General features: G+C 45.2%; 3 protein-coding genes and 1 long non-coding RNA gene across 10 annotated transcripts; 3 read left to right on the forward strand and 1 right to left on the reverse strand.

The window, feature by feature from the left end:
* Positions 1-2,228: 2,228 nt before the first annotated feature.
* On the forward strand, positions 2,229-31,565 carry ZNF211 (zinc finger protein 211). Of its 3 annotated transcripts, none has more exons than XM_086688511.1 (4): positions 2,229-2,558; positions 3,102-3,140; positions 3,748-3,874; positions 12,014-12,179. In XM_086688511.1, the coding sequence occupies exons 1-4, from the start codon at positions 2,526-2,528 to the stop codon at positions 12,043-12,045; spliced, it is 231 nt and encodes a 76-aa protein (XP_086544637.1). In that variant the 5' UTR covers positions 2,229-2,525; the 3' UTR covers positions 12,046-12,179. The 3 variants fall into 3 exon arrangements, with proteins under 3 accessions (XP_086544637.1, XP_086544636.1, XP_025770680.2); XM_086688510.1 differs by lacking the exon at positions 12,014-12,179 and adding an exon at positions 31,432-31,565 and having other exon boundaries at positions 2,231-2,558; XM_025914895.2 differs by having other exon boundaries at positions 2,265-2,558; positions 11,622-15,246.
* ZSCAN4 (zinc finger and SCAN domain containing 4) lies at positions 31,539-33,576 on the forward strand. 2 transcript variants are annotated; one of them, XM_025914468.2, is made up of 3 exons: positions 31,539-31,931; positions 32,452-32,617; positions 32,709-33,576. In XM_025914468.2, the coding sequence occupies exons 1-3, from the start codon at positions 31,539-31,541 to the stop codon at positions 33,449-33,451; spliced, it is 1,302 nt and encodes a 433-aa protein (XP_025770253.2). In that variant the 3' UTR covers positions 33,452-33,576. The 2 variants fall into 2 exon arrangements, with proteins under 2 accessions (XP_025770253.2, XP_086544638.1); XM_086688512.1 differs by having other exon boundaries at positions 32,536-32,617.
* A 9,906-nt stretch (positions 33,577-43,482) lies between these two features.
* Positions 43,483-44,090, reverse strand: LOC147573901 (uncharacterized). Its single transcript, XR_015244511.1, has 2 exons — positions 43,974-44,090; positions 43,483-43,681 (listed from the first exon to the last, which is right to left on the reverse strand). It is a non-coding gene; the product is annotated as an uncharacterized LOC147573901 (long non-coding RNA).
* Positions 43,927-50,457, forward strand: LOC112851367 (uncharacterized). 4 transcript variants are annotated; one of them, XM_086688496.1, is made up of 3 exons: positions 43,927-44,027; positions 46,790-46,916; positions 48,240-50,457. In XM_086688496.1, the coding sequence occupies exons 2-3, from the start codon at positions 46,883-46,885 to the stop codon at positions 49,625-49,627; spliced, it is 1,422 nt and encodes a 473-aa protein (XP_086544622.1). In that variant the 5' UTR covers positions 43,927-44,027; positions 46,790-46,882; the 3' UTR covers positions 49,628-50,457. The 4 variants fall into 4 exon arrangements, with proteins under 4 accessions (XP_086544622.1, XP_086544621.1, XP_025770687.1 ...); XM_086688495.1 differs by lacking the exon at positions 43,927-44,027 and adding an exon at positions 44,049-44,187 and having other exon boundaries at positions 46,795-46,916; XM_025914902.2 differs by lacking the exon at positions 43,927-44,027 and adding an exon at positions 44,060-44,187.
* Positions 50,458-68,509: the final 18,052 nt, after the last annotated feature.

The following is a 68,509-nucleotide window of genomic DNA, read 5'->3' on the forward strand; positions in this document are numbered from 1 at the left end:
ATATACTTATTTATATTCTTATTCCTTCACAGTCATCAAAACTATTGTAGAATACTAAAAACCCTCTAACCCACCTGCCCTTTTTCCCTGTAGGTAACTTCAGACACGGTGGAAATAATCTTCATTTGATTTACGGCTCTAAGGAAATATATTGTATGAATGGTTCATTTATTCAAACAGCCTCCTTTACAGGGACATTTAAATTGATTCTACTATAAACCTTAACCACCACACCCATAAGCACATATTCTTAAAATCCATTTAAAGTAAGAAAATGTATTACTGAAAGAGGGGAAATGTGTGTGTTACATAGTAAAACAGTAGATACAGCTGAGCAGAAACATGTTTGTTGTTGTTGTTGTTACTGTTTTATCTTTATCCATTCATTTCTGTCTCAAAATCAGTATCTTCTGGATATGAAGGTGCTGGACATGCCAACTTGGAGATGGGAATTATCTTCCTCAGACTGGAGCTGGGATGCTGGGAAGTTCTGCCCTCCTTTGCCTTTATAACTTCACTTTGCTCACTGGATACAAGTTGAGACCACAGCTCAGATTGTCAACCAACTAGTCTTAGCCAACAAGACTAAGAGCCAAAGACTGACTCTTTTCTCCACAAGGATCTCACAGACAATGGCAGCTTTTGGATTGAAATATTTCCTGGATGATGCTGGATGTAAACCTGTGTTCTATTTACAGAGTGTCCAGAGGGGTTTCTCTCAGAATGACCCGCCTTCTGAGTGGCTTTTATTGTCTTTCTTCCATTTTGACTTTAATTGTGAATCCAAAGCAGTGGCTGGTGGACACCTCTGTGCCGACAGCTTTATGTTTCCCAGCATTCAGCCCCTTTGTGCTCATTAGCAGTGACACCCATGTCTCTCTGTTCTTCTTTGACTTCTGCACCAGAAAATTTTTTCCTAATCCAGTTGAACTCTTCTGTTCTGACTTCTGCAAGTGGATCGATTATATCTATCTATATCTATATCTATATCTATATCTATATCTATATCTATATCTATATATCTATATCTATATAATTAGGTGATTATCAGGTACAAAGTATTCTTCTAGAATCAATGATATAATGGTGAACAAGAACAACTTGTTAACTAAGCAAAGCAAGCCTCAGGTTTATGCACAAAGTATGACAACTTGTAGGAATACATAGGAATGCATAAGCACACAGAGGGGTGTATCCATGTGCAAACAAAATTCTAAAAGGATACCATCCTGCAAACATTGCGTTTCTCCAGGAGGTAGAATTATCATAGACTTTCCACTTTTATTTTATAAATGTACATACAGTAGTGCTCCTTAATAAACAATAGTTAATTTTTTATTTTATGCATTAATAATGTAAATGTGTATTGGGGGAAATGTGCATGTATAAAAGTTTTATGTTTTGTAGATAAAAGTGTTTCTAAAAAAAAAAAAAAAAAAAAAAAAAAAAAAAGGGCGCCTGGGTGGCGCAGTCGGTTAAGCGTCCGACTTCAGCCAGGTCACGATCTCGCGGTCCGTGAGTTCGAGCCCCGCGTCGGGCTCTGGGCTGATGGCTCAGAGCCAGGAGCCTGTTTCCGATTCTGTGTCTCCCTCTCTCTCTCTGCCCCTCGCCCATTTATGCTCTGTCTCTCTCTGTCCCAAAAATAAATAAACGTTGAAAAAAAAAATTAAAAAAAAAAAAAGTGTTTCTCATTGAGTTGGACACAAGCACTGACTAACAGGAAGAAGGGACCAAAGACCAGAGGCCCAGAGCCCACTAGGATAACCCGCTTCAGAGCTGCCCAGTACCCTCTATTTTCTCTGTCCTGGTCCTGTGTGTCTTTTTGTTTTTTGTCCCTGACCCAAGCCAGTGAAGCTCACAAAAATGACCTTCCCACCTCAGGCTGCAGGCATGTAAAGAGCAGTAAGATAATGTTTCCTCGCTTCCAGCTACCAGCGATGATCACTAGAGTTGCCTTATCATAGAGTCTGAAATAACGTGGAAACACTTCAGGGATCGGTAGCCCTGACCTTAAAGTGCAGTTCACACTCCCAGGAATTGGCCTGCCACTGTTAAGAAGAAATGAAGTCGCTCCTCGACCTTAGAAGTATAGGGGGGGTGTCACTTCCCAGAGGCCTCGCGACGCTGCTCGACCCCTTCTCTGAGACTTTCTGGGGTTCGGCAACCCCTGCCGTTGGGACTACATTACCCTGAAAACTCTGCTTTGAACGGCAGGGGCAATAACCCAATGAAAATCCAGAAAAGGGACACTTCCGGCAGGGCGTATCGCCTTAAGGCGGGGCTTCCGCCTTTTCCGTGGCGGTCGTTTTAGCGGTTCTGGGGTCTCCGGGCTCGGTCGGAAGGTGCGGAACACTGGCTTGGGACCCAGGCGACCGACACAGGAGGCACGAGAGGAGGCTCCGTCCCCGCTGTACGGAGGCTGGTCTGGGGTCGGGGACTTCGCTGCCTGCGAGCCCGGCCTGGACACTGCGGAGTCCGTGACCGTCCGGGTCGCTCAGCTGTCATCTCTTCGCCCACAGAGTCCGATGGCGGCGGCCGCGCGCAGGGACCCGGCTGAGGTAAACGCGCGGCCCCCTGACCCTCCCCGCCCCCCCCGCCCCCCAGACCCTCCAGGCCCGAGCGCGGGGCTCCTGCTCGCGTCCCTGCGGCCCGGGTCCCCGTGTCCGGGCGGGGGAGGCGCTCGCGGGCGGGGGCCCCGTGTCTGAGCGCCGGCGTGACGGGGTGCGGGAGCGGGCTGCCGGGGAAGGGCTGCAGGGGGTTTGAACGGAAACACCCGGAAACCTGGGGTCCATCCTGCTGCCGCAGGAGACGGTTTGGGTTGAGTGGCGGGCTGTGGGGTTGAAGCTCCTTTCCTAGAGCCCTGAGAGCAATGGAGAATCGCGAGGAAAAGAGAGACGTGGGTTCGAGATGTTCTCCAACGTCTGCTCAGTAGAACGGGTTGTAGGGGGCGAGGAGGGCACTGAGGCAGAGGGAGGTCTTTTTCCGAGGACACACAGCCGGCGAGAGCCGGCCCAGAAGCCGACCAGTCAGCCCGGGATAGAAAGCCCCCCCCTGGAAAATCGCCAGGGTTCCGTCCCTCAAAGACTCGCCTCTTCCCACAGGTTTCCGTGGTTGCAGAAGTGCTTTGGGAGCCTCCACAGGTAAGTGCAGGTGTATCAGTCCCTCACTGGCCCTGCCGCACATTTGGTCCAGATTTGTGGTGTCCTGTGACTCTTCACCTGCCATTCCCCCAGCCCTTGGGTTGGGGACCCTGAAGAATTCTAGCTCAGGGTGGCGCCTAGGCCGGGGTTTATATGGTGAGATTCCCATACGGGGCCATCCAAGGAAAGAGATGCGGAAGCTCATTACGAAACAGGTGTCATGATGTGGAACTGCTTGGAGGTGAGGCTCGGGGGAATTAGGCTCCTCCTTTCTTTCTGGTGAGAGCCAAGCGTGGCAGGCCGCCAGTCAAGCTTGGAATGACTGCCTGCGAAGTTAGACATCTATCTGGAGGAGATGGAAGGTCTGGCGTCTAATCTAGGTCCTAACACACTCCAGCTTAACACACTTGCAGAGTGGGGCGCAGAGTGAACACAGCGATTAGTGGGAGTATAAGGAAGAAGCAGACAGCAGTGATCCCAGAGTCTGGTATCTCGTCTCATTGTGGATCTTGGGAGGAGGGTGAACATGGGATAAATGTGTTGGGATGGAGATTACGGGTCTGCAGGAGTGAGGCCATTTGTGGTTCATCTGTCTCTATCTTGGCAGGGAAGTGTTACTTTTGAGGACGTGGCCCTATATTTCTCCTGGGAGGAGTGGGATCTCCTGGATGAGGATCAGAGATGCCTGTACCACGATGTGATGCTGGAGAACTTTGCGCTCACATCCTCACTAGGTAAGGCCCTCACACCCACCCCTGTGCCGTAGGCGGGGCCCTGCCTTTCTCCCTTCCAAGCACAGCTTGGTCTCGCATCTGAACGATGGGTACTGGGCCTTCCCGATTCCCTGGCTGGGTGCTGTGGTTACTAGAGCTGGACTGAGTGCATACCCATTTCTCTTCCTTTATTGCCCCAATACCTGCTGCTTTAAACCCTCACAGGGAAGGATTCAGGATCAGTAGTTTTGATGGTAGCCTCATGGATCTTCCCCACTGAATGGTCTAGAATGGTCTTGGCCTCCTTGTGGAAAATCGGTTGACCATATGTGCAAGAGTTTATTTCTGGAGTGTTTATTCCATTGGACTGTATTTGTCTTTATGCCAGTATCACACTGTTTTGACTACTGTAGCTTTGCAGTAAAATTTTAATTAAGAAGTATGACTCTGCCAGCTTTAGTCTTTTTTAAGATTGTTTTGGCTGTTTGGTGTCCTTGAGATTTTTTTTTTCTTTTTTGTTTATTTTGAAAAGTTTTTATTTATTTATTTGAGAGAGAGAGAGTTAGGGTGTGAGTGGGGGAGGGGCAGAGAGAGGGGGAGAGAGAATCCCAAGTAAGCTCCATGCTGTCAGCACAGAGTCCCGTGCCGGGCTCAAAGTCACAAACTGTGAGATCATGACCTGAGCTGAAATCAAGAGTCAGAAACTTAACTGAGCCACCCAGGCATCGCTCCATGTGAATTTTTCCATTACTACAAAAAAAATTGGAATTTTGATAGAGATTGCATTGACTCTGTAGATGGTTTTGAGTAGTATTTGACATCTTAACAGTATTAAATCTTTAATCCATAAATATGGATGTATTCCCATTTATTAATATTTTCTTCAATTTCTTTTACCAGTGTTTTGTACTTTATTGTGTTCAAATTTTTTACTTCCTTGGTTTAGTTAATTTCTAAGTATGTTATTCTTTTGATACTATTATAAGTGGAATTGTTTTTAGTATCCTTTTTAGATTGTTTATTGTTAGTGTATAGAAATGCAGCTGGATTTTTTTATGTTCTATTTGTCCTGTTGTTTTGTTGAATTCATTTATTCTGAACATTTTTTAAACCTTTAGGCCTAGTTTTCTGTGTATCATGTACTCATAAGCAAAGATAATTTTACTTCTTCCTTTCCTTTTGGATGACTTTCCTCTTTTTTTTCCCCTTCTGTCTAGAACTTCCAATACCATTTTGTATAATTTTCTTCTTCCTGATCTTGGAGGAAAAGCGTTCACCATATTAGCCATGGGTTTTAATCTTTTTCTTTTATTATGGTAAGGTAGTTTTCTTCTGTTCTTAGTTTGCTGACTGTTTGCATCATCAAAGGGTGTTAAAATTTTGATAGATGCTTTTTGTGCATCAGTTGAGATGATCATATAATTTTTTCCTCATTCTGTAATAGGATGTATTTTAATGATTAATTTTCATATGTTGAACCATCCTTGCATTCTAGAAATAAGTCCCAGTAGTTTGTGGTGTATAATCCTTTCCTGTGCTGCTGATTTCAGTTTGCTAGTATTTTGTTAATGATTTTTTTTGCATTGATGAATCAATTATATTGGTCTGTAGTTTCCTTGTAGTGACTTTGTCTGTTTTTGATAAAGATAGGTGTTATTTCTTCATTAAGTGTGGTTGGTAGAACTCACCAGTGAAGCCATCAAGTCCAGGACTTTTCTTTGTTAGGAGGTTTTTGCTTAGTGATTCAGTCTCCTTACTAGTACTCTTTTATAATCTATTTTATTCCTGTTGAACTGGTAATAATGTCCCCATGATAATTTTTTATTTTACCATTTTCAGTCTTCCTTTTTTTTTTTTCTTTCTTTTTTGCCATTCTAGGGTAAAGTTTGTCAACTTTTAAAGATTTTATTTATTTAGTTAGTTATTTTTTTTAAGTTTATTTATTTATTTTGAGAGAGAGAGTGGGGGAGGGGTGGAGAGCAAGGGAGAGAAAAAATCCCAAGCAGGTTTCTTGTTATCAGTACAGAGCCCAATGCGGGGCTTGATCTCATGAACTATGAGATCAGGACCTGAGCCAAAATCAAGAGTCAGATGCTTAACCAACTGACCCACCCAGGCACCCTTTAGATTTTATTTTTAAGTAATCTCTAAACCGAGCATGGAGCTCAAACTCACAACCCTGAGGTCAAGAGTCACTTGCTCCACCTGAGCCAGCCACGTGCCCCATTTGTCAATTTTGATAGCATTTTGAAAGAACCAGCTTTCAGTTTTGTCAATTTTTTTTTCTTTCATGTGTTTCTTATCTCTATTTATCTCAGCTCTAATCTTTATTATTTTTTTTCTGCTAGCATTGGGTTTCTTTGCTCTTTTTGTAGATCTTTAAGTTGTAAAGTTAGGCTGTTGATTTGAGATCTTTTTTTTTTAAGTGTATTTTTTTGAGAGAGAGAGCATGTGAGCTAGTGGGGGAGGGGCAGAGAGAGAAGGAGAGAGAGAGAGACAGAGTCAGAAGCAGGCTCCAGGCTCCGAGTTGTCAGCACAGAACCTGACACAGGGCTTGAACCCACAAGCTGTGAGATCACGACCTGAGCCAAAGTGGGATGCTTAACCAACTGAGCCACCCAGGTGCCCCTTTCTGCTTTTTTAATATAAGTGTTTGTAGCTATAAATTTCCCTCTTAGTGCTGCTTTTGCTGCTTCACATAATTTTTGCTAATACTGTGTTTCCATTTTCATTTGTCTCTGCATATTTTCTGATTTCCCTTGTGATTCTTCTTTGACCCATTGGTTGTTTAAAAATGATTTAATTTCCATAGGTTAGTGAATTTTCCAGTTTTACTTCAGTTTTTGATTTCTAACTTTATCCCATTATGGTTGAAAAGATGCTTTGTGTGATTTCTGTCTTTTTAAATCCAATGACACTTAATTTGCAGCTGAGCATATGGTTTATCCTGGAAAATGCCCCCTGTGCAGTTGAGAAGAATGTATATTCTTTCGCTCTTGGGTAGTGCATTCTGTTTATTCTGCTAGATCTAGTTGGTTTATGGTGTTGTTCACGTCCTCTATCTCCTTACTTCTGTGTGTTTATTCTATATTATCGAGAGTGGGCATTAATGTCTCCAACTATTATTTTAGAACTGTCTATTTCTCTTGTAAAGTGTCAGTTTTTGCTTCATAGGTTTTGATGGTCTGTAATTTAGCAGAGATCTTTATTTGGTCATAGGTACATAAATGTTTATAATTGTTACATATTTGTGTTTTATTTTCTTTAAAAAATTTTTTTTAATGTTTACTTACTTTTGAGAGAGAGAAAGAGACAGGTGTGAGCGGGGGAGGGGCAGAGAGAGGGAGACAGAATCTGGAGCAGGCTTCGTGCTCTGTGCTGCATCTCAGCAGGCAGCAGCTCTGTGCTGACACGTGGCTCGAACTCACAGACTGTGAGATCATGACCTGAGCCGAAGTCAGACGCTTAACCAACTGAACCACCCAGGAGCCCCTATTATATTTTCTTACATATTGAATCTTTTATTAATACAGTGTCTTTCTTTGTCTTATAACCATTTTCGATGTAAAGTCTCTATTTCTGGTATTGGTATAGCCACCCCTACTGTCTTTGGATTACTGTTCACATGGAATGTGTTTTTCCAAGGTTTCACTTTCAACTTTTATTCATGTCTTTGGGTGTAAAGTGGGTGTCTTACAAGCAGCATATAGTTGGATCATGTTCTTATCCATTCTACCAGTTTTGTCTTTTGTTTGCAGAGTGTAATCTATTTAGATTTATAGTAATTACTGATGAGGAGGGACCTCTGTCATTCTGCTGTTTGTTTTCTGTATGCCTTATAGCTTTTTTGTCCCTCATTTCCTGCATTACTCTCTTTTCTGTTCAGATGATATTTTTGTAGTGAAATATTTTAATTTGGGTGTTTTGTGTGTGTGTGTACTTTCTGGACCTCTCTCTCTCTCTCTCTGTCTCTCTGTCTCTCTCTCTCTCTAAGTTAACCATGGGGTTATATCTAATGTGCTAAAATTATAACACAGAGTATGAATTTATGTCAGCTTAGCTTCAATCATATTTTTTAAAATTCTTCTTCTATACAGATTTGTCCCTGGTAGTTGTTGATGTCACAGAATTACATCTTTATATGTTGTATGTCCAAAAATTTAGACCAGTAATTATTATGTATGGATTAATCTCTTAAATGTTAAGTTACAACACAATTAGCTCTTGTAATTGTCTGTATTTAATTTAACAGAGATCTTGATTTGGTCAGGTGGCTTTGAGTTACCATCTAGTGTCCTTTCATTTCAACCTGAAGGACCACCTCTAGCATTTCTTGCAGGACACATCTAGTAGTAAAGAACTCCCTTGGCTTTTATGTATCTGCAAGGTCTCAATTACTGTGTCATTTTTGGAGGATGTTTTGCTGGTTATAGAATTCTGGTTGACCACTTTTTATTTCAACACTTGAATATAGCAACCCACTGCCTCTGGCCTCAGTGGATTCTGATTAGAAATTTGATCATCTTATTGGCGATCCCTTGTATGTGATAATCACTTCTGTATTGCTGCTTTTAAGATTCTCTCTTTGCCTTTGGCTTTTGACACTTTGTTTATAATGAGCCAAGTGTGAGCCTTAGAGTTTATCCTGGTCGGAGTTCACTGAGCCTCTCAGATGTTAATATTTGTCTCTTCCATCAGATTTGGGAAGTTTTCAGGGATTATTTCTTCAAATAAGCTCTGTGTCCTTTCGTTTCTCTCTTTTTCTTCTAGACTAATACATTGCATATATTGGTCTAGTGATGGCATCCCACAGGTTCTTTTGTTCTGTTCGCTCCTGGTCGATGCTTTTTCTTTCTTTTCCTCAGATTCACTATCTTCAGGTTCACTGATTGTTTCTTCTGCCTACTCAGAGCTGCTTTTGTATCCCTCTAGTGACTTCTTTCATTCAGTTATTCTACTTTTAAGTCCCAGAATATCTTTTTGATTGTTTTTTATGTTCCCTATCTCTATTAATATTTCTGTTTTGGTCATGCAACATTTTCTTGACGTTGTCCACATTTTTTTTTTTTTTTAAGCTCTTTGAGCATCTTTTAGACAGTTGTTTTGAAGTCTTTGTCTAATTGCGGCACCTGGGTGGCTCAGTCGGTTAAGCATCCGACTTTGGCTCAGGTCATGATCTTGTGGTTGGTGGGCTCAAGCTCTGTGTCAGGTGCTGTGCTGACAGTTCAGAACCTGGAGCCTGCTTTGGATTCTGTGTCTCCATCTTTCTCTGCCTTTCCCCTGCTTGTGTGTGCTCGCTCTCTCTCTCTCTCTCTCTCTGTCAAAAGTAAATAATAAAAACATCAAAAAAAAATTAAAGTCTTTGTCTAATAAGTACACAATGTGGTCTTTCACAAGGACAATTTCTCTTGAATTTTTTTCCCTTAGAATGTGCTAAACTTTCCTGTTGCTTTGTATGTCATGTGATTTGTTATTGTTGTTAAAAACTGGACATTTGGAGGTTGCTTTTTTTTTTTTTTTTTTTTAATTTTTTTTTCCAATGTTTTTTTTTATTTATTTGTGGGACAGAGAGAGACAGAGCATGAACGGGGGAGGGGCAGAGAGAGAGGGAGACACAGAATCGGAAACAGGCTCCAGGTTCTGAGCCATCAGCCCAGAGCCTGACGCGGGGCTCGAACCCACGGACCGCGAGATCGTGACCTGGATGAAGTCGGACGCTTAACCGACTGCGCCACCCAGGCGCCCCTGGAGGTTGCTTTTTGTTTGTTTAATGGTCGTGGGGTGCTGTGCTGGAGATCAATCTGAGGTATAAACTTAAGGTCTTCTCTGTTTTTTTCTGAGACTGTGCCTTTCCCTGGGCATGTATGATGATTTTCTATATTCCCCCATATATGTGATTGATTTTGAACATCCTAGTCCATGAATTTTTGCTTCCCAAAAGGGGAATAAGAGAAACATGATGAAGGGAGGGGAGTAGAGGGGATAGATGTCTGTCCTTTAAATCCCCTGTAAAATCATTTTAGCCAGTGAGGGAGAGGCTTTGCAACAATGGCTGCCCATCTGTCGTCGCACCTCCAGTCATTAGAAGCAGTTTGGGCACAGATCTGTGGTGCCTGGAGGAAGGGGTCCCTATTGCCCACCCTGGCTCTAGCAAGCTGCTGCAGAATATGTGTATGGCTGCCTGCTCTGGGGCTCAGAGCTGGAGGAGTTGGGAGGTGGATAACCTATACAATGCCAAGAGCTGAGATTGAGCAATTAAAGCAACTTAGCATAGTGTAAGCCTTCACTAGACTCTAGAGTTGCAATATAGTTATATCAGATTGATTCTGTCAGTGCCTTTGTGGTCCAGTGAAGAGACAGGTTCCTGGTGCTTGTCGTCCCACCATCTTCCCTCTAGCTGGGCCTGCAGGTACTTTTTGTAGTATCTTTCCTGTGACCGGTTGTCTGCCGAGTTGTTCCAGGCCACTATTGGCCACTGACCCGTCCTGTCTTTCCCTTAGGATTTGGATCTTCCAGGTCTCTTGCTGGGCTCTTCCAGGTCTCTTACTCAGCTGGGGCTAGGGGAGGAGTCCTCTGTGCTTCCCAGGATGGACATAGCTCCAGTCTCCATGAGATGGGCCCAGAGAGGGCCTGACTCAGTTGAATGACAGCTGGGGGAGAGTGTGATATCAGAGCTGTGTTCAGATGACACCAGGAACCTATCATATTTGACTTGTGTTTTGGTGCCATTGCTGGTGGCCACAACTCACTTCCATCTTGCCATCTCCATTCTCGACCTTTGCTGATGTCATTTTTAAAAATGTTTTATTTATTTTTGAGAGCGAGAGAGACAGAGTGCGAGTGGGGGAGGGGCAGAGAGAGAGGGAGACACAGAATCCAAAGCAGACTCCAGGGTCCCAGCTGTCAGCATAGAGCCCGACGCGGGGCTCGAACTCACGAGCTGTGAGATCATGACCTGAACTGAAGTCAGACTGACTGAGCCACCCAGGCGCCCCTGCTGATGTCATTTTTATTCTTTCTTCAGTCCTGGACTAATGCCTACTTCTCTGGACCTTTTTTCTCACTCATTCTTCACACTCCTCTCTCCACAGTGCTTTCCAGCATTGTCGTATTCTAAAGTATGCACATATCTTTTTTTTTTTTTTTTTAATTTTTTTTTTTTTCCCAACGTTTATTTATTTTTGGGACAGAGAGAGACAGAGCATGAATGGGGGAGGGGGCAGAGAGAGAGGGAGACACAGAATCGGAAACAGGCTCCAGGCTCTGAGCCATCAGCCCAGCGCCTGACGCGGGGCTCGAACTCACGGAGCGCGAGATCGTGACCTGGCTGAAGTCGGACGCCTAACCGACTGCGCCACCCAGGCGCCCCTGCACATATCTTTTAATAATTCTTGAAAACCAGTTACTTTCTTACAGTCATATTTTCCTACATATGGACATAGACCTCTGCACAGCATCACGTGTCCCCAGTAGATGTAATCCAGCTAAAAGACATTGACAGTAGAACAAGTAGAACAAGTAGAACGTGTTTCACCCCTGGCCCAACCGTTTCCTTATATGCTGTGCCTAGTGAGGCCTTCCCAATTCTGCGACCTTGGCATTCCAGTAGTGCAAAGCAGCTGTGTCCAAAACCTAATCCCAACTTCCTTTGCCTGAAAAGAGTTCTATATTCTGGTTCTTTAGTGTGTCAGATGTACCTTTGTGATGGGTCTTCCTCCTTCCCAGTAATGTCAACTTGTACTTCATCAGAACACTTCTGTGCTTTCAGGTTGTGGGCACGGAGTGGACGATGAGGATGTACCTTTGGAAGAGAGCATTTCTGTAGGAGTGTCACAGATCAGGACTCTTGAGGCAGATTCATCTCCCCAGAAGGCCCAGCCCTTTGAGATGCACGGTCCGATCTTGAGAAACATTCTGCGCTTGGCTGAGCACCAGGAAACTTATCCTGGGGAAAAACCATATACATGTGGGAAACAATTCTGTTTAGCTGCCAACCTTCAACAGTACGAGGGGCAGCACACTAGAGAGGTTCCCTTCAGAAGTTATGTGGACAGAGCCTCGTTTATAAAGAGCTGTACAGTCCATGTGTCAGAGAAGCCCCTTACCTGTGAGGAGACAGGGAAGGACTTCTTAACCAGCATGGGATTTCTCCAACAACAGGTCACTCACACTGGGGAGAAGCTGAACAATGAGTGCGAGGCTATCTTTCACAATGGAAAAAGTCGTCACCACTGTGGAGAATGCAAGAAAGCCTTCAGCTGCACAGACACACTTGCTCAGGATCAGAGAGTCCTCACTAGAGAAGGGCTTTATGAATGTGGCAAATGTGGAAAAGCCTGTACCCGAAGATGTAACCTCATCCAGCACCAGAAAGTCCATACTGGAGAAAGACCTTATGAATGCAGTGAATGTGGGAAATTCTTTACCTACTACTCCAGTTTCATTATACATCGGAGGGTTCACACCGGAGAAAGGCCCTATGAGTGCAGTGAATGTGGGAAATCCTTTAGCCAAAGCTACAGCCTCAATAGCCATAGGAAAGTTCACACTGGAGAGAAACCTTATGAGTGCAGGGAATGTGGAAAATCCTTCAGTCAAAGGTCCAACCTCATTCAACATCAGAGAGTTCACACTGGAGAAAGGCCTTATGAGTGCAGTGAATGTGGGAAGTCCTTTAGCCAAAACTTCAGTCTCATTTACCACAGGAGAGTTCACACTGGAGAAAGGCCTCATCAGTGCGGCGAATGTGGGAAATCCTTTAGCCGAAGCTCCAGCCTCATTCACCACAGAAGACTTCACACTGGAGAAAGGCCTTATGAGTGCACTAAATGTGGGAAATCCTTTAAGCAAAGTTCCAGCTTCAGTTCACATCGGAAAGTCCACACAGGAGAAAGGCCTTATGAGTGTGGGGAATGTGGAAAATCTTTTAGCCATAGCTCCAACCTCAAGAACCACTGGAGAGTTCACACTGGAGAAAGGCCTATTGAGTGCAGTGAATGTGGAAAGTCCTTTAGCTGTAAATCTAACCTTGTCAAACACCTGAGAGTTCACACTGGAGAAAGGCCTTATGAGTGTGGGGAATGCGGAAAATCCTTTAGCCAAAGCTCCAGCCTCATTCAACACCGGAGAGTTCACACTGGCAAGAGGCCTACTGAGTGCAGAGAATGTGGGAAATCCTTTAGCTCCAAATCTGACTTCATTCAACACCAGAGATTCCATACTAGAGAAAGGACTTAGGTGTACAGGGACATGTGGTTTCCTTTTAGATAATTACACTGGAAGAGGGAAGTTGTGAAGAAGCCATCTGGCAAATTTAAGCCTATATGTCTGAAAATTCATAGTGGGGAGATCCAAGTATGTGAGAATCTATAAGGAGCTGTGTTACACTTTCTAACCTGTCCAGGGCTTTTGCCAGATTTATGTCACTGCCGGTTTCTGTGGGAGAGTTTTGTCCTCTCTACCACTCAGCAGGTTCACACAGTGTGCATCAGTTACCACCACAGCGTGCTCAGGGAAGCTCCCCCCTTTGCTGGAGGAAATCATGATTAGTCTTAGCCCTTATAGGGTCTTCATTCTCTTCTCTTGTAGAAGTTAGGGCATGGCCCTGACCCAGTTTGGGCCCAGTGGACCCAATCTGAGTTCTGCCAGTAACTTGCCGAGAAGGACTGCATTTTCAATGTGTTAGTTTTGTGTGACACTCACCTTGGATTTTCCTATCTTCCAAGTCACCAACCTGGGAATTCCCTGCCTCATACTGCTTTGGATTTTTCAATAATGAAGACATTATTGCTGGGGCGCCTGGGTGGCTCAGTTGGTTAAGCGTCTGACTTCGACTCAGGTCATGATCTCGCGGTTTGTGAGTTCAAGCCCCACATCAGGCTCTGTGCTGACAGTTCAGAGCCTGGAGCCTGCTTCGGATTCTGTGTCTCCCTCTCTCTCTGCCCCTTCCCTGCTCATGCTCTGTCTCTCTTATGTCTCAAAACTAAATAAAACATTAAAAAAAAAAAAGACACTATTGCTTAAGCCACCTTTGATCTTGGGGTTCTATGCACTGTGTGAGGTAATTTGAAAACACCTGGCTCTGCCAGCATTAAGGAGTGAACCGCTGTCATGGGGTTCCCAGTACTTTGTGTGCCTCAGAGATGACAGTTTGATGAAAGAATATAGCTCTCTTTCCAGCTTTGGCCTAATTTATGCTGTTGCCCAAGGTCTCCTAGGAAAGACTGCAGGGCCTTGTCTTAATTTGGGGACTGGGTATCGGGATTTTTTGGTGGGCTCAGAACAGTGAAGAGTCAGGAGGTTCACAGCATCCAGTGCTTCTGAGAACAACATGAATTGTTTTTCTTTTTCACGGTGGATGTCCCATAATGCTCAGTGTTGATGGAATTCTCTGCCCGAGTCCTACAAAGGATCCATGTGCCCTGATACCCAGAATTCACTAGGCTAGTGTCATGGTAAGAATACAGGGCCCTGGGGCAACTGTAATTGGTACAGAAACACTGCAGTGGAGGGGACTGCAGCTAAGTAGACGGGACATGCCCCTTCTAAAATTGTATCAGAATGCTCCGATGACTGTGAATCTGCAGTGTTAGTGTGCACAAATCCTCAGGACCTCCAGGTACATGCATCTTTGCAGCTGAGGTCTTTGTCGAAGAAAATCTATTGGTTTTGTGGATTCCCATAGGTGTTCTGGTAGGTTCACCCAAAGGCCATTTCTACGCAGGTAGGAAAATAGGCTTACGGAGAAAGGAGGTCCCTTAATCTGTTGATGTGGCTCTGTGACTGAGCCAGCATTCTTGTTGACTCAGGTGGAATACATTTAACTGCTCATAAATATTTGCTACCACTAAAGGCAAGTCTGCTTTCCCAAGGTCATCAGGCAAGAGATAGAGTCAACATAGGGCCGCCAAACCTAATTTTATGAAAAAAGTGGAAGATCTAAGGGTGTGTTTTTTTTTTTAAACTCTTTTGTAGAACTTTATTCAGGTATAGTTGACATGCAATATATTGCACCTATTTGAGGTGTACAGTTAAGTTTTGACATACGCATAAACCCACAGAACCTCATCATAATCATAATGAACACGTCCATCACCCCTAGTGTACCTCATGTTTCTGATCTGTCTTTCCCCTGTCCAGGCAACCACTGACTTCCCTTCATTTATAATAAATTAGTTTGTATTTTCTAGGATTTTCTATTATCTGCGTCATAAAATTTTTTTTTCTTGTTTGATTTATGATTTGTAATTATTTTGAGATTCTTCAGTGATGTTTATATAAGTATTTCACTCTTTTTATTGCTGTGTAACATCTTTTCTATGGATATACCATTTGTTTATCCATTCATCTTTCAGGAGTCTTTTAGGTACCTCGTTTTAGCTATTGAAAATAAAACTGCTGGAACATTTGTATGTATGTATGTATGTATTTTTCACTTCTCTTGTGTTAGTCACTCAAAGTAAAATGCCTGAGTCATAGGGTAAGTGAATGTTTAACTTCTAAAGAAACCGCCAGACTGATCTAAAATGATCGTTTGCTTTTGCATACCCACCAGGAGTGCATGAGAGTCCCAGTTCTTTCACATCCTTGCCAGTACGTGGTATCAGTCTTTTCGTTCAGTCTTTGGAATTTACCCATTTAATAAGCAAGCAGTCATTTTAATTGCATTTCCTTAAGGATTTATGATGTTGAACATTTTTCTCTTTTATTTGCAATCTGTAGATCTTCTTGATAAAATGTCTGTTTCTATCTTTTGCTTGTTTTTGTTCCTTGGGTGCTTTCCTGCTGTATACAATGTAATGACCACCCCCCCACACACACTTTTTAAGTTTAATCTGCATTATTTACATATTCTCCAACATATTCTTCAATCTAGGCTTTCAATAATACAGCGTAGTCCTGGTTCGCAGTGTCTTTCAAGTTCTCTGGGGTAAGTACTCCCACTGTGGCTGATTTCAGACCGCCAGTGTGATGTCACCGAGCACAGTCGGGGAGAGTTGCTAGAGGCGCAGCACTGTTTCCGCCATCCTGAGCCAGCGGCCTCATGTAACCTGTAGAGCGCTGATGATGATAAAACACAGTAAAACGATTTAGGAAGCGACAGGTTTGGAAGACTTGTTTAATAGAGGTGTTATTGGCAACACATAAACCGCACATAGTTCAGAGTATACTTTAATGTTTTGATACATGCTTAACATCCCTAAAACCAAACATTTCATTGGAAACATAACGGAAGATGTATCATATTGACAATAGTGCAGTTAGATACTTCAGTTGTTCAAGAAACAAAACAAAGCAGGAAAGATATCTGAAGTACAGGAAATTCTTGGAAAAAAGTCAAACTTTGAAAATGTTTTCTCACAAAGGATCAGAAAGAATGCAAATTAACAGTTGAGGTGCAATTTGCCAGCGGTTTATTTCAGGGTCAAAGCCTGTTTTTATTCTAAACCCTCTGGAAGTTTGTATGTTCTTGTTGACAGAAAAACTGTAAGTAATCCAATGTAATTCTCAGCTTCGGGTTCTATAAAATGATTGGAGAATTTCAACAAATTTGAAAACATTCAGAGGAAATGTTTATAGTTTAAAGTGTTACTATGCTCCCCACATTCTCGATATTATCACCCATATTTAACTGAGGAGCAGACCTTAGCCCCTAATTTCTAAAGTTTTATGGTGCATATAAACTTAAGGTTTATTGCAGTCTCTCACGTTTCAGTTGTCTGTATCTGGTATGTTTTGTAACAAGAAGAAGTGGAAGTAGCACTGATGTTTGGAGAAGATAATAGTCTGCTGTCCCCTTACCTCCGGCACAGGGGTGGAGCTCAGGGAACAGATCTTTCTAGCTATAATCACGGCTCTCTGCAGGCATCTGGCAGGGGTGAAACGTATTTGTGTGATGATCCTCATGTATGTGAATGAAAATTTTAAAGTAAGTTCAAAGGTGAAATAACGAAAGGAAGGGGTAGACAAGAGTCAATAGGCAAAACAATTGAATCAACTAAATAAGAGAAAAACTGATAAGGGGCCAGAAATCATTTTGAAGATCTATCAAAAAATATGTTTATTTATTTATTTATTTATTTTAATTTTTTTTTTTTTTTAAACGTTTATTTATTTTTGGGACAGAGAGAGACAGAGCATGAACGGGGGAGGGGCAGAGAGAGAGCGAGACACAGAATCGGAAACAGGCTCCAGGCTCTGAGCCATCAGCCCAGAGCCTGACGCGGGGCTCGAACTCAGGGACCGCGAGATCGTGACCTGGTTGAAGTCGGACGCTTAACCGACTGCGCCACCCAGGCGCCCCAAAAAATATGTTTAATATACAAATTAGATACGGTTCATTGACTTGGAGTAGGAAGTAACCAATTTTGTTTACATCTGAGAAAGCACAGTAGATACTTAAGAGTCCTCAGGGGTGGGGGGGGGCAGGGTAGCTCAGTCGGAGAGGGTCTGACTTTGGCTCAGGTCATGATCTCAGGGTTTGTGAGTTTGAGACCCACATCGGGCTCTGTGCTGTCAGCGCAGAACCTGCTTTAAATCCTCGGTCTCCCTCGCTGTCTGCCCCTTCCCCACTCATGCTCACTAGTTCGTCCTCTCTCTCTCTCTTCAAAAATAAACGTTAAAAAGGGGCTCCTGGGTGGCTCAGTCAGTTAGGCGTCTAACTTCAGCTTGGTCATGATCTTGCAGTATGTGGGTTTGGGCCCCGCATCAGGCTCTGTGCTGACAGCCTGGAGCCTGCTTCAGATTCTCTCTCTGTCTCTCTCTCTCTGCCCCTCTCCTGCTCTCTCTCTCAAACTAAACATTAACTTTGTTTTAATTAATAAAAATAAATTCAGATATAATTCACACCAAAAAAAAAAAAAAAAAAAGCCTGTTTAAAGTGTAGTTCAGGGGCGCCTGGGTGGCTCAGTTGGTTAAATGTCTGACTTTGGCTCAGGTCATGATCTCACGGTTCATGGCTTTGAGCCCCATGTCAGGTTCTGTGCTGACAGCTCAGAGCTTGGAGCCTGTTTCAGATTCTGTGTCTCCGTCTCTCTCTGACCCTCCCCCACTCACACTCTGCCTCTCTCTGTCTCTCAAAAATGAATAAATGTTAAAAAATAATAAATTATAAATTATAAAAGAATCCTCAAAGGTAGGGCATCTGGGTGGCTTAGTCAGTTAAACATCTGATTTGATCTCCACTCAGGTCTTGATCTCAGGGTCATGAGTTCAAGCCCTGCATCGGACTCAGCACTGGGCATGAAGCCTACTGTAAAAAAAAAAGAATGATCAGAGGAATGGCAGCTCATGGTAGGTTACTGCTACCTTGGTCCCATCCATTAAAGCCCCTATACTCACGTAATTGAAATGAATGAAGCCATTCAGTTGTCCACTGGCAAATGTTTTGCCGTTCTATATATCCTATTCAGTGTCTATTTCAACAACCTTTCAATCGCATCCACCCAGAAAGGTGAATTCAACAGTTAATCACTTTCAAAGGAGCACAATACACCTTTACTCAGTTGCCCATGGGATATCTTAGAGGTTCAACCATCACACATCACCAATACTGGCAGAACTCTAATTGGACTCGGCTGTCCCCAGGCACCCACTTATAGCACTACACTGACGACCTGCTCCTGTGAGGGAGCATACTAGACACACAGGACATGCAAATAATCACTGTTGCACTTGCAGAAGTAGATGGGCTGTTGCCCTCCCCCGTAAAGTTCAGGGTCATGCCACCTCAGCGGAAGTCCTGGATTCACCTAGTGTGCCTAAGAGCCACTCTCTTCCTGACATAGTTATAAGGCAACTCCCAATTTTGTCAGCTTGGATCAGTCTCAAGCCAAACCTAGTGAAACCCAGGAATGCCTTTAGGCATTCCTTGTTCCTCTTCTTTCATCCGTCCTTGTCGGTCTTGCCCCAACCCTGATTGGGATGGAGGCCAGGTCAAGGCTCGAGTTTTTATTGTGACAAATGATCATCTCACCATCAAATGCCCCTCCGGCTATCTGTCAGAGTTATTTGGTACCTTGATAAATGTTGATTTGCTTAGCCTACACCACAAGCTTTGCCAAATATTCCTGGCTATAGAGGATACTTAATTTCTAATGCCTGTGATAATCTCACTCAAAGTAGAGAGATCATGGCTCCAGGACTTACGCCCACAACAGTGTGAAATGCAGAGTGGCCGAGAAAGACTAAAACTGGACTTACCTGACAAGAAATTCCACTTAGGAATGCAGGTTCCCTCCAACCACACAGTCACCCAGTCCACACTAAGCCAATGTGGTCCGTGTGCTCTCAATGCCTTTAATCATAGCACTCGCACAGAACAAATGCTATTGCCCGGCCTTCTGGCTTCTCATAGTTTGGCTATACCTACTTGGGATACATAATAGCATGTCCCTGGAACACTGCAGGCCATGAGCAGACTCCATCTGGCAATGCAACAGCCATCTAGCTATATTTTGGCACACTGACACCCATAGTTAAATGGCCTTTTAAACACCACTGCCATAGCCAACCATTAGTTAGCACCATAATTTTGTTCCCATCACACTGGCAAAATTCTGTATAGCAGGACATGTCATAAGTTTCCCTCTCAACTGCCTGGCCATGTTGAAGCCTATTCAGATGACCTTAAACTTTGCCAATAGCACTATCCACAACCTGTTGACCTATTTGGCTGGACACATTTCCAAATCTAAACCTCAATTGTTCTCCTGGCCTTCCCTTTAAAAACTAACTCCAAGGACGCCTGGGTGGCTCAGTTGGTTAAGTGTCCAACTTGATTTTGGCTCAAGTCATGCTCTGTGTCAGGCTCTACACTGACAGCATGGATCCTGCTTGGGATTCTCTCTCTCTCTCTCTCTCTCTCTCTCTCTCTCTCCCTCCCTCCCTCCCTCCCACTTGTGCACTTGTGCTTGCTTGCTCTCTGCCTCTCTCTCAAAAATAAATAAATAAATGTTAAAAAAAAGAAAAGAAAAGAAAAGAAAAGAAACAACTCCCAACTAGTCAGGATGGTCACTATAATGTCCCGACCAAAATGCTTCCTGACAGCATAGAAATTCTTGGTTCTCAGGTCAAATGCTAAGACCAAGATTGTAGCCCCAAGGACCATTTTTCCAAATACGCCTCACTTCTGTAGGCATATTTGCTCCACCTCAGACTTCTCTTAATTTGACCTGCCCCATCACCATTTGGGGGCTAAACATCACCTTTTGACCTTCTTCCAAAAAAAATGTTCTGGGTCTTGATTGTGGTTGTAGTTACACGAATCTACCCATGTGATAAAATCACACAGAAACACACACACACACACACACACACACACACACACATGTAAAATGATAACTCTGAAAAAGGTCTGAAGATTGAACCAATGTCCAGTTCCTGGGTTTGACATAAAGATCATGTCAGATGTTACCAGGGGGAAACTAAGCAAAAGGTACTCTGCACTGTGTTTGTGACTTCTCATGAATCTATAATTATTTCAAAATAAAACATTTAAAAAAATCATGTGTTTGTCTTGCTGAATCCCTCCCACAACTTCCCAGAATAGTCAGGATAAAATCCACATTTCTAGTCATAGCCTACAAAACCATGTTTATCTGCCCCTTTCCCCTCATCCCTCCATCCATCGCTCTCTTCCTTTACCGGCCCTACTGGCCTTCACCTGATTCCACCACCAAGCCAAGCTCTCACTAGCCTCAGGGTCACGTGCATGCTTTTCTCTTCGCCAGGAATTTTTCCTCATCTTTGCACCTGGATGGGATCTTTACTGGGCTCCATAATATCATCTGTTATTTAGTGTCTGCCTCCCTTTCTGTACAGTTTAATGCCCATTTTTTCACTTTTGCAGACATGAATCCTGAAGCCTGGGGACGGCGGACATGACCAAGGTCAGCCAGTTGGTAATGGGCACAGATTAGATGATTTAGAGTCTTGGTCTGTCCCGAGTCAAGCACTTAGCTACTTGCCCACCTCACCCCTCTTCACATGTGAACTGGAAGGAGATAAGAGGATAAAGAGCCAAACTGACTGAAGAATCAATCTCCTTTTCCCACCTGTCCTGTCCCAGACCCTGCCCCGTCTGCTTCACTTTAAATGAGCTTCACCATTTCCTGGTAAGGAAATTCTGGCCTTTCTTCAATGCTCCTACCAGCTTCCATACATCTGCCCTCCAGTCACATTGTTGGTTCCCCCAACAATGGTCACCTGTGCATCCTTCTTCTTGTCCCTTGACTTACCCCTGTGTGTATCTTCCCGCCTCATCCCTGAACTTCACCTGCCTCTTCCTGTCACATGCCTCAGAGCCCAGTAACTTCAGGATCTCATGTCCATGCCTGACTGAGGCCGCTGAAGCTGCCACCCATGCATCTCCTGCTGGGTCATCACATAGATTTCCCCTCTTTGGGGACTACAGGAAAACCTTGGATTGCAAGTAACTTGTCCTGCAAATGTTCCACAAGATGAGCCAACATGTCTAAGAAATTCTAACTTGATAAACGAGTGATGTCTTGCAATACGAGTAGTCCATGACACTGAACATTACATGATCACAACTGCGCTGATGGTTCTTGAAATTCGCTTTGACATTTGGGTGCTTTGGATTACAAGCGTGTTTCCAGAACGAATGATGCTCGGAAACCAAGCATACTGTACTTGTATCTAGATCTTGATACTCTACGTTCATTTTCTTTATGTATTCGATAATGATGTTTAGTGGCATTATGTGTTAGCCACAGTTTCAGAAACATGAAGCAGAGGAATATCCTTGCCTACAGGCGGGTCACGACCTCAGCTCTTTTATGCTTCCTACTGCATTCTTGGATCCTTTGTCTTTCAGATGTCATCTTCAGTCTGTCATCTGACTCACTAATTCTTTCAATATTTCATTCTCCTATTTATTCTACCCAGTCCTATCTTTATAAACATTTTCCATGATTGATATTTTCCCAATTTTTGTTAGCATATCTTCTTCCTGTGGCCTTTGTCTTTCCTCATCTCCTTGATTATTTTACCTTCTTAATTGAATTTCTTTGTACTTGTCTTCCATCACTGTTTTCTGGATGTCATATGTCGTTGACTACGATCTTTGTGATTTTTGTGATTTTTCCATATCTAATTACTTTTTCCAGGATGTGTGCGTTGCCCTGTCTCATGTGTGTCTGGAGGAAAGGCCAAGGTCCGTGTGCTGATGCAGGGAGTACGAAACAAGGGGAGGGGGCCAGGGAAGGGAGCCCAGCTCCCACTACACTAGGCAACCAGGAGTTTGCATCTCAACCCGGCCAGGGTGGAGGCATCATCCAAACTGTCATCCCAAAGGTTAGGGGAATGAGAGAGGATGGACAACAGCACAGGGACAGCTGGCCAGCCTGACTGACGGCTCCTTAAATCCTCTTGCCTGGTATCAGTGCCTATTCCAGCACCACAGAGGGAAGCTGGTACAGGAAGGTAATGGCTATCCCGAGGCCATGAAGGTGGGAAAGGAAACCACTTTTGTTTCTTTTTTTTTTTTTAATGTTTATTTTTGAGAGAGAGAGAGAGCAGGGGAGGGGCAGAGAGAGAGAGGGAGAGAGAGAATCCCAAGCAGGCTCCATGCTGTCAGCGCAGAGCCCAATGTGGGGCTTGAACCCATGAACCGTGAGATCATGATTTGAGCTGAAGTCAGATGCTTAACTGACTGAGCCCTCCAGGCGCCCCTAAAGACACCTTATTTCATATATATTGTTGATTTCACTAACCCAGGCACCCCAAAAACGCTTTTCTTTAACTCGTCATCCCTGCAGCTCTGTGCTTGATCTCCCCATGTTGTGGAACAGGACTCTGAAAGTTGCTGTTCTCTGTGCTTCCCTCTAACTTCTCATTTCTCTACCTCGATTTGGGGGGAGGGCAGCAGCCCTTGCAAGGTCCCCACGTCTCCTGGCCCCTGAGGCTGTCTTGACGTGTCTGCTCCATAAACCCTTCTGTGGTTCATTTGACTCTGTCCTCCCTGCAGCTGCTGGGTCAGTTTAGCTCACACCCTCTCTCACCTGGAATATTCATTTCAAACAGATGCATAATTAATGAGAACTTACAAGTGTCCAGCTCTACATAAACCACTCAGATGCAGTGCAGGAAAAAAAAAAATTCTGTTTGTGAGTTGGTTCAATTCCAGAGTGACAGATAAGAAGACAAGTGGGAAGAGTATAGTTTGTCTGCTGGAGATCGTTGCTATGGAGAAAACTGAAGCAGAGGGGTGACCAAAGACCGCCTGGTGGGAGGGGGTCCCGAGACGCGAGGAAACGTGTCCAGCGCAGCCTAGGAGAGAAGAGCGGAGAGCTGTGGGTCCCTCTCCCAAGGAGCAGAGGGAGGGGACAATGAAAGACCCACCGTGGGAGTGAGGCCACCAGGTCCTGGAACTGTGGGGGCCTGTGAGGCTTTGGCAGGGCAAGCAAAGGGGCAGACAGGCCACTGGAGCCAGAGTGACAGGGTCTCCAGGCCACTGTCAGGACGCCAGTCACACTGTGTCCGTGACCCTCAGAATGCGGTCTGAGGGTGCCGCCGTCCTCCACACTGGCTCCTGTCTTGGGCTCCTGTCTACACAGAGAGTAAGTGTATAAGCCCAGGGCGAGGTGACACACGTTTTCTGTCTGTTGAATCTGATGACATAAAAGCCCCTGTATTTCGTGTGCCTTTGTTTTCGTGTTGGTTTCGCATTTCTGTTAATTCATTTTTCTTGCATTTTGTGAAACGGTGGGTCTGTGACATGTTGGGGCGTGGGGAGGTCTTTTACCTTCACCGAGGGCAGTCTGTACCCTGGCAGATTGATTCTGGAAGCCATCGGGGAGCTTCAGCAGAGGGGGGACATGGTCAGGTGGTTATAGAGGGTCCCCGGAACAGCTGCTTTGAGGAGAGAAAACTGACAGGTGGAGAGGAGGCCAGACAGGAGCCGATCCCCGCCAGTGAGGCGTGATGGGGGCTGTGCAGCAGTCGAAGTGGTCTGACTCTGGAAATGACTTGAAAGTGGAGGACAGAGGGACGATGTTTGGACTGCCTGACAGGTACCTTCTGTCAAAAATCCATTCCATCTGCTTCCCCGAGTCTCTCTCATCTTGTACAGGGTGGTCGCTTCCTCTACAAAGAGTTGGGACACAGAAGAGCCCAGTTTCCCAAAATCTATTGCTGCCACTCTCCCCTCCCCCTGCCCCCCAGTGGGTACACGGTGCCCTTCCCAGCCACATTTCAAACCAGGGGCCTGTCACTATTGTTAACTCCGCCCTCTCTGACGGTGAGTCTCAGCCATGCTGTGCTTTCTCAACATAAAATAAGAACCCAGCTCCCTTCCCGCTAAAAGAATGTTTGTTTCAGTCCCTGTGGTCTTTTTGCTGAACTAGGAACCTCTCCTCTGGGGTCCTGGGGCACCCTCCGACTCACTGCCTGGGATTGACACAGGAAGAGAGAACATTAACCTTGTTCTCTGCCACACTTGCAATCCACAAATCTAGACAATTAGAAAGCATCAGCAACTTTGTGTGAGACTCGCTTAAGACAAAACTTGGCGGGAATTTATGTGAGACTAACGTTAATCTTTGCATTCCCCACTCAGTGTGTGTTGTTACATTTCACTGCAGAAATACTAGGATTTGATTGTGGCTGGTTGTCCCAGCCCCAGGGGTGTAACCTAATAACATATCAGAGAGCTGGAGCTGGGGCGGGATTCCATCGGCAGGCAGATTTTATCCAATCACATCTGTAAATGCATCACTGACCCCAGACCCTATAAGAGGGAGGAGCCTCCGGAAGGCCCGTCAGATGAGCCCTGTGCAGAGTGTGAGTCACACTGCAACTCAGCGTTTAGCCCAGGCTCTCCCGGTTTGAAGTTCAGTCTTCCTGAGGTGAGTTTTCAGAACAGAAGGAAATTTTCTGATTTTGTGTGTGTGTGTGTGCACGTATGTGTACGTAGGCATAGCTTGGGGGCTGGGGGGAACATTCCTAGGTGCAAAGTTATGGGGGTCCCTCAAGTGTGAGGGATGGTCTATTGTTTCAACAGTTCTGTGTAAAAACCTGGGTGGATTGGGGCGCCTGGGTGGCTCAGTCGGTTGGGCATGTGGCTTAGGCTCAGGTCATGATCTTGTGGTTGACTGAGTTCGAGCCCCGTGTCGGGCTCTGTGCTGACAGCTCAGAGTCTGGAGCTGCTTCGGATTCTGTCTGTCTGTCTGTCTGTGTGTATCTCTCTCTCTGCCCCTCCCCCACTCGTGCTCTGTCTCTCTCGCTCTCAAAAATAAACAATAAAAAAAAAAAAAAACCTGGGTGGATTGCAGGAGACTTCTCCTGGGAAAGTCTTTTTTTTTTTTTTTTAATTTATTTATTTTTGAGAGAGAGAGAGGAAGAGCTCAAGCATGAGCGGGGGAAGGGCAGAGAGAGAGAGAGAGAGAGAGAGAGACTGGGAGAGAGAGAATCCCAAGTAGGCTCCATGCTGTCAGTGCAGAGCCTGCTGGAGGGGCTCGAACCCACAAATCTTGAGATCATGACCTGCACCAAAATCGAGAGTTGGATGCTTAACCGACGGGGAGCCACCCAGGCGCCCCTCGTGGGAAAGTCTTTTTGTGTGGCTCTGTTATCTTGTTAATTTTATGTTTCTTGGTAATTTACTTTTATTGCATCTTGTGAACGTGTTGGCTCACAGCAGATTGGGATGAATAGGTTGGAGCTGAAATTTAAAGGATGGGTGTCATAGGGTGCCTGGGTGGCTCGGTCAGTTAAGTGGCCACCTCTTGATCTCCGCTCAGGTCTTGATCTCAGGGTCACGAGTCTGAGCCCTGAGTTGGGCTCCGCACTGGGCGTGGCACCTACTTAAAAAAAAAGTAAAGGGTGGGTACTAGGTATTTAGCAGACTTTTACTGAGTGCTTATCATATGCCAGCAAATGCTCTATTATGTATTAACTCTTTTAGCTCCCGTGGCAAGTCTGGGTGCTGGGTATTATCAGAGATCAGAGTCCTCATGACACAGACGAGAACCTGATGTGTAATATGTCTGGGGTCACACAGCTTGTAAATGCCCGATTCCAGATTAAGAACCCTGGCAGGATGAGCACCTGGGTGGCTCAGTCAGTTAAGCATCTGACTTCAGCTCAGGTCATGATCTCCCGGTTTGTGAATTGAAGCCCCTCTGTGCTGACAGCTCAGAGCCTGGAGCCTGCTCCGGATTCTGTGTTTCCCTCTCTGTCTGCCCCTCCCCACCGCTCATGCTCTGTCTGTCTGTCTCTCTCTCTCTCTCTCTCTCTCTCTCTCAAAAACAAAGAAAACATTAAAAAAAAAAAAAAAAGACCCCTGGCAGGCTGGAGTTTGTTTTGTTTTGAGATATAATTGATGTATAACATTATGTTAGTTTCAGGTGTACAACATATGATTCGATATTTGCATACACTGCAAAATGATCACCACAATAAGTCTTGTTAACATCCATCCCCTTCCATAGTGTCAATTTTTTCTCTTATGATGAGAACTTTTAACATGGCAGTCAGGGTTTTAATTCCAAAGTCTTAGCCATGGTAGTGTTCCACAGCTGTGTCTGTGCAGGATTGAGTGCATGTCTACAAGTGTGAGCGTGTGGTCCGTGTGTGCCTGGGATAATCCGGAAATGAAACTTGTGGGGAGGCCCAGAAGAAGAAGGGGGCATGGATTCTACAGGAAAAATAAGAGAGAGGGAGGGAGGCCAGTGTACCTGGGTACAGAGAACCAGCCACCACACCTAAGGTGGGGCTGGAGGGTGAGATGGCCCAGGCAAGGCCTCCTGAGACCAGGAAGGACTTGGTACTTTTCCTGAATGCAACAGGTAGGCATAGAAGGAGTCAGGTGGAGTGTGACCTGAGCATATGGGCATTTAATAAAAGTTGACTAGAAGCTTTGTGATAAACGGATTAAGAAAAGACAAGAATGTATTCACCGTTCTATGGGGTTTTCCCCAGAATCCTCTTGGCCTCATTAACTGACAGGATCAGGGTGGCTAGTCTGATTAGAGCTTGACACAAAAGCACAAAATGGCATCAACGAACAGTAATTAATCAGGTCTGTGTGTGCCCACATACCAACCCTACCACTCATTTTCTGAATTTGTGGCGTGAAATTTGCTGTTTTAAAAAAATACAAATTTGGGGGGGGGGGTCGCCTGGTGGCTAAGCGTCCGACTGGTCGGACTGGTTGCCTGGTCGGTTAAGCGTCCGACTTCCTTTCCGGTGATGATCTCAAGGTTTTGTGAGATTGAGCTCTGAGCTGGCAGCACAGAGCCTGCTTGGGATCCTCTCTCTCTTCCCCTCTCTCTGCCCCTCCCTCACCTGCACTGTCTCTGTCTCTCTCAAAATAAATAAGTAAACTTTTTAAAAAATATAAAAATACAAGTCTTTGAAATTTTAACTATCCATAAAATGGGAGGACACAAAAATAGAGCAATAATATGGACGTAGAATTAAATCTTTCATTCATTTCCCAATGGTGTGGCTACAGTTACCCAGATAATGTGATTTGTAGCCAGAAATCAATATGGAGAAATGCAAACTCAATTTCATCTCTGCTGGATCCTACCTTGGGTGGAAGAGAACAGGAATCAGAAATAGAGGGGCGCCTGGGTGGCACAGTCGGTTGAGCGTCCAACTTCAGCCAGGTCACGATCTCGCGGTCCGGAAGTTCGAGCCCCGCGTCGGGCTCTGGGCTGATGGCTCGGAGCCTGGAGCCTGTTTCCGATTCTGTGTCTCCCTCTCTCTCTGCCCCTCCCCCGTTCATGCTCTGTCTCTCTCTGTCCCAAAAATAAATAAATGTTGAAAAAAAAAATTGTAGCTCTGAGAAAAGCAGTGAAGGAAGGAATGTTTTTCATAAGGAAGGGGAATCATTGATAGGGAAAAAAACCAGTAAAGAGAAAGTTTCCTAAGGAATGTATCTTTGGCCTGACACAGAGGGGATACCTGGAGGGAAGGAGGTGGAGAGGGTGGGTGAGTGGGTTGTGCAAATGTCTGTGTCTGATGTAAGAGGAGTTTCCAACACGGGATGAGATCATTTGTATGGATTCCTATCTCTTCTATTTCATTCGCCTTATTCTCAACTTTTTCTAATATTTTGTTATTTATTCTGAGAGAGAGAGAGAACAGGCAGAGAAGGAGCAGAGAGAGAGGGAGGGAGAGAATCCCAAGCAGGCTCTGTGCTGTCAGTGTAGAGCCCGAGGAGGGATCGATCCCACAAACCATGAGATCATGACCTGAGCCAAAATCAGGTCGAATGCTTAACTGACTGAGCCGTCCAGGTGCCCCTAAAATTGAACATTTTTATTGAAGTGTAATGCACATACAGAAAAATGAAAAAGCGGAAGTAGATAGCTTGGCGGATTTTTACAGAGAAACTCTCCTGCATAAACGACCTCCAAGATCAAGAGGTGGAGGGGCGCCTGCCTGGTGCAGTCGATAGAATGTGTGACCCTAATTTCAGGGTCATGAGTTCAAGCCCCAAGTAGGGTTTGGAGCCTACTTAAAAAAAAAAAAAAAAAAAAAAAAACAGACCAAGAGGTGGAATACTGCCAGCGGAAACTGCGAGTAGAACATCTCACAATTCTGTTTAGTTCTGGGATGGGGTCCTCCTATGCAGCCCTCCATGTGTGTACCTATCCCAGTATCTACTGTGGTTCCCCAAAGTAACCGACATCCTAAATAATATTGATAGTATTATGCTTTTTTTGTTTTGTTTTTAGTTTATTTATTTATTTTTGAGAGAGAGAGAGAGAGAGCAGGGAAGATGCAGACAAAGAAGGAGAAAGAGAAAGAATCCCAAGCAGGCTCTGCACTCCAAGTGCAGAGCCAGACACCGGGTTTGAACTCACAAACCGTGAGATCATGACCTGAGCCCAAGCTGGATGCTTAAACCGACTGAGCCAACCAGGCGCCCTTTGTGGTTTGTTTTTTTTAATGTTTATTTATTTTTGAGAGAGTGAGAGAGAGGCAGAGTGCAAGCAGGAGAGGAGCAGTGAGAGAGGGAGACACAGAATCCAAAGCAGGCTCCAGGCTCTGAGCTGTCAGCACACAGCCTGATGCAGCGCTTGAACCCACAAACTGTGAGATCGTGACCTGAGCCGAAATTGGCAGCTTAACCCACTGAGCCACCCAGGGCACCAATTGTTTTGTTTTGTTTTGTTTTGTTTTTGAAAGTAAACTCTACACTCAATGTGGGGCTTGAACTCATGACCCTGAGATCAAGGGCTTCATACTCTACTGACTGAGCCAGCTAGGCACCCCTTGTATGCTTTTGAAATAACATAAATGGGAATAAACAAAATGAATTTTTTCATTTCTGCATTATTTCATTCAACATTATGGTTGTGGTTATTCTGTTGCATTCATTTACATCGCTATCAAATATAACTCTGTGATTTAATGATAATCTATCCTCTTTTTTTTTTTTAATTTTTTTTTCAACGTTTATTTATTTTTGGGACAGAGAGAGACAGAGCATGAACGGGGGAGGGGCAGAGAGAGAGGGAGACACAGAATCGGAAACAGGCTCCAGGCTCCGAGCCATCAGCCCAGAGCCTGACGCGGGGCTCGAACTCACGGACCGCGAGATCGTGACCTGGCTGAAGTCGGACGCTTAACCGACTGCGCCACCCAGGCACCCCTCTATCCTCTTTAATGTTGGACACTTAGATTGTTTACAACATGGGAATATTGTGAATTATGATGACATAAACACTCTCATATATGTCTTTGATGCACACGAGTAGATTTTTCTGTTGAATATATGCCCTGGAGTAATACTGGTGAGCTATATCATGGAGAATACATAAATGCACATTTTGTAGGTACCAGTCAAAACATGTCCACAGTGAGTACTCACCAGTAGAGATTGAGACTTCTAGGCATTCCAGTCCATGCTGACAGAATGATTTTTCTCATTCTGGCAGATATTTCTTAGAGTGTTATTGTAGTTTTTTTTTTTTTTTAAGTTTATTTGTTTTTTAGAGAAAGCATGTGTGTGAGCTGGGGAGGGGCAGAGGGAGAGGAAGAGAGAGAATCCCAAGCTTTCCTGCTGAGTTCTTACTGTATTGTATTAAAAATATTTTTTTACTACAGGTTCTTAAATATATTCTTCCAGGTGGTCTTCTAGAAGCTTTATTTTACATTTCAGAGATTTAAAAAACTCATCTAGAACTAATTTTTGTAAATGGGATAGGACGGGGGTCAGGATTAATTTTCCCCTTTCTGAATATTCAGTTGACCTAACACCATTTATTGAAGAAAAAAAAGGCTTTCCTCTCTGCACATGCATTTCAGTGTCATGTTGTATAGAAAGCAAGTGACAGTATAGATGTCGATCATATCAGGAGAACATTCTGTTCTGTTTCCTTATCTGTCTATCTTTGTGCCATGATCACGGTCTTAATGAATATAATCTCATAATCAGTTTTGTTTTGTGGTTATGTAAATCCTGAAATATTATTAGTCTTCAGAATTGTCTGGGCTATTTTTAGCCTGTTTATGTCTAATTTTAGAATCAGCTGTCAATTTTCTCACACATACACACAAACACAAGCCACTTGCTGGATTTCCAATGGTATAGCATTGAGTTCACAGAGAAACTTGGGGATAATTGATGTTTCCCAATTGGAATTGGGTCTTGCCATCCGTGAACATAGTTGTCCTTTATGCCTATGATATTTATTGATATTGTGTATTTCTGTAGAGGACTTGTACATTTTCACTGGAGTTTTTCTTCGATATTTCATGTTTAATGGTAATATATATCATTGAGGTTTATTTTTTTATTTTAAGCTGCTTGTGTTATTATACAATCCAATCGATTTTGGTAAATTGGTCTTGTATCAGACATTCTGCAAAAATTCATTTTGCAAAAATTTGTCTAAGATTTGTAGAATATTTGATCCTTTGTTGGAAACAAAATCAGGAAATGTATAAATAATGATATTTGATACATTTTCTTGCCTTTTTTACCGGAAAAAGAGTATTCCAATGTTGCATAGAGTTGAAAGTGGCCCTCCACCTCTCAATTTCAAGGAAAAAACTTTTAAGGATAATTTTTGCTGTATTTTGTAGAACTTTATGATATCAGGGATGTTCTCTTCCTTCCTAGCTTACTAAATGTCTTTTTTGGTAATGAGCACTGACTTTTATGAAGCACTTTTAATGTACCCAAGAAGATGATTATATTGTATTTTCCTAAATTCTATTCATGTGGTAAGTTACATCAATATTTTTTTAGTTTAACCCAACTTTTCGTTTAGAAAGTTAACCCCACTTGTTTTGTGATCTATTATTCTCTTTATATGTCACTGAATTTGATTTACAAACTTTGTTTTCCGTGAGATATCCTGATCTGTAGTGTAGTTTTCTTTCATGCACTTGTAAAATTTTGTTATCAGGGAGCTGCTGAACTTATTAACTAAAAGGGGACTGTTGTCACTTTTTTATGCTCTGGGAGAGTCTGTGTAGGATTAGACTTCTTTCTCTCTTAAATGTCTAGTAGAATTCATCCATAAACTCCTCTGAAACTGAATTTTTTTTTAATTATGGCGGTGCTGAAACTAATTGTATACCTCTTCTATTTCTAGCTGGCACTCTTCAAGTATCTACCAGTTGGTGAAACAGATCTTCAGAGAAACAAGTCAGTACGAATTGAACATCCAAAGTTGAATCTCTCTGAGAATTCTTGTTAAGAATGGCTTTAGATCTCAGAATTTCATGTCAGGGAGAACCATCTAGGAATGTCCCTGGGTCAGAAAACCTAGAGCATAAGCCCAGCCAAGGACCAGCCATTCAGGGGGAAGAGATCTATGAGTTCCCCAGCACTCAGCTCAGTTTATTTCAAAACAGTAATAACTCATGTGCAAGGGAGGAACTGCAAAATCTCTACAACTTATTTCACTCATGGCTGCAGCCAGAAAAACACAGCAAGGATGAAATTATTTCTCGTTTGGTCCTGGAACAGTTTATGATCAATGGCCACTGCAGTGACAGGTCCATGTTGAAAGAGAAATGGAATACAAGTGGCAGAAACATGGAGAAATTCATGGAAAATCTAACTGACGATGGCATGAAACCACCTGGATTAGTGAGTAAAGGGTTTTGACTCCTGGGGTGAGGGGCAGAGGTGTGTAAGGATTAAGTACAACCTGTTGGAGTTGCCTGGAAGTAGAGACAGGAGAGTCATTGTAGACCCACTTACTAGTTCTCACCAAAGAGACGCTTTACCATTGCTAAGAAAGCAAAAATGAAAGCAGATGTTTTATAGGCATCTAGTCAGGAGGACATATAAGAGCCACTATCTAAATTGATTAGAGCCAGTGAGATGGTAGGAAGGCTCACCAAGAAGTTGACGATAGAGCAGAAACCTCAAGAATGGGGAGAAGTACCTTAACACAAGCTTGCTGTCCCCTCAGAAAGCCTTAGTATTAGGCTTTTCTCATTGGGAAAGGCACAGTAGCAAGAAATTACCATGAAATTTAAGGCCGGCAGAGATGAGAGCAGAGCAGTGGGTGTGGCAGCACACAGTAGAGGGATCCTGGGAAACTTGATGAGTGCAGGTCTTCCATGAGATCTATTTCCTCACAGTAATCAGGCTTTGTTTATAGGTCCACGTCCACATGCAGGGACAGGAAGCCCTCTTTTCTGAGAATATGCCCTTAAGAGAAGTCATTGTTCATTTCACCAAACAGTTGTCAGCAGGAACCCCAACAGGAGAGAACATGGGGACACCGTCCTGTACTCCCCAGGATACTTCCCTGGCAATGGGACGAGGTGAGTGGGGCAGGCCAAGGTACCGGAGGGATATTCTATGTGGACTTCCTCCTGGCTACAACTTCACTGAGTCACATTTTTCCCCTCACAGGAGATGAAAATAAAGAAAATGGTGGCAACATTGACCAAGTAAATGACGGTATTACTAGTCAAGGCAATGAAATCCCTTCCCTGCTCATTATCCAGGAAGAGGGCTGTCCTAGGCCTGAAGACGACAGTGTTTCTTTGAAGAATCCAGTCAGCTCTGGAAGAGCAGGTCTAGCTATCTCCGGGTCCCAGGAGGGGTGCCCAAAAGGACCCCCTTATCAAGATATCCTTATGGAGGTGGGACCAGGGTTTCTCTCTCAGCCAGTCAAGGTCACCCCTGAGCCTGTTCCTACCCACCAGAATGAGGGAATCTCCACATGTGAGGGACTCCAAGAAAGATCCCATGAAGCCTCCAAACCATATAGATGTGAAAAGTGTCCCAAGATCTTTAGGTATTTCTCTCAGCTAAAAGCCCATCAGAGAAGACACAATAATGAGAGGACATTTATTTGTGCTGAGTGTAACAAAGGCTTCTTCCAAGCATCAGACCTACACGTGCACCAGATGACTCACGCAAGAGAGAAGCCTTTCACGTGCAGCATGTGTGAAAAGTCCTTCAGCCACAAAACCAACCTCAAGGCTCATGAGAGAATCCACACGGGAGAGAAGCCCTACGCGTGTTCCCTTTGCCGGAGAAGCTACCGCCAGTCGTCCACCTATCACCGCCACCTGAGGACTCACCAGAAAATGGCCTTCAAAAGTGCTCCTTCCACACCAGAAGCTTCCTCAGCTGCAGCCCCCATGTAATGTACATAAATGTATATGCAAGTATGTATATTTCCATCGTACTTCTCTGTTTGGAAGATAATTCCTAATTTCCTGATCGTATTCTCCATTTCCTGTCTTACTCCATTAAAATATAACTTTAAGGAGGTCAGGGAATTTGTTTGTTCACTGAAGTATTTCTGGTACCTAGAAAAATGGCTGCCACATTTCCAATGACCAATAAGTAATCTGTTGAATTAATTAATAAAGGTGTAATGTTGGTGTTTATTCCTTAAAATCCAGGAACGTCCAGCCCTATGACACAAACGGCAGTTCCCAGAGGTCATGTGAGGCTTTCCCTTTGCTCCCCTGTCCTCTGTCCACACCCTTCACCTTCAGTGGGCCGCACGTACCTAAAAAGTTGGAGAGCAGAGGCAGAAACTCAGAAATCGGACTGAGGCTTTGAAAGGGAAACTTTATGTTCAAATGATAGATTCCTTTAATTCACTGGGAACATTAACAGCTAAGCTGACCTGATATGATTGGTGATGGAAAGTTGCCGAATGCTCTTTTATTGACAAATCATTACCAAAAAAGTCAACTACTTTGCATTCTTTTCTTCCAGAGATGGAAGGTATGGGGGGGATGGGGAGTCTGTTTGCAGAACTAGTTTGAAAGGGCAGTTTGGGGAGAAGAAAAGATTCCGGGCACAGCTGAGGCAAAAGCACATTTACTGGTTATTTGGAATACACTCGTGAGCCGGTTTCGACCGGGTATTGGGGCTCCATCGCACTGAGAAACCAGAAGGTACATGTAGAAAGGGCTTGAATCATGGAAGGGGGTACTCTGTGGGGTAAACTGTGACATTTCTCTCGGTGCATCTATAGCACAGAAAGCTACGCGGCCACAGATAGTGGTCCGCTGTGTGGGAAGCCCATTCACCCATCCTCTTTCCCGGGCTGTCTCCATGGGTTTGCTATTGTCAATATTCTTGCACATACCTCTTGGTGCAAGGGAAAGCTTTTGTTTGGGAAGACCTCTGTTAGGCGGGTTATGAAATAATACAAAATATATATGCTGGGGGGTGCCTGGGTTACGTGGCTAACTCTTGATTTCAGCTCATGGTCTCACAGTTGGTAAAATCAAGCCCACTGTTAGGTTCTGTGCTGACAGCATGGGACCTGCTCGGGATTCTCTCTCTTTTCCCTTCCCTCTCTGCCCCTCTCCCACTTGGGCGTACATGCTCTCTCTCTCTCTCTCAAAATAAATAAACATTAAAAAAAGAAGAACCTATGCTTAAAAAAAAGAATATTGAAAATATATATGTTTGTCTCTGCCCCCCAGTTCCTGGCACAGAGCTCCTAAAACCCTTGTTATTTATTTTTTGTCTTTAATTTTTAAAATGTTTCCATTTATTTTTGAGAGAGAGAGCGTGCACATGAGAAGGGGGGAGGGGCAGAGAGAGGGGGACAGAGGGTCTGAAGCAGGGTCTACACTGACAGCAGAGAGGCCAATGAGGGGTTCGAACTCATGAACCATGAGATTGTGACCTGAGCCCAAGTTGGATGCTTACCCGACCGAGTCACCCAGGTGCCCCATCCTTGTAATTTCTTAAGTGATGACAGCACTAGAAGCACCTTTTGTTCTAATATTTGGTCTTTGACCCTGGTTCCTGATACAGAACCCCTAAATCCTGTGGAATTTCCTTGGTGATAGGAGTGTCTTTCATTTCAGTGATGCAACTCCTGAGTAGCTTCAGGATGGGGCGTGGTCACCAAAAAGACCAAGCCATGCGTAGAAGCTTGGAACTTTCTACCCCATCCTCCAGACGTGGAGAGGGGCTAGAGATTGAGTTAATGATCAATCGTGCCACACAAAGTTTGGGGAACTTGGTGAACAGCCACGTGCCAGGAAGCTGGTGTACCCCCAAGTCCATGGGGACAGGACCTCCTGTGCTGGGGACCCTTCTAGATCTCGCCACAGCCTGGCAGCTTACAGATGCACCGGTACTCACAGAGACTCAAGAGACAGGCATGTCCTAGGGATGCCCAAACAACATACAGGACTGCACGGTCCCCCAGGACAAAGTGTGATGAGGGGGATGGGTGTGAAGAGAGTCTGGCTTCGAGAAAACAACCTATCCCATCTCTGCAGATGTGACGATGCACTGGTGGAAGAACAGAAAGTTGGGTGCACACCTTGGTACAGCCCGGAGTCCCACACAGACGTGAAGACTCACAGGTGGTCAGGGAGAAACCAGCTGGGGCCTAGAAGTCTTTACACAGAAATGCTTGCCCCCAGGGCCGAGAAGCCTCACTACAGCTGGGACAGGAAGGTGGGAGAGTTGCGGGCTTTACAGGAGGGGTGGGAACTTTCTAGCGGGTCAGCAGTCATCGTTTGGATGATTTGCAATTTACTAACAATGGTGAGGAGGAGCTATCAGGGCTAAGGTCTCTGGCAAGAGCTACGGGCAGGGAGGTACCAAGGCTTCAGCGGCGGCTCTCAGTCCTTCAAGGCCTCACAACCTCCACAATATTGACAATGATAACCGGGTGACAGCTCATATGGGGGCACAGAGTGGAAGTGTCACCCAGAAGCCATATTTAGGCTTTCTCCCTCCGAGGGGAGAAATCGTTACTGATGATGGTGAGGGGCCAAGGTGGCCCGTGGGGACACCGATGACCTAGAAAGCCTCGGGTGGAAAGCGTCTCAAGCAGGCTCTGCTCCGCCAGCACAGAGCCCGACTCAGGGCTCGAACTCGCAACACGTGACATCACGACCTGAGCTGAAATCAAGGGTGTAATGCTTAACCGACGGAGCTGCCCAGGAACCCTCTCTGTGCTTTTAAATTGTGGGTCCAGCTTTGTTTCTACCATTGCTGTGTCCAAGGACCCCAGTCTGGCAACATCATAATGTGCTCTCTGAATCAAATGAACTTTCATAATTTCCATACCACATCTGCCGATTTCTCTCGTTATTTCAATTCATTCTATGATTTCATTTCCAACTTGGTCCTCCAATTTCCCTTTCCCCTTCTTTTATTTTGCTTCACTCTTCTAGTCTATTACATATTTCATCCACTCATGATTTCTTCAATGTCTCATTTCAATCTTAAGTGGGTTTATAAAATGTTAGACAAATTCATTCGTGTATAGCTTTGAGGTTTTGATCTGTTACATAACAAAATTCAACTGAGTAAGTTTTAAAGATTTTACTGGCTTTATTCAATGATTCATGAGTCAGGCAGGATCCCATCCAGTAAACAGAAAGGAGCTCCAAGGAGCTGTACAAACTGGAAGACTTTTATAGGCAGAAGGGATAGGACAAGGAAGTTACTACCAAAAATAGATTGTTTCAGGCAAGCTTACCTTCCTTTGGGGGACAGTAGAGCTCTATCAGGCAGATTACCTCACTAGTGCCGACCAGGTAATTCCAGATTGACCAGCTTAAGATTCCACACCTGGGAGAGGTTGAAACCAAAATTGAGTTAGGTATTAAGTGTTAGTTTGATGACACGGGCTTAGGACAAGTGACTCTATTTGGGGCTCCTTGTCTCTTTTCTTTAAAAAAAATTTTTTTTAACATTTATTTATTTTTGAGACAGAGAGAGACAGAGCATGAACAGGGGAGGGTCAGAGAGAGGGAGACACAGAATCTGAAACAGGCTCCAGGCTCTGAGCTGTCAGCACAGAGCCGGACGCGGGGCTCGAACTCACAGCCCTCACGGACCGCGAGATCATGACCTGAGCTGAAGTCGGTCGCTTAACCGACTGAGCCACCCAGGCGCCCCTCCTTGTCTCTTTTCTTAACAGTTCCCTCTGGTATACTCACCCACTCCTCCCTTCAACCTTCCAACCCAAGGGAATGGACTCTTCTAAATTTGTAAGGATCCACAAGACACATTTCACCCTCAGTTATAAATTTATAAATATTTATAAATATTCAGTAAAATTGGGGCTCCTGGCTGGCTCAGTCAGTTAAGACTACAACTCTTGATCTCGGCTCAGGTCATGATCTCACAGTTCTCAGGATGGAGCCCTGAGTCGGGCTCTGCACTGAAAGCACAGAGCCTGCTTGAGATTCTCTCCCTCTCTCTCTCTGCCCCTCCCCTGCTTGCTCTCTCTCTCTCTCTCTCTCTTTCTCTCAAAATAAAGAAATAAACTTTAAAAAACATCAACTCTTGGGGCGCCTGGGTGGCGCAGTCGGTTAAGCGTCCGACTTCAGCCAGGTCACGATCTCGCGGTCCGTGAGTTCGAGCCCCTCGTCAGGCTCTGGGCTGATGGCTCAGAGCCTGGAGCCTGTTTCCGATTCTGTGTCTCCCTCTCTCTCTGCCCCTCCCCCGTTCATGCTCTGTCTCTCTCTGTCCCAAAAATAAATAAACGTTGAAAAAAAAAATTTTTTTTTTAAATAAAAAACATCAACTCTTTAAAAAAAATATTCAGTGAAATATCCAATGACTTGCCTTTATCTAACCTGTTTGCTGGATTGATTATTGGTTCCATTTGTTTTAAAAATCTTACTAGTCAATATGCACGGTATATGGAAGGTCATTGCTAGTGGGATATGTTCTGCCATATTTACAATTCTGTTCCCATGGTTACTTATCAAAAGACACAGTCTCTTTATTTTGGTTATTTATTACATATAATATACTGAAAATAATTGAAATATAAGTTCAAGAAACCCCTAGTGCTTTGTTTCAATTATTTCTAAATTTAATATCCTGGAAAAACATGTTTAAAATGTTACTGAGTCTGGGGTGCCTGGGTGGCTCAGTCGGTTGAACGTCCAACGTTGGCTCAGGTCATGATCTCATGGTTTGTGAGTTTGAGCCCTGCGTCAGGCTCTGTGCTGACAGCTTGGAGCTTGGAGCCTGCTTCGGATTCTGTGTCGCCTTTTCTCTCTGCCTCTCCCCCACTTGTGCTCTGTCTCTATCTCTCAAAAAAAATAAATGTAAAAAAAAATTTTTTTAATGTTACTGAGTTTAAAAAGGACAATAACATAAGATTAGGTAATTATATCGTATGTATCTTTATATATTCTGCTCTCTGAGTGTTTTTCAAGCACCTTTAAATTTTCTGGCCACTTTTAGTACTGCAAATTACAGATTATATGTGATGAATTGTTGTTCCTTTATTTTTGAGGCAAGAATGAGTTTGTGCACAATTTGTTTCAGAGGAAACTTACCTTTAATAGAATTTCAGTAAGTGATACATGTTATATTTAAAACATACAATGTGGGGCGCCTGGGTGGCTCAGTCGGTTGAGCGTCCGACTTCGGCTCAGGTCATGATCTCACGGTCTGTGAGTTCGAGCCCCGCGTCAGGCTCTGTGCTGACAGCTCAGAGCCTGGAGCCTGTTTCAGATTCTGTGTCTCCCTCTTTCTCTGACCCTCCCCCGTTCATGCTCTGTCTCTCTCTGTCTCAAAAATAAACGTTAAAAAAATTTTTAAAAAAAGGAAAAAAAATAAAACATACAATGTTATTTTCACTCTAGTTAGCATTTCTTAGACATTTTTCATGTGTTTATCATTATTTTTCCTCTAAGCATTACCATTCACAGGGCACACCTGGATGGCTTGGTCGGTTTGATGAGGGACCATAAGGCAAGCTGAAGGCCAAGTACAAGCTAGCACAACCCCACCCCCACTCCCAGGTGGGATATGTGTGACATTCCTCAGGCCCTCCTGGCTGCCCAAGAAGAAAGGAAAGAACACAAAACAAACGCTTACACCAATAGAGTCTCCATCAGTTTACAAATATCTCATCAATGGCCTAGTCTCTAGGAACTCCCCACTATCTTAATGATAATGCTTTGCTAGAAGGGAAAACAATCTTAGCTTGACAATAGCTGGGCTTCCCCTAATCTGTAAATCCTCTTTAGCATATGGAAATACCTTTAAGAAACTCCCTCTTGGCTTTACCTCCCCCAACTCCACAGTATATAAGCACTCTGCACAGTCCCAGTGCAGCTCTTCTGGCCCACGGGTCCTGTCGCTGTGTTTTAATAAAATCACCTTTTTGCACCAAGGATGTTTTCAAGAATTCTTTCTTGGCCATCGGCTCTGAGCCCCACCATCACCCCCAAACCCCATCAGGTTGAGCCTCTGACTTTTAAGTTTATTTCTTTATTGGGGGGGGAGAGACAGAGAGAGAGGGAGAGAGAGAGAGAGAGAGAGAGAGAGAGAGAGAGAATGAGAATCCCAAGCAGGCTCCACTCAGTGTACAGCCTGATACTGGGCTCAATCCCACGACTTTAAGATCACCACCTGAGCTACTATCAAGAGTCAGACACTTAACTGACTGAGCCACCCAGGCACCCCAAGCCTCTGACTCTTGATTTCAGCTCAGGTCATTCGTTATTCCTAGGCCTGTGGGATCCAGCCCTGAGTTGGGCTCTATGCTGGGCGTGGAGACTGCTTAAGATTCTCTCTCTTCCTCTACCCTTCTCCCCTGCTCACACTCTTGCTCACTCTCTCTCTCTCTCAAAAAAAAAAAAAAAAAAAGAAAGAAAAAAGAAAAAAGATTTACCATCCACATACATTGCCAGTCTTATTTGGTGTTTTACCAATGTGATTAGTTACAGCTCTGAGATAACACAGTCTGTTCTGACCTCTCACACATACATTTTATTTATTTATTTTGACAGAGAGTGAGAGAGAGAGAGACAGATCGAGAGAGAGAGAGAGAGAGAGTGAGCATGAGAAGGGCAGGGGCAGAGAGAGAGGAAGAGAGAATCCCAAGCAGGTTCCACACTGTCAGCGCAAGGAACCCAACAAGTGGCTCTATCTCACAAGTGGTGAGATAATGACCTTGGCAGAAATCAAGAGTCGGATGTGTAAATGACTGAGCTGCCCAGGTGATCTCACACATAATTTTTTTTTACATTTTTATTTTTAATTTGTTTTTGTTATGTTTTGTTATATTCCACTTTTAAGCAAATTTTTACTTTTATGGATTTGAATATGCCAATTATTATTATGTCTTCCTATTCACACTTAGAAAAATTTTAATGTTTATTTTTGAGAGAGAGAGAAAGACCATGAACGGGGAGGGGCAGAGAGAGAGGGAGACACAGAATCCGAAGCAGGCTCCAGGCTGGGCTGTCAGCACAGAGCCCAACTCAGGCCCAAACTCATGAGCCTTGAGATCATGACCTGAGCCATAGTTGGAAGCTTAGCTGACTGAGTCACCCAGTTGCCCCTATTCCTATTCACACTTACTGATGATTTGTCCAGTTCAAGATTATAAAAATCTACTATAATACATTTATATTGGAGATTTGTTTTTCCTCACATTTGAATCATTATTTACTAGTTCTAAGAGCTAAAAATGTTTCTACTTTATATTAAGCTCTAAGATGGGAGCTGAAATCTTCCTTTAATGTTTTCAGTGAAATCTCCAAATATTGTAATACTCTTATGAAAAAAAAATTTCCCCAACTAATTAATAACTGATATCAATTCCTGATTTGATATCTGATATCTGATATCAATTCCTAGCGCCCCTCCATTTCTCTTTAAAACTTTTTTTTAAGTTATTTATTTACTTAGTTGAGAGAGAGAGAGAACGAGCAGTGGGAGACTAAGGAGGGGCACAGAAGATCCGAAGCAGGTTCTGTGCTGACAGCACTGAGACTGTTACAGGGCTGGAACCCAGGAACCATGAGATCATGACCTGAGATGAAGCCAAATGCTTAACCGACTGAGCCACCCAGATGCCCCCCCCTCTATTTCTTAATTGTATTGAAATTTAACCCATGGTCTAATAGATATATAAAAGGGAATATATATTTTTCTAAAGTCCTGATAGTTCCTCCAAACCTCCTCTATACTCAGTCTCACCATCTCAGCCAAGAGCAAATCCATCCTTCTGGCTGCTTGGGACAAAATTTTTGAGTCATCCCATCTCCTGTTGTATTGTGACCCAATGAGGATGCTCTTTGAGAGTGAGCTGGAAAGGAGAGTGAGGAAGAAGAAACCAGTCTCTATCCTTTTGTAGCACCTGGGTTGGATTCTGCTCAGGCTGTGCCACCTGTTCTGGTTGGCCCCTCTGACCACTAGTTCCTGTGGCTGCAGTGGCACTGATACATCGGGGCAGGCAAGTGGAGGGTTTCCAGGGCCATTTTCCACTAGACCCCCAACCCTACCCTCATGTATTTAGTGTCCTCATATAGAGGAGGGTTTTTCCTGGAAATTTCATCTTCCTCTAACTGTTATGTTAAGTCTGAGGGCCCTGGAGGGTCACTCCCAACCTAAAGTCCTGAATCCAGGCCAGAGATCATGTGCTAAGTTCCCAGTGAGGAATCCAATGGGACACAGTGTGGAAGAATGAAGTGCAGTTTCTCCCAATCCCACTGTCCCTGTGTCATCTGCATGGAGGGAACCGCAGAGAAGTGCACAGCTGCAGAGATCAGAGACCTCAGTGTGCAATCCACCTGAGCCCTCCACCAGGGCTGTGACCTGAAGCAGGTCCCCTCACTGCCCTTGCTGTCTATTTTATTGGGAATGCTAGCAATCTCCCTCCCTGGGTGTCATATTGGAAACTAGGAGAGTTCTCGGGCCCTAAAACCTCATGCACCAGCTGGTGCCGGGCTCTTGACTTCCTGGCAAGAAAGAATTCAAGGGTGAGTCAGAGTAAACAACAGAAAAAGTTTTATTGCAAGGTGAAAAGTACCACCTCAAGGACGAGGGAGAGCATGTGCAGTCAGGAGGACCGGAGTCCCGCCGGGTGTATATGGGGCTCTGATTCTGAAAGGTGGTTATAATTTGGGCACTAAATATTCAAGTGAGGTTCTGGGAATATGCGTGGATTTCCAAAAACTCTACGTATCATTGCACGTACTCTAAGGTAACGATTATGCGCAGGCACAGCCTGATTTCAATATGACTAGGTCTTTGTACACATGCTAGCCAGGGCTGGTGCAGCAACTTCACTTAGTCAAAAGCAGTTGGATTTGAAATTGCACCAAACCAGTACATGACAATCCATTTCTCTGGTTAAGGCAATTAGTTAATTTTGGAAAGTGCATCCGTTAAACTATTTGGCCATGATAATTGCAGAAATGAGGTGTCCTTTTGGATGTAAATACCCAAGAGGCCCTGTGTTTTCTCTCATTGTGGCGCTAATCACTGTCAAGATTTGAATGTTTTATTCATTTTTTGTCCACATGGCCCCTCCTGAACTTTATTCCAGATTCACTGCATTATCCCCTTCTCTTAGAGCCCTTTCTGGGTTGCCCAATCTAAGGTTGCCCCCAATCCTAGTGTCTTCCCTCTGCTTTTTGTTTTCAGGGTCCCTAGGGCTCTTTGACATTCTCTTCACCATTTATGTAGTTCTTTTGTGGAGCTCTGACTCCACCAGGAACTAGAGGTCCTCTTCCCATCACTCCACAAAATCACTCAACATGGAATTATTTTGAACTAAGGCAATTAAGAAGCAGCAAAAACGAGAGGGGGCCTGGATGGCTCACTTGGGCTTCTGACTCTTGATTTCAGCTCTGGTCATGATCTCATGGTTCATGAGATTGAGCCCTGAGCCCCCTGTAGGGATCTGCGCTGACATCGAGTGCAGTGCAACTGGAGGAGAGCCACGGGTATCTGAACTCTGATTTAACTTTTGGTAATAAGGTTGAAGCAAGGAACATGGAGGGAGGCCTTCATACTAGGACTCAAGGCTGCCTCTGTCAGTGGGGACCATAATAGTCTGGGATCCTCTTTCAAACTGCCAAGCATTTTCTGGGCCACATATGCTGAGTAACAAGTAGAGAGGCCAAGAAGATGACTATGGTAATGGGTAGGATGGGGCTGTAGTGTGGCAGCACAGTTGTGAGACATGTGGCAAAAAGAGTGATGTGCACATGGAGAGGGAGTGTGGAACGCATGACCCCAGGGCCTTCATAAGAGTAAGACTGAGCCATGTATGGTAGTGTCTCGTAAAAGTGATCTGAGCAACTCCATGGTCATGGGTTGTTGTGGCCATGCATGGCAGGTCAAGAGCTTAGGGGCTGTCTGCTCACGTGCCTATTGTTCAGGGGTAATACAACGAACAGTGGGACCATTATGAGACAGTGAATTGAAATAGGATAATGTTTATTAGCTTCCACTGGTCGTGCACACATCTTTCATCTCAGAGACTCCATGGAACAACTTGTTTATTTTCCTTGTAGCCCTCGAAACATCAGCAACGATGTATTAGGCTCCGGGAGCAGGCTGAGCTTCGCTGGGTGTGAAAAATTGTGTCCAGACACTTAGGTGATCAGCGGCAGAGAGCCCTATGCAGATATACGATTACATTCTCTCAAAGGAGAAGAGAAGCCGACGAGAATGTGCCTTTTCCCTTCGCCCCTCCAAGCAGACCTTGGTGGCTCTTTCCCTAAGAGGCCCTTGATCCGCGGCCTCGGAATTGTGGAGACTACTCTACCCAGAAAGCCCAGAGCCTAAGCGGCAGCGTCGCTCTCCAATGAGAGCTTCAATACAGGAGACTTCCCGTGTAGCCCGTTCGGCGGGGCGGGACTTCCGGCTGTCGCTGAAGGCGGCCATGTTGGCGCTCTTAGTTTTGCTCACCTGGTAACAGGTTCCGGAGTTCCGCTTCCACACTGACATAACGGGACCGAGAAGGTGCGAGGGGAGGCGCCAACCCTGCTGAACCGTTAGGGGTCGGGGTCGCCACGTCTCCCGGGCTACCCCGAGCCGAGAGGGACAGGGACCGCCCGCCCGGGTGACCACCGCCCACCCACAGAGTCCGATGGCGGTGGCCGCGCCCAGGGACCCGGCTGAGGTAACCGCGCGGCCCCAAGGGCCCTCCCCGCCCTCCCCCACCCAGACCCTCGAGGCCCGAACGCGGGGCGCCTGCTCGCGTCCCTGCGGCCCAGGTCCGGTGTCCGGGCCGGGAAGGCGCTCGCGGGCGGGGGCCCAGTGTCTCAGCGTCAGCGTGACGGGGTGCGGGAGCGGGCTGCAGGGGAGGGGCACGTGGTGAGGGGCGATGCAGAGCACTGAGGCACAGGGGCTGAACTGCCAGCCGAGTCGAGTCGTAGTCTTCAGGGCCGGCAAGAGTTCGGGGAGCCTTGATCCCTGGAACCCGCCGTGGCCTCCCGCGTCCACGGCTGGACACGCCCCCATTTCCCGGGGCTGCAGGGGCGTTTTTGGAACCGACACGAACAGGTGCGCGCGGCCGCAGTCCCTCATTGGCCCCGACCCCCACCCCCTTGTCCTGGATTGTTGTGTCCCCGGGACTCTTAAGTGCCATTCCGCAAGTTTGGGGTCTGGAGACCCTGGAGAAACCCCAGGCCCGTGCCAGGAGTTACACGAAGGTGTTTCCGTTTGTGGTAATCGGTGTGGGGACGGTTGTCCCAGGACCTGGTAGCGAGGTGTGCACACGCTGGAGTTAACACCCAGCCGGAACTATTCAGGAAACGGGCGGTCCCTTTGTTTCGGTTGGGAACAAGGAGCAGGGGCACAGGAGTCAGGACCGGAACGACTGCCTGAGAAGTTGGGTGTCTCTTGTGGTGGGAATGGGAAGCTTGGATGTGAGCAGGGACGTGACATTACCAAGGGCCTCATGGGATCCACCCCGCTATAGCATGAAGTGTAGACTGCGGGTTCAGGGAGGAGGCTACTGTCATAGTCTCGGTGAGGGTTATTGGACCAGGGCCCTGGCTTACAGGTCGTTGGAGTCGGGATGTGTGTTTTAAGAAGTGACAACTCTATTTTCTAATGTTTCACCCTGTCACGGGGTGAAACAGAGGATTCAGGGATACTTCCAGGGTTTTGTTCACATGGACACGGGGAGGAAGCTCAGCAAACGGAGATGAGGAAGCTGGTAGTTTGAGTGATGGGTGGGCAGGAGATGTTTGGGGAGCACTGAGTGGACGCATTAAGTAGGCAGCCGACACACAGCTCCGGAAATCTGGGGAGGGGTTCAGAAGGGAGACCTCTAAAAATATCGTGGCTGCCGTGTGGGCCCAGGCGAGTGAGCTGGGAGTCACATCTGCGAGGAGCAGTCTTCTGGTTATGCCGGTAGAGCGATTATGGTGCCAGGAAGAAGGGGGGAGAAAGGGAGTTCGGGCTCGATACCTGGGTGATGGCGTGACTTGAGAGATGAGGGATGTAATGGCCATGAAGGGAGAGTGTGTGGGGACAGGATGCGCGGGCAGGTGGCCGCGGTTTCTGGCAGAAGAGTAGACGCGAGAGGGATGCAGAGGCTGAGGAGTGACAAGAGCAAGAGGACGACAGTCAGGCCTGAGCCTGTGGAGCTTCTCCACTCTGCGAACTCTGCCAGGATGTGTGAGGACGTTGGTGCAGCCGGGGCGAGGGGGGAGGGTTCGTTCATGCTGGAGGGTAAGGTCGCCTGTGACCTGCTGACCTGGTCACCTGTGACAGACACTAGGTCCTGCCGGTCTGAGGCAGGGTGGCCTGCACAGAAGGATCTTGGGGCTGCCACCACTAGTGGAAAACACGACAGGTCTAGAGTGGCGTTGGATCCTGTTTGTCTCTACCGAGCACACTCTGGAAGCTGGTGCTCACTGTGGTGTGAGGCCAAGAGCGAAGACCCCTGTGATGCCCTATCTCTGTGTGTGCCACACAGCCTTCCGGACCACATAGCCTTCTCCTCGAAGGTGCGTGTGCTGCTTAGCCCTTCGTGTGGGTTTCAGTTCCCTGCCAGCCCGTGGAGTGACTCAGATGGGCCAATCACGTCCTCTGACAAAGCAGGAGGCACCCCACCCTCTCTATCCAATGAAACCTGCATCCTTCAGCTCGTGGTTGCTCGCTCTTTCAGAACACAACAACCACGCTCTGGGCCCGTCTGGGTGCAGTGTCCTCCTCTCCCAGGTGGTGAATACCTGTGGGTAATAAAGTACTGTCCGTCTCCTCTGTACGGGGTCGGGTGCCGTGTGTTTAGTCATCCCATTGCCCTAAGATGGGACGCCCGCCCTCACCAGTGCGATGAAGAGTTAGTGATTACAATACAAGTCACATATGGGGAGGCCGGAGACCTTTCTGCAGTGTGGGACACTGAGGCGTTTCCAGAATTGTGTGTAGTTAGAGAGGGAATATGCCTGATGGCCTGGGGACCTGGTACTGAGACTTACGTGACCGTGGCCACCACAGAAGAATAGCCTGGCATGAGTGGGTGGAACCTCTGTGCCAGGTCCACAACTTGGATACGTACTTGTCCACGTGCCTCTTGTGTCGGCAGAACCCTGTGATCAGTGGGCCCATGAGGAGGGCAGAGCGCCTTGGCTGCCAGCACTGGGGCCTGGTTCCTCCTCTGAGTTGGGAGAATGGGGGAGGATGGGCATGGATTACGGGTGGGTGGGGGAAGGGATTGTGGATCTTGGGACAGGGGCTTTTTGTGGTTTCATCTGTCCCCATCATGCCAGGGTAGGGTGACCTTCGAAGACGTGGCCGTGTACTTCTCCGGGGAGGAATGGGGTCTCCTGGACGAGGCTCAGAGATGTCTGTACCAGGATGTGATGCTGGAGACCTTGGCCCATATAACCTCCTTGGGTAAGACCCTCAAACCCACTCCTGTGCCCTGGGCTAGTCTCTGCCCTCCCCATGTCCCCAGCAGCAGTCTGTCTTTACATTGGGACCACGAGCACTGCTTCCTTCCCCAGTTCCCTGGGTGGGGGCTGTAGTAGGTAAGGCTGGGGTCTGTGCACTGCCCTCCTTCCTGGAGTGGGACCGGCTTTCCTGCTGACGTGCAGGGAAGAGGGTGGAGTCTCGCGGTGGACCTAACGGACACCAGCTTCACTACCCTCTTCCTGCCTGGGTGACTTCGTCCACGTGCAAGGCATCTGCATGCTCCAGGTCAGCTGCCTTCTCTAGCTGACGCTTCGCCGTGCCTGCCTGTGCCCGCAGTTGCTTTCTCCGCCAGAGTTACTGCTTCCACGGACCATGGGCTGTTCTCACGAGACCCCCTTCCAGAGTTGTCCGGGGACTCTTTAGTTCTCTTTCCCATAGGCTGTCATGCGCTGGGCTGTTCTAGGCTGCTGGTGGCCACTCATCGGTCCGCTCCTTCTCCTTAGTACCTGTATCACGAAGGTGCCATATCCTTGCTCGTGGTGGGAGTGGGGCTGGATCGGGGAGCCTGTGGTGGTTCACAGTAGGTCCGGTGACCCACCCACAGGATGGCTCAGAGGCAGCCAGGCCCTGCAGAGTGGCACCTGGAGGAAGACGACGTCAGTGTTGGGTTCAGATTGCCCCCAAAGCCTATTCTCTTTGACTAGTACTTTGAAGCCAGTGGCCGTACTTCATTTCTGTCCTTCCTTGCCCTTTTATGGCGCTTTGCCGAATGTCATCCCTGTTACTTGTCAGTTCTACTCGAACTTCCAGCCCTGGGTGAGCGTCACAGCTCTGGGCTCCATATGGCACCGGTTTTTCTCACCACTCCACCTGCAGCACTCTGCACAGTGGCCGCTGTGTATTCTGTCATGAGGTGTGGCCGTGTTCTTAAGCCGTCCCTGAACACCACCTGCCCTGTCACAGTCCTGTTTCCTTGAGCCTTGACACACCCTTCTGCACGGCATTGGTGTCACCACGATAAGTTCCTTTGGAAAGTTGTTTGCAGAGGACCGAATTGTAGACCTTTTGCCTCCTCTCTGTCCCGCCACATGCTTGGCCTTCATCTCGGAAGGCCTCTCTCAGTCAGTGTTCTTTGTACCCCACTACTGCTAAGCAGCCCCATCCTCAACCTCAGCCAACTCTGTGGTCCTGCAGACAGGCCCGTGCATGGGTTCCCGGGTTTGTTGGCCACACATTTGTAGCTCGTGTACTAGCCTCCCTCCCGTCAAAGTCAGCCCACGCTTCACCAGCATTTCCTGCTTTCAGGCTGCTGGCATGGAGCAGGGGACGAGGACGCACCCGAGCAGAGCGTTTCTGTACAAGGAGTGTCACGGGGCAGGACTTCCAAGGCGGCTGTGTCCTCCCAGAAGGCCCCCCCTCGTGAGGTGTGTGTCCCGGACTTGAGGGAACTTTTACATTCGACCGAGCACCACGCGACACCTGGTGGACAGAAACTGCACAAGATGGGGGCGTGTGACAAGCAGGTGTATTTCGACACACGCCTTGCGCACCAGCAGCAGCGCACTGGAGAGAAATGCTTCGGGAGCAACAGGGGCGGAGCCTCTTCTTGGAAGGACTACACATTCTGTGTGTCCGGGAAGCCCTTTTCCTGTGGCGAGGTTGTGAGGGACTTGTTGGCGAGCTCGAGATTCCTCCAGGACCGGGCCACACACACCAGGGAGAAGTCAGACAGGAGAGCTGAGTGCGGGGCGGCCTCTCACGGAAGGAGAACTCCGTGCACCTCGGGAGAGGGCGCCAAGGACCTCACTTGCAGACACACCCTTGTTCGTCACCAGAGACACCTCAGCAGAGAGAGATGCTTCATGTGCAGTGAATGTGGGAAATCTTTTAGCAAAAGCTACAGCCTCAGTGACCACTGGAGAGTGCACACTGGGGAAAAGCCTTATGAGTGTGGGCAATGTGGGAAGTCCTTCAGGCAAAGCTCCAGCCTCATTCAACACCGGAGGGTTCACACTGGAGCAAGGCCTCACGAGTGTGACGAATGTGGGAAATTATTTAGCAACAAGTCCAACCTCATTAAACATCGGAGAATTCACACTGGAGAACGGCCGTACGAGTGCAGCGAATGCGGGAAGTCCTTCAGCGAGAGCTCTGCGCTCCTTCAACACCGGAGTGTGCACACTGGAGAGAGGCCTTATGAGTGCAGCGAATGCGGGAAGTTCTTTACCTACCACTCCAGCCTCATAAAACACCAGAGAGTTCACTCAGGATCAAGGCCCTACGAGTGCAGCGAATGCGGAAAATCCTTTACTCAGAATTCCAGCCTCATCGAACACCGAAGAGTCCACAGCGGAGAAAGGCCTTATAAGTGCAGCGAATGTGAGAAATCCTTTAGCCAAAGCTCTGCGCTTCTTCAACATCGGAGAGTTCACACTGGAGAGAGGCCTTATGAGTGCAGCGAATGTGGGAAATTCTTTACTTACAGTTCCAGTCTCCTAAAACACCAGAGAGTACACACTGGATCGAGGCCTTACGAGTGCGCTGAATGTGGAAAATCCTTTACTCAGAACTCTAGCCTCATTAAACACAGGAGAGTTCACACTGGAGAAAGGCCTTATGAGTGCAGCGAATGTGGGAAGTCCTTTAGCCATAGCTCCAGCCTCATCAAGCACCGGAAAGTGCACACCGGGTAAGGGCTTGAGGAGTACGGTGAATTTGGGAAACGTTTACACGTGTCTTCCATTTCAGTGACCGTTCAAATATTCACACCAGAAAAAAGGCTTTATGAGATGTGAAGGTGGGAAATATTTACGTCCGTGTCCAAGCTCCTAAAACACCACAGTGTCACATCAGAAGAAGGCCCGGGAATGTGGCCGATGGGAGAAGGGGCTGACTGAAGTCTAGCCTCGGTGCACTCCAGAGAACTCACACTGAAGAATGGCCTTAGAAATGCAGTGACTGTGAGAAAGCCTTCAGCCAAAGGACTTACCTCATCGGAGATGACAAATTTCAAATGGGAGACCGACCTGAAATGTGCAGGTATACAGCATTTAGGTGTTCAGTGTGACAGCGCTGGAGGAGAGCCTTTCGGAAGGTGCCATTTGCCTGTGTTGAACCTCATACATCTAAACATCCACAGGAACCCCAGGGATGTGGCCGCTGCAGTGCACTTTGTGAACCTGCCCAGGGCCATGCTCCAGTGTCAGGGCAGGTCCCAGATGACCATGAACAGCCCAAGTACTTGCTCCTTCCCCAGTGTCAGGGCAGGTCCCAGATGACCATGAGCAGCCCCAGTATTGCTCCTTCCCCACTTTTCCTCCCTGAGGAGGTAGGGCATGGATCTCACCCAGTTTTGGCCTAGAGGACTATTGGTGCATTGAAAAGGTGGACTGCATGTCTCAGGGCTGTTATTGTCCTCGTGACTCTAGAGATGGAAATCCCAGCCTCCCAAGTCACCAACCCAGCAGGCACCCTCCCATTGCTCTTGTTTGTACCATAATAAAGGTCTTACTGTTTAAGTCACTGTTAATCGTGGGGATTCCATTCACTGTGCGTGTATGAAGTTAACTGTGTTTGCTAGCATGAGCATGTGGACAGATTCATGTGCCTTAGAAGGGACGGTGTGACGGCAGAAGATAGCTCTCCAGTCAGAGTTTAGTTTGTATGGCTGCTTGAAGACTTTAAGGGAAGGCTGAAAGGCTCTGTGATCCTAATTTATAGTTGGATGCCAGGATATGTTGTAGGGTCAGAGTTTCAACCCGAAGAGCGGCAGTTGTTGGCTGTTAGGACAACCTTCAGGGCTTCTAAGCAACATAAAGTTGTTGTCTTGTTCACAAGGGATATTGATGGTATAGTGAGTGCCCGGTGCTCTTGAAGGAAATCTATTCCCCAGGCCTGGCAGCACAGCCACAGGCCTTGACGTCCTGAATTCTGTAGGTAGCATCACTGGTTTTAAGACTATAAGGGCCATGGGCATGATCACTGTGACACAAATTGGATTAATAGAGAGTGCAGGAGACCAACAAACTGGAGTGATCCTCTCTGAAAAGGGCATCCACAGTATTTAGGCACTATGACCTTGAAGGATGAGCAGGTACAGAAAATCTCAGGACCTCCAGAAGGGTCTGTCTTGTGTAGCTGAGGGCCTGTCAGAAAAATAATCTCAAGGTCTTGTGGATTCCTGTGTCCCCTCTGGGCTGTTCACCAAAGTCTGTTACAGATGCAGCAAAATGAGGACAGAGACAGGAGAGAGCTCTTAGTTCAACAGTGAGGCCTTTTTGACCCAGCCAGTGTCTTTGTTGAATGACACGGAAACACCTTCATTGCTCACCTAATTTTCCTGCCGCTGACACCTATGTCTTCTGATGAGGACACACATGGTGGAGTCAGTATGGTGGCCCAACTTGATATCTGAAGTGTAGGCAATTCAGACTTTTTTTTCTTTTCTTTCCTCTACTTTATTTTATTTTTTTAATTTTATTTTTAGTTTTAAAAATTTACATCCAAATTAGGTAGCATATAGTGCAACAATGATTTCAGGAGTAGATTCCTTAATGCCCCTTACCCATCTAGCCCATCCCCCCTCCCACAACCTCTCCAGCAACCCTCCGTTTGTTCTCCATATTTATGAGTCTCTTCTGTTTTGCCCCCCTCCCTGTTTTTATATTATTTTTGTTTCCCTTCCCTTATGTTCATGTGTTTTGTCTCTTAAAGTTCTCATATGAGTGAACTCATATGATTTTTGTCTTTCTCTGACTAATTTCACTTAGCATAATACCCTCCAGTTTCATCCGCATAGTTGCAAATGGCAAGATTTCATTCCTTTTGATTGCCAAGTAATACTCCATTGTATATATACACCACATCTTCTTTATCCATTCATCCATCGGTGGACATTTAGGCTCTTTCCATACTTTAGCTATTGTTGATAGTGATGCTATAAACCATGGGGTGTATGTGCCCCTTCGAAACAGCACACCTGCATCCCGTGGATAAATGCCTAGTAGGGCAATTGCTGTGGGTCGTAGGGTTGTTCTATTTTTATTTTTTTGAGGAACCTCCATACTGTTTTCCAGAGTGGCTGCACCCGTTTGCATTCCCACCAGCAGAGCAAAAGAGATCCTCTTTCTCTGCATCTTCGCCAACATCTGTCGTTGCCTGAGTTGTTAATGTTAGCCATTCTGACAGGTGTGAGGTGGTATCTCATGGTGGTTTTGCTTTGTATTTCCCTGATGATGAGTGATGTTGAGCATTTTTTCATGTGTCGGTTGGCCATCTGGATGTCTTCCTTGGAGAAGTGTCTATTCATGTCTTTTGCCCATTTCTTCACTGGATTACTTGGTTTTTGGGTGTTGAGTTTGATAAGTTCTTTGTAGATTTTGGATACTAACCCTTTATCTGATATGTCATTTCCAAATATCTTCTCCCATTCTGTCAGTTGCCTTTCAGTTTTGCTGACTGTTTCCTTCACTGCGCAGAGGCTTTTTATTTTCATGAGGTCCCAGTAGTTCAGTAGTTCATGGCAATCCAGACTTTTAATGTGAACCTTATTGTTAAAGCTTCAGTCAGGTACAAATGACATGCAGTTTCCATCATTAAATTATGCAGTTTGATGTTATGACATTCATGTAACCCATGAAGCCATCGATCATGACCATAAACCTTCCCACACCCCCATATTTATTTGTGTTCCCTGATAATCCATCCTCGAGGCAGCCATTGACTTGTCATTATAATAGATGAGTTTGCATTTTCTAGAATTTGTATGATTGAAGTCTTAAAGTCTTTAGTCCATTTCCTCAGGTGTCCTCATGTGGCACTTATTTTGGAATTCATCAGTGGTGCCTGTACGAGCAGTTCATTTTTATATCGCTGAGAAGTGTGTCCTGTCGAAACGACGCTATTTACTTATTTATTCCTGTTAATGGATATTTGTTTCCATGTTCAGCTGCTGCAAGTAAAAATGCTGCAGAAATTGGATTCAGTTCTTCGTACTGACAGGGTCCTCTCTGTTGTGTTAATCCTGGAGTCAGCGTGTGGGTGAATGTAGGGCCTCTAAGGGACCCCAGATTGTCATCTAAAATGATCCTTCCTCTTGTATTCCCACTAGCAGTGTACGAGACTTCCATTTCTCTGGTATCTCTGCTAGGAGTGGGTACGGTTAGTCTTTTTAAATGTGAACCCAGTTGGTACATGCGTAGCAGTATCTCACCGTGGTATAGGTGCGTTTCCCTCATGTTGCATGATGTTGAGCAAAGCTCTCGGGCTCAAAATACGAGATACGGGAGGAGGCTGGTCATGGAGTCAAGAAGCCGCATCTACACTGTAGCAAATTCAAATAGACAAAAGGCCGAGCACTTTATCAAGTGAACAATAAAAGCTAACAAGTGGTCGGTGGTACATATGGTTAGAAGCCTTGCAGATTTACCTAATACTTGCCTAAGGCTAAATTTTCCATCCTGATTGGAACCAATCTGCAGTAAATAAGGAGAACAACTGACAAACCCCAGCACTTAAAATGATATATCATAGGTTCAAATATTTTGATTTGATTCAAATCAAATTAGGTTCAAATACATTTGATTGTGTGTAATAAAGTTTTTGGAGTCATACAAGAGCATTTCCATCTTAGAAACACATTCTGAAGGGATTAGGTGAGTAACGACATCACGTCTGAGATCAAATTTAAACTCCTAAGTGGATGGGGGTAGATGAGTGAAGAATGACCATAAAATGATAGCCTTCTCCGTTTGGGGAATTTATTTGGAAATGCCATTATAATGGGTAGAATATGTCACGTTATGAGTAATATCATATGGTGAGGAGGATAAACTCAAAAGGACAGAAGGAAGCTTTTAATACCGTGAGCATGAAAAGGACAAAACATACGTTCAAGATATGAGAAGTTGAGGACAGTTATGCCTGAGTTAAATTGTTTAAAAGATATTTAAAACGTAAAACTTTCTTGTCTTCTTAAGTAGCCATTATTAATGTGTGTGTTATTCCATTTTATTTGATGTAGTAGACAAATCCTACAAAGATTGAGATAGCCCTTTGTAGCTTTAAAGTAGAAACAATTAGTATTACCACACAAAGGGGGAACGCAAAAAAGCCTTACAAAACACAAGGCCCACTTCCTCCTTTGCAGATAATTAAATTAGGGCCCAAGAAGCGGAAGCGACTTGCAGGATGGGAAGTAAAATCCAGGGCTACTAACTCTCGCTTCAATGTTTTGTTTCATGTTTACTTGTTCCTGTTTTTAATTTAAAAACTTTAGGGGCACCTGGGTGGCTCAGTCAGTTAACTGTCTGACTCTTGATTTCGGCTCCAGTCATGACCTCACTGTCGTGAGACTGAGCCTTGCGTCCGGCTCCGTGCTCGGGGTGGAGCCTGCTTAAGATTCTCTCCCTCTGTCCCTCTCCCCTGCTCACGTGCTCTTTCTCTCAAAATAAGTAAATGCAAACACATAACTGTATTTTTGCTGGTGCCTGGCTGGCTCAGGTGGAAGAGCACGTGACTAGATTTCAGGTTCCTGTATTTGAGCCTCACACGGAGTGTAGAGATTACTTAAAAACATGACTAACTTCAAAAAAAGCTTTAATTTATTTAGAGCGCTTCTAGGTTTATAGGAAAATTAGGAGGAGGGTAGGCATCTCCCGCATATCCCCTGCCCCCACACATGCAGTGCCTTTCCTCCTCCATTATCAAGGTCCCCCACCAGAGTGATACATTTGTTATCTTTGATTATCATTATCACCCAGAGTCCATTGTGCATATGAGGGTTCACTCTTGGTGTGTACATTGGAGTCCGAACAACTCATAATATATAACACAGTATCACATAGAATATTTTCACTGCCCTAAAAATTCTCTGATTCCATCTATCCATCCCTCTCTTGCTCACGCATTGCCCAGGAACCACTGATCCTTTATTCTCTCAATAATGTTGCCCTTTTCAGAATGCCTTATAGCTGGAATCCTACAATATGAATCCTCTTTAATTATTTTTAATGTTTTCTTTAAATTTATTTTTGGGAGAGAGAGAGCGAGAGAGAGACAGAGAACGGGGGAGGGGCAGAGAGAGAGAGAGAGAGAGAGTGAGACACAGAATCTGAAGCAGGCTCCAGGCTCCAGGCTCCGAGCTGTCAGCACAGAGCCTCACAGTGGGGCTTGAACCCACGAACTGTGAGATCATGACCTGAGCTGAAATCAGACTCTCAATCAACTCAGCCACCCAGGCGCCCCCAGTATGAAGCCTCTTCAGATGTCTGTTTTCATTTACGCACTTAATATGCACTTTAAGATCCCTCCATGACTTTTCATGGCATGATAGTTTATTGCCTTTCATAACTAGATAATATCCTTGTCTGCACATATCAATGTGATCCATTCACCCACTAAGGAGACATCTTGATTGCTTCCAAGTTTTGGCAATTTTGAATAAGATGCTAGAAACCATTACTGGCAGATATTTGAGTGGCCCTGTTTTCTTTTTTTTTTCTTTAATTTATTTAAATGTTTATTTATTTTTTTTTTAATTTTTTTTTAAACGTTTATTTATTTTTTTGGGACAGAGAGAGACAGAGCATGAACGGGGGAGGGGCAGAGAGAGAGGGAGACACAGAATCAGAAACAGGCTCCAGGCTCTGAGCCATCAGCCCAGAGCCCGACGCGGGGCTCGAACTCACGGACCGCGAGATCGTGACCTGGCTGAAGTCGGCCGCTTAACCGACTGCGCCACCCAGGCGCCCCATAAATGTTTATTTATTTTTGAGACCGAGAGAGACAGAGCATGAACGGGGGAGGGGCAGAGAGAGAGGGAGACACAGAATCCGAAGCAGCTCCAGGCTCTGAGCTGTCAGCACAGAGCCCCACTAGGGGCTTGAACTCACAGACTGAGAGATCATGACCTGAGCTGAAGTCGGAAGCTCAAGCAACGGAGCTACCCAGGCGCCCCGAGTGGTCCTGTTCTCAACTCCATTGGGTAAATACGAAGGAGCACAGTTGCCAGGTTGTACGGTAAGAGTAACTTTAGTTCTGAAAGAAACCGCCCCAAGCGTCTTGCAAAGTGGCTGTGCTGTTGTCACCAGCAAGGAATGAGAGTTCATGGTGTCCCCTATCCTCACCGGCATGTGCTGTCGTCAGCATTCCCGTTCCTCACTCTAACAGGTGTGTGGTGGCATCCCGGTGAGGATTTTTGCATCTGTCTTCATGAGAGACTGGGTCTATAGTTTTCTTCGTTGTCACGGCTTTGTTTGGTTTGGGTACTGGGGCAATGCTAGCCTCTTAGGAGTTGGGGCTCATTCCCTCTGCCTCTCCCTCTGAAGAGATTGTAGAGAATTGGTACAATTTCTTCTTTAAATACTGAGGAGAGAGCATCAGTGAAGCCATTTTAGGGTGCTACGTTCTGTTTTGGAAAGCATTCCAAAAAGAGACTGATTCAGTTTCAAGACTGATGCAATTTGGATTCAATTGAAATTCTTGATTCAGTTTCTTCTGTCCTGTATCTCTTTGTTCTATTATTCCTGGAACTGGTAATTGACAGCTTCTGTGGTTGTCCTACAGCTGTGTCATCTGTTTTCTCTTCCAGGCTTTTCTGTTTGTTTTTTCCCAGTTTTAGAGGTTTTTCTGAGATATCTTCAAGTCAGATTCTTTGCTTAGCTACGTGCAGTCTACTGATAAGCCCACCAGAGCATTCTTCATTTCTGTTACACTTTTGATCTCTAGTATTTGTTTTTTGGGGTGGGGGTGGGAGGGTTGCTCGTTTGGAATTTCCATCTCAGTTTACATAACCCGTCTGTTCTTGCATGCTGTCTAATTTATCCAGTACAGCCCTTAGCATCTTAATCACAATTGTTTTAAACTCCTAGTCTCCTGGGGCGCCTGGGTGGCTCAGTCGGTTAAGTGTCCGACTTCGGCTCAGGTCATGATCTCGCGGTTTGTGAGTTTGGGTCCCGCGTCGGGCTCTGCGCTGACAGCTCAGAGCCTGGAGCCTGCTTCGGATTCTGTGTGTCCCTCTCTCTCTGCCCCTCCCCTGCTCATGCTCTGTCTCTCTCTGTCTCAACAACAACAACAACAACAACAACAACAACATTAAATTCCTAGTCTCCCACTTCCACATCCCTGTCTAGTGTGAGCCTGGTTCGAAGGCTTGCTTGGTCTCTGCAGACTTTTTACATTCATCACGCCTTGTGATATTGTCTTGAGGTCTATATGTGAAGTACTCCATGAACGGGACTGGTGTAGACAGGAGCGGCGTTAGTGTGGGGAGAAGGGGACTGTTACGTCGTCTGTGACCAGGGGTCTGTTTGGTTTTGTCTTGTTTTATGCCTGGAACAGTGTTATGATTTGTTTGGCACAGAAATTTCCTCTTTAACCTTTGAGTTCCTTATGAGTGGATCGTCACAGTTTCTGAGATTAAGAGGTTTTGTTTGTAGGTTAAAGATTTATTTTATTATTTTTAAAAAATTTTTAATGTTTATTTATTTTTGAGAAACAGAGAGACACAGTTTGAGCATGGAGTGAGCAGAGAGAGCGTAGAAGCAGTCTCCAGGCTCTGAGCTGTCAGCCCAGAGCCTGACGTGGGGCTCGAACTCACAAGCCATGAGATACTGACCTGAGCCAAAGTCAGAGGCTTAACAACTGAGCCACCCAAGTGCCCCAAAGATTTATTTTCTTTTATGGAATGAATTTACTGACATAAAATAGAGGTCTCAAGTCTTATAGTGAGTTTGTGCTTCTGCACTGTGCCTTGTCAGTGTCCCCCCACACCTTGGTTGGGACACCAACCACACCCCCCCACACCTCGAGTGGCCTGGAGGTAGGTATATTTCCCTTCCCTCTGTTCACCTAGGCTCTGGTAAATCCTGAGCAACTTAGGCTCTGCTCAAATAGTGTGCATATTGGTTTGGTATGATTTAGAGCCATTCGTTGATGACGAAAATGAATCTGCCTTTAGAAGTAATGTGTTTTGACAAAAGAATGAGGTTACTTGCATCAAGACGTCATCAACTCATCTGTTCTCACCAATAACAACTCAGTAGCCCAGGTGCTGAGGGTTCCTGCCGGGACTTCGCAATAAAAACATAGGAAGGGGCAATATGGCTAAGGGCCATTTAGACCAAAACTCCGGAGAGTTGGCGAAGACCATCCCAGAGTGCTGGGTTGGGCAAGGCTAACTGCTCATCTGAATAGCTCTCCAAAGACCTTAGGGCATTAGCTCCTGCCATAGTAAAGGCCACTCTTTCACACCAGTGGGGAAGACCACAGTGGCCCTGGAAGGAGATCCACTAGCCCATCAACACTGGCATCATCGTTCCCTAGCAACATGTTCTAGGAACAGGGGACTTCCCTTTGCGCTGGCGGCCGGACATCAGCTATGGGTTTGCCGTCTCTCCATAGTACTAACTCAGAACAAGTTTTGCCTCCACTCCATGTGGACGTTACTCCTTTCATCTCCTTCTGCCTGCTACAATAGTGTGATTAATTGACTATTGATTTGGATATGTTATTTTCTTCCTTGGCTTATTAAGAGATTACCTCGTATGTCACTAGCTCGTGAAATTCCCACCGTGAACCTCTGTTAAATAAAGACAAATTCAGTCTCAGAGCATTAATTTGCCTCAAATCAAAACAAACAGTTTTTTCTGCAAGCAGACTTTGCAGAGAACCGTGCTTTGGCATATTTGAAAATGGTTTCTTTGGGGGAATCTGGCCGGCTTCGTCAGTAGAGCACGTGGCTCTCGATCTCAGGCTCATGAGCTCAAGCCCCACCTGGGACACAGGGCTTACTTAAAAAAGCAAACAAACAAAAAACAAACAAACAAACAAACAAACAAACAAAGAAAACAGGTAACATTCAAAGAAAAAGAAGAAGAAAATGGTTTCTTTTCCTTTCTGCTGTTGGAGCACAGGATCTTCTCCTGTCACAGAAGATCACAGAACATCACGGGATGCTCACTGCGAGAATCAGGTAGAACTCTACAAGTGTGTGGGAGCTCTCCACAGGGCTGGGTTCCCCAGGAAGTTTTCTCTCTCAGGCTCGTTTCCACTGAGACTCCAGCAATTGGGCAAGTACATTTCAGTCTCCCTCTCCCTGCACGGGCTCCCACTGATTCCACATGTGCATTTCTGCTTCAGTATATTGTGATCTCTGTATCTGCTGGTCTCAACCGGGGCACAGCAGTTTTCCCTGTGACCACAGCTATTTTTGGAATCGAAGAAGAGTCTGTTAGTTTGTTCAGCTTTTTCCTTGTTAGGATGGAGAGGCGACTTCCAGTTTCTTACACGCTAGGCCAGATCCACAAGTACCCTGTTACCCTGTGGATTTCTTCCTTCTGAAAAGATAAAATTACCGACACAGTGGCACTGCTATGGGTTTGAATCTTTGTGTTCCCCCAAATCTCATATGCTGAAATCCTACATCATAGAAAGGTGATGGTCTTAGGGGGTGAGGCCTTTGGGAGGTGCTTAAGTCATGAGGGTGGAGCCCTCCTGAATGGGATCAGTGCTCTATGGGAGGCTGCAGAGAGACCCATGGCCCCTTCCACCATGTTGAGGACGCACAAAACGTCAGCACCCCAAGGAGAGCCCTGGCCCCACCATGCTGGCACCGTGGTCTCCAACATCCAGTCTCCAAGACTGTGAGAAATAAATTATGTTGTGTATAAGCTACCCCGTCTGTGAAAATTTCTTACAGCAGTCTGAACAGACCAAGCCGCATTTTATCATTTCTTCTGGCGATATGCAACCATACACCAACAGGAAAACACTGTGTAATGAAGCAAAATGAAGCTTCCCCAGTCTTCCACCATTACTTCTCATTTCATAGCCATTTTTGTATGATCTGTCCTCACATATACCGGTATGTTACTTAGACATTACACTTAATGCAGAAGAACTCATGGAGGATGTATTTTCAACAGGTTCATAGTCCCAATAGCCATCAGACAACACATTTTTTTAAATCTGGCAAATATGTTCTTGGGGCGCCTGGGTGGGTCAGTCAGTTAAGCGTCTGACTTTGGCTCAGGTCGTGATCTCACAGTTCGTGAGTTCAAGCCCCACATCGGGCTCTGTGCTGACAGCTCGGAGCCAGAGCCTGCTTCGGATTCTGTAGTGTGTGTCTCTCTCCCTGCCCCTCCCCCGCTCACACTCGGTCTCTCTCTCTCTGTCTCTCTCAAAAATAAATAAAACATTTTTTAAAAAATCTGACATATTCCTAATGGTCAATTTCCTCAATTGTGTCACAAATGTTGTTTCTTAAGCCATATTTATTGCAGCTAGGACCCAGAACGTATCCTGATGCCCTACAGTCGCTCTCTCAAAAGTTATGTTAACCCACAGGTCCCACTTGCCTTCTTATTAATTGTTGAAGTTGCTGAGGGGTTTGTTCATAGAGTTTGCCATCTCCTGGGTGCAGCCTAGTGAGTCTCTGATGCTGTCCAACCGGTCACACTGGCCCATAATCCTGCATACTAGCTAGATAGTAGTGACACAGGTGATGAGGCTTTTCTCCTGCAGGCATGTGTGATGGTGACTGGTGGGGACATACAACAATCTTCCCCCACCTACAGATCCACTCCGCACTCGTATTTGATATGTGTATTCATCAACACTGCCAAGGAATTAATTCTGTCTCTATCTAGCTGAAGATTTTACCAAATCCCACAGGCCTGAGCCTTTCAGATGCCAGTCTCAAATCCAGGTTGTCACCTGTGCTTCACAGTGACTGGCTGTAAATGAGCAGATCTCCTGACCCCTCCTCTTGCTGGATTGTCTTGCCAGGGTGGCTCACAGAACTCAGGGAAATATGTTTAGAGGCAGATGAAGTACATAGGGGGACCCAGAACGTATCCCGATGTCCTATAGTCGCTCTAGGGGGACTCATAGGGGAGGTGCAGTAGGGTCCCCGGTGCAGGAGCTTTTGTCCTCATGGAACTGAGGTGTGCCCCCCTCCAGGCATGTTTACAGACCTGGAGGCTCCTCGCGTCTCCTTTTCAAGAGTTTTTACAGACCTCTATATCGAAAAGGATATATAGATCTTTTTTATCCTCCAGCACACTCTCCTGGAGATTGGTGGTTGGGGCTGCAAATTCTAACCCTCTAATTCTCGTTTCTGATGACCATTCCCCATCCTGACTGTTTTTAGGGCCCCCACCCCAACGCAAGTCTTTAGCATAAATTAAGGGGTGTTCACAAGGGGGCTCCGTTATGAATGACACAAGATGCTTCTATTACTAAGGAGATAACAAGTGTTGTAGGAGCTCTGTGCCAGGAACAGTGCACAGGGAACCAAGACCAAATAGATTTCTTCATATACCATATTATTGAATAAGTATTAAACTGGATAGTGATGTGCACCACAAGAAATCAGCTTAAGAATTGCAAAGACATGCTGGGGTGCCTGGGTGGCGCGGTCGGTTAAGCGTCCGACTTCAGCCAGGTCACGATCTCGCGGTCCGTGAGTTCGAGCCCCGCGTCGGGCTCTGGGCTGATGGCTCGGAGCCTGGAGCCTGTTTCCGATTCTGTGTCTCCCTCTCTCTCTGCCCCTCCCCTGTTCATGCTCTGTCTCTCTCTGTCCCAAAAATAAATAAAAAACGTTGAAAAAAAATTAAAAAAAAATAAAAAATAAAAAAAAAAAGAATTGCAAAGACATGTAGAAAAAATCTTACTCTGTTATAGCGACAAGCAGAGAGAACCCCTCTGATCATTGCATATTGTCATCACATGCATGTTTTCAAGATAAACAGTTCTGGTCCTCAAGTAAGGGCACTTGACAGCATCATTTGGCCCATAGTGTATCCCAACTTTGCCTTTGTAGTTTGAGTGACCGTGTATGTTAGTTTGTTGAGTTTATGCAGAGGAAAAACAAACTTTGTTTTATCTGTATGACAAGAAGTAGTTTTTGAAATGTAACAAGGCACCCACCAAGGTTAGGGTCCTCTTTTCCCGGGATCTGAGAGATAGGCCAAATATCTCCCTTGATGTCTGCATTTCAAAATGACAGCTCTCAAGATCTTTCCTTTTTTTTTTTTTTAAGTAGGCTCCATGCCCAAGGTGGGGCCCGAACTCATGACCCCAAGATTAAGAGTTGCACGCTCTACTGACTGAGCCAGCCAGGAGCTCCAAGATCTTTCCATTTTAAAGAAATGGCTCCCACATGCTGAGGAAAGACAATCCTGGGGCTTTCTGTGTGTTCATTCCTTCATTCATTTATTTTTAACAGATTCTCAGAAATTCAAATCCCAAATAAAGTGTTTTGACTGACTAATCTAGTTTATTTGGTTTATTTGGTTTATAAGCATTGTCAAACAACTAATGATAAACCTCTTTAGATAATATTATGTGGGTAATATAACTGTAAGTGTTCAAGGAAATTATAGGCAATTCCTAAAGTTTTAATATGTCTTGGTACATGTCATCACCTGACGTTCAAATTGTTAAAATGCTCTGTGTCACAAAAATAATCAAAATTTCTTATCAACTACATTATACCTGAGCTCTCATCAGGTCTTTAGCCATGTCCATTTTTGCGTCGTGTCATTTACAGTTGTTGTTCTGACGCTCTTGCAAAATATGTTTCAGCTTCAAGGAGATTCAGGAAAAGGACTTTTGAGAAATACAGGTTTCTGGTAACCTTAAGATCATCAGACTAAACTATGAATTTCCAGAACTAATGAAAAAGCTACTTTTAAACAGAACAAAAAGTAACAGCATGGAACTTAATCAATTAAGGAAAATGATGATCTTTTTTAATGACTCTTGCTCAAAGCATTGCTGGTTCTCTAATGTTTGCTTTCCCAGATTTAAGGAAACTTTTTCTCTTAAGAGATCCACAAGTTACAGAAATTTGTAATCAAATTAACATATTTATCTTTTCCTCCCTACCTGAAACCCTCCAGAATTCAGAAGCTCTCAGTGAGTATTCTTTCTTTTATGGCAATTATAAATTATTTGCGTAAGTTCAATGAGAATCTGTTCTTGTAACAAGACACCATTGGAAAGATTGGTTATATTACCTAGGCTTGGACTGGAATGTCAAAGCCTTGACTGGAATGTCAGTTTTTTTAAGCTATTGTTTTTAAGTCATCTCTACAACCAATGTGGGGTTCACACTCATAACCCCGAGATGAAGACTGGTGTGCTCTACTGACTGAACCAGCCAGGTGCTCCGGGAATGTCATCTTTAAGAGAGACACACATAGGGGCGCCTGGGTGGCGCAGTCGGTTAAGCGTCCGACTTCAGCCAGGTCACGATCTCGCGGTCCGTGAGTTCGAGCCCCGCGTCAGGCTCTGGGCTGATGGCTCGGAGACTGGAGCCTGTTTCCGATTCTGTGTCTCCCTCTCTCTCTGCCCCTCCCCCGTTCATGCTCTGTCTCTCTCTGTCCCAAAAAAAATAAATAAACGTTGAAAAAAAAATTAAAAAAAAAAAAAAAAGAGAGACACACATAGACTCAAGTATGACCAGACAGCTTTAAGAAACTCAGATTGGCCTTATGGAGCCAATGAAGCCTCTTGGGAATGTTGGTCTGATACCTTGCTTATAGAATTCCTAACAGCCTTACCAGATGAGTAAAGAATGCCACTTCCTGGCAGATGCAGGGACCTCAAGAAATTTGGATGACCTCAAGAAGAGAGGAATTCACCCAAATCTACAGGTATTGCAGGTGAATCTGATGGCAAAAATTTGCTTGGTTCTTGGCTTTAGAAAGGCTATTAAAATTCCAATCTAAAATTCTTTACAAAAAGTTCCAGCAAAACAGATTTAAAAGAAGGAAGGAAGGGAAGCGCCTGGGTGGTTCAGTGCGTTGAGTATCTGTCTCTTGATTTCGGCTCAGGTCATGATCTCATAGTTCGTGGGCTCGAGCCCCACATCAGGCTCTCTGCTGTTAGCTCAGAGCCCACTTTAGATCCTCTGTCCCCCTGTGTATCCTCCTCTCCCCTGCTCCTGCACTCTCTCTCTCTCAAAAATAAACATTTTTTAAAAACGAAAGAAAAAATTAAATTATATACTTTGATTTCAATGATGCACAAACTAAAGCATTAATCAAATTTGAGAGTAGTATGATGAAAAAAAGAACTGGCAGCCAAAGTGCAAGTGGGTCACCAGCCAGACAGTCCTTTCCAGGCACTGCAGGCTGTTTGATGGTCCAGTTAGTAACCCAAGGACAATTACTCCTTGGTGTGCTCCTCTGTGAAACACTGAATCAGTCACCACTCTCCCCACACTGTTCCATTATACCCACAGGGTTTTAATTTATAGAGGCGATGGGATGGTGACACACATAGGTTAATGCCTCTGTAAGAAGTTACAATTCTCAAGAGCAGGAGGGGCACTTGGGTGGCTCAGTCGATTAAGCGTATGGCCGTTGATTTCAGCTCACGTCATTATCTCAGGGCCATGAGTTCAAGCCCCACATTGGGCTCTGCGCTGGGCCTGAAGCCTACTTGAAAAAGAAATTCTCAAGAGCAGGAACATGCCATGCCACACATGGCCACATGGGGTAGCAACAGTGTTGGTCAAAAGGAACAAAGGCGTGAAGACAGAACATGGGCGCAAACCTCTCATTTGGTTTCCATGCGAAAGGCAAGGCAGGATACGGTGAATCACTTAGGATTGGCTAGTTTGAATAATTCTATCAGGCTTTGGGGCACAGGGGTAGTCCCTAATTGTCTGTTACCTGGCCTTGCATTGATACAGAGCAAGGGAAGTATTGTGTGATGTTTGAGAGTTAGATAAAGGAAGTGGTTGGGGCTATGACTTTGGACTGGTTGGTTTGCATATGAAAGGCATGCTCTCGAACAGGTTGTTTCGTATCTCTAGGAATTAGCTATCCTTAGGAGAGGCAGTCTCTTCCAAGTGTGTAGGGCTCTTAAGTTGTCGACATTATAAAACACAGAAAATAAAAAGAACATGATTAATATAGATGTAGATGTACATCTTCCACATGATCTATCCAGTCCTATCCCTAAGCCTTTCAATTTTGTCTTGTATATCAAGCCAGACTAACTCAAGCATCTCAGCCTCCTTAACTATAGGCTACCACTGAATCCAAGCCAGTCAATCCAACAAGTAGGATATTAGAGTCACCTCCAGCTGCAAGAGGTAGCACACTAAATCCAGAATCTCTAGTAACTGCACCATATCAATGACTTTGGTCCAATCTGTTCATATATTCTACCCCCCTTGGTCAAATAGTCCTAGAACCCATACCCACACTTGATCCCCAGGTTTCTGATAGTATATACTAGCAAAATATCACAATCCATCTTGGTCCATTATTTCCTCTTATTTCCCTGGATCGTGCTCAGTTGATACTAGTTTTAGGTTGTTGTGGTGAGTCTTGTAGAGATTTGGCATTCCTTTATAGGCATCTGCCCAGGTGATATTAACAGAGGAAGGCTAGTCTCTTCACACACCTGGTAAAAGAGACTCAGATTGACTTAGGGTTCCAAATTGTTGGTTTCTTTGCATCCAACCAGATGGCCCTGTTCCAAGAGTCAGAATCCCACTTTATCACTCAATGACCTAACTTTCACATGAGAAACATTGTGAAACTGTGTATTCAAAAGTCATTGTAATTTAGCAAGCCCTTAATTTAATACTTTGATTTTCAGCAATAGGAATGCTGCAGCTACAGAAATCGGGGCTTCTTTTTGGGCTACCCTAAAAATTTTCTCTTTCTCATATTGGGCATTGAGTTGAGAGATAATGGTCTTGAGCTTACCATTTTCTCTTTGTAAGCAATAACATGAACTTGAATCCTTCCCAGACCATAGTCTTTGTAGTTACCATCACTGCCTTAATACTCATCGCAGCACCCACTTGATCTCAAGGCATGTGCTGCAAGGCATGTGCTGCCTCTTCGTCATAATCAGCACTAGGTAATGGATTCATGATGATGTCACTGCACACCACGGGTCATTGGCATCCCATTTCCTACTGGCTAGGTGTTCAGCACTTCATTCAAGCCCAAGGGCTTGGCCAAACCAACTCCCAAATTGCATCCTCATGGGTTTATCTACTAGGGCTACTGACAGAACCAATTCATTAATAGTTAGGATTCAATCAAGGGAAATAACCTCCACATTAATTTGAATAGGGAAAATTTAATAAAAGGATTATTAACCAAGACATTGGAGTATTGAGGAATTGCTAGGAAAAGTAAAGACAACCCTAAAAACACTGGAATAATTCAAAATAAAAATGCTCAACATCACTCATCATCAGGGAAATACAAATCAAAACCACATATGGTTTCACTCTTATGTGGATCCTGAGATGGAACTGGAGAGTGTGATGCTAAGTGAAACAAATCAAAACCACAATTAGATACCACCTCACAGCTGTCAGAACGGCTAACATTAACAACACAGGTAATGAGAGATGCTGGTGAGGATGCAGAGAAAGAGGAACCTTTTTTTTTTTTTTTAATGTTTATTTATTTTTGAGAGAGAGCGAGCTGGGGAGGGGCACAGAGAAAGGGAGACACAATCCGAAGCAGGCTCCAGGCTCTGAGCCGTCAGCACAGAGCCTGAGGCAGGGCCCGAACTCATGAACTGCGAGATCATGACCTGAGCCAAAGTTGAATGCTTAACCGACTAAGCTGCCCAGGCGCCCCAAAGAGGAACCCTTTTGCATTGCTTGTGAGAATTCAAACTGGTGCAGTCACTCTGGAAAACAGTATGGAACTTCCTCAAATAATTAAAAATAGAATTACCCTACATCCCAGTAATTGCACTACTAGGTATTTACCCAAAGGATACAGGAATGCTGTTTCAAAGGGGCACATGCACCCCAATGTTTATGGTAGCACTATCAACAATAGCCAAAGTATGGAAAGAGCCCAAATGTTCATTGACAGATGAATGGATAAAGAAGATGTAGTGTATATACACAATGGAGTATTACTCGGCAATCAAAAAGAATGAAATTTTGCCATTTGCAAAAATGTGGATGTAACTAGAGTGTATTATGCAAAACGAAATTAGTCAGAGAAAGACAAATATATGACTTATGTGGAATTTAAGATACAAAACAAATGAACAGAAGGGAAAGGAAGCAAAAATATATATAAAAAACAGGGAGGGGAACAAAATATAAGAGACTCTTAAATACAGACAACAAACTGAGGGTTGCTGGAGGGATTGTGGGTGGAGGGATGGGCTAAATGGCCAAGGGGCATTAAGGAAGACACTTGTTTGGATGAGCACTGGGTGTTGTATGCAGGGGATGAATCATTGGATTCTACTCCTAAAATCATTATTGCACCATATGCTAACTAACTTGGATGCAAATTTAAAAAATGCAACACAGAATGGTAGAAACAAGTTTGTGAATATCTAACCTGAAGGACTATACACAAAAGAAATCATAGAAATCAATTAGAAAAAAAGACAAAAAATAAAATAGGCAACATATTTGAACAAAATACTCATTAAAGAACATATATCAATGGTCATTAACCCTAGAAAAGTTATGCAACTCTAGTCATCATGAAATTATAATTTAAAACTACAATGAGAAAGACTACAGTCCACCAAGACAAAACTGATTAAAAAGAATCATGATGCCAAGATTGGGTTCAGCTTAACTCTTTTTTTTTTTTTTTTTAAATCAGATCCTTCCTTTGCATATGCACTCTGAGAATGCTATAACAACTGTCACATAACAAAACAGAATTTAATAAGTTACACTCCCTTTGAGATAGATGTCAGAGTAGTAAAGGATTTGACTATATCTTAAGAAATGAAGAAATACTGGGGCGCCTGGGTGGTGCAGTCGGTTAAGCATCCGACTTCAGCCAGGTCACGATCTCGCGGTCCGTGAGTTCGAGCCCCGCGTCAGGCTCTGGGCTGATGGCTCAGAGCCTGGAGCCTGTTTCCGATTCTGTGTCTCCCTCTCTCTCTGCCCCTCCCCCGTTCATGCTCTGTCTCTCTCTGTCCCAAAAATAAATAAACGTTGAAAAAAAAATGAAGAAATACTAAATGGATAAACACTGTTGCTTTGTGATTTGGACACAATCACTGAAAATGCAGGTAGGAAAGATGTTCTCTGTGGGAACCAGTTGTGGAAATAACTCCTTGTCCCCTACTTCCAGGGCGGCCTAAACATCACTGTTTCTTTCTAAGTCATGGCCCTGACTATAGATACATAGTTACAAAATCGACTAATCCTTCTGACTACATGCGTTTGAATAGCAAGAAAATGTTTATTACATTGTTGCTAAGAGTGGATGCATTTTGGGTCTGAAAGAGACTGTGTATATTTAAATCTGTAGCATTTGAGAATAATTGAAAGGTTGAGATCAGGTCAGGATCTCAGGGTTGGTGGGTTGAAGCCTTTTCTCGGGCTCTGCCCTCACAGTGCAGAGCCTCCTTGGGATTCTCTCTTTCCCTCTCTCTGCCCCTCTTCTGCTCTCTCTCAAAAGAAACAAACAACAAAACAAAACAAAAATTTAAAGGAATAAACAGCTTCCGTTCCCTGAAGGCTAAAGTCCTCTTATTTCTGAGACACTCGTGTTACCGGGAAAACTTTACTGGCAGAGGTCAAGAACTAGGCACTCTAGCTGAGG

This window comes from Puma concolor, chromosome E2 (genome assembly GCF_028749965.1).
Source record: "Puma concolor isolate L17-30 chromosome E2, mPumCon1.1.hap2, whole genome shotgun sequence".
NCBI lineage: Eukaryota > Metazoa > Chordata > Mammalia > Carnivora > Felidae > Puma > Puma concolor.

Bases quoted from the DNA above. Each gene is read 5' to 3' on its own strand.
- ZSCAN4 (XM_025914468.2), top strand. From the start codon at position 31,539: ATGGCTTTAGATCTCAGAATTTCATGTCAGGGAGAACCATCTAGGAAT. The intron at 31,932-32,451 runs GTGAGTAAAGGG...CTTTGTTTATAG, and splicing joins GCATGAAACCACCTGGATTA to GTCCACGTCCACATGCAGGG. The intron at 32,618-32,708 runs GTGAGTGGGGCA...TTCCCCTCACAG, and splicing joins TTCCCTGGCAATGGGACGAG to GAGATGAAAATAAAGAAAAT.
- LOC112851367 (XM_025914901.2), top strand. From the start codon at position 46,691: ATGGGGGAGGATGGGCATGGATTACGGGTGGGTGGGGGAAGGGATTGT. The intron at 46,917-48,239 runs GTAAGACCCTCA...TCCTGCTTTCAG, and splicing joins GGCCCATATAACCTCCTTGG to GCTGCTGGCATGGAGCAGGG.
- ZNF211 (XM_025914895.2), top strand. From the start codon at position 2,526: ATGGCGGCGGCCGCGCGCAGGGACCCGGCTGAG. The intron at 3,141-3,747 runs GTAAGTGCAGGT...CTATCTTGGCAG, and splicing joins TGCTTTGGGAGCCTCCACAG to GGAAGTGTTACTTTTGAGGA. The intron at 3,875-11,621 runs GTAAGGCCCTCA...CTGTGCTTTCAG, and splicing joins TGCGCTCACATCCTCACTAG to GTTGTGGGCACGGAGTGGAC.